General features: G+C 35.1%; 2 protein-coding genes across 3 annotated transcripts; both read right to left on the bottom strand.

The window, feature by feature from the left end:
* Positions 1–34,702: 34,702 nt before the first annotated feature.
* Positions 34,703–39,397, bottom strand: LOC122582935 (uncharacterized protein At2g34460, chloroplastic). 2 transcript variants are annotated; one of them, XM_043755365.1, is made up of 5 exons: positions 39,264–39,397; positions 38,939–39,109; positions 35,626–35,745; positions 35,260–35,532; positions 34,703–35,047 (listed from the first exon to the last, which is right to left on the bottom strand). In XM_043755365.1, exons 1-5 carry the CDS (start codon positions 39,354–39,356, stop codon positions 34,883–34,885), a joined length of 822 nt encoding a protein of 273 aa, XP_043611300.1. In that variant the 5' UTR covers positions 39,357–39,397; the 3' UTR covers positions 34,703–34,882. The 2 variants fall into 2 exon arrangements, with proteins under 2 accessions (XP_043611300.1, XP_043611301.1); XM_043755366.1 differs by lacking the exons at positions 38,939–39,109; positions 39,264–39,397 and adding an exon at positions 36,456–36,703.
* An 18,343-nt stretch (positions 39,398–57,740) lies between these two features.
* On the bottom strand, positions 57,741–64,473 carry LOC122582153 (leucine-rich repeat receptor protein kinase HPCA1). Its single transcript, XM_043754508.1, has 19 exons — positions 64,232–64,473; positions 63,885–64,002; positions 63,694–63,765; positions 63,543–63,617; positions 63,382–63,453; positions 62,905–63,066; positions 62,738–62,812; positions 62,377–62,448; positions 62,214–62,285; positions 62,058–62,126; positions 61,887–61,961; positions 61,732–61,803; positions 61,460–61,594; positions 60,698–61,170; positions 60,306–60,458; positions 60,066–60,205; positions 59,468–59,687; positions 59,149–59,381; positions 57,741–58,379 (listed from the first exon to the last, which is right to left on the bottom strand). The coding sequence occupies exons 1-19, from the start codon at positions 64,326–64,328 to the stop codon at positions 57,876–57,878; spliced, it is 2,889 nt and encodes a 962-aa protein (XP_043610443.1). The 5' UTR covers positions 64,329–64,473; the 3' UTR covers positions 57,741–57,875.
* Positions 64,474–72,089: the final 7,616 nt, after the last annotated feature.

The following is a 72,089-nucleotide window of genomic DNA, read 5'->3' as shown; positions in this document are numbered from 1 at the left end:
TTAACTACCGCAAAACGTATCCTAAGTTATTTAAAGGGTAACCAAGGGCTTGGTCTATGGTATCCTTTGGGAGGAACATTTAATTTTGTTGCATATATTGATTCGGACTTTGGCGGTTGTAACGACAGGAAGTCTACGACTGAAGGTTGTCAGTTCTTAGGTGGAAGATTAGAATCATGGCAGTGTAAGAAGCAGACATGTGTTGCCCAATCTTCGTGTGAGGCAGAATATATGGCTGCAGGTAGCTGTTGTTCTCAGGTATTGTGGATTCAGTAACAACTGCGTGACTACGGTATGGATTTTCTTGACACACCTATTAGAATAGACAATAAGTCAGCTATAGACATTACAATAACCTTGTCATGCATAAAGTCACCAAGCATATTGATATTAGACATCATTTCTTTCGTGATTGTGCCTAAAAGAATTTAATTCAGTTGGAAAAGGTTTTAACTAATCATAATCTAGCTGATTTGTATACTAAAGCATTTGATAAGGCTCGCTTTGAAAAGCTGATTCTTCTCAATGGTATGAAGAATGCTGATTCGTATTAGATCTCTCAAAGAACTATTTTTTGTATATTTTAGCTTAGTCTATAGTGTAAATAGCTAGAGTCATAAAAAGTACAAAAAAAAAAAGTTCTTAGTGTCATAAAAATCAGAAACAAAAAAAAAATAAGATAGAAATTTAAGTTAATACATAAAGATGATTAGAAGTGAGGATACTTAGCTTTTAAGTCTACTTAATCGTAATATAACTATTTAGTTCATTGATTACAATTTGGGATATATTGGTAGGCACAAATTATCAAGGTTTCCTTCAATCTGAACTTAATTTATACAATGTTCTTGTGGAAAACATATTCAGATATATGGCTGAGAATGCTTGCTTTTCAGTAATGAATTGATCTGGTCCTTAAATTCTATGAAAGATCTAGAATTATTATAGAATTTGTTCAATGTATAGGCAAAAACTCTACAAATCATAAGGAAGCTGTCCTTGGCTCAAGTAATGCGAAAGTGTCACATCATAAGGAAGCTGGAAGTACCGAGTGTTTAAGAGGACAAATATATTGGTAATCGTGGTTGAGTCACTGTTCATAACTAAGAATAAGGGAATTCTTTCTCACTTGCAGGCTTATGTAATTGCTAATCTGATCTAATTCGCAAAAACTTAGAATTTCTTGTAAATAAATAAAGTTAATAAATAAAGTAGTTAGTTTTACTTTTAATTTTATTTTATTTTTAATTTTATTTTATTTTTATTTTTATACAAATGTCAGCTTGTATGTCAAACTAGTTTTTATTGCGCGAGACATTTGATAAGCATCTGATGAATTCATAGGAAGTTATATGATCCTTAGTGGATTATATAAGTCTTGTTACTTATGGTATATGTGTTTAAAAGATGGATTTTCTAATATAAACATAAGTTGTTTAAAGTTAAAAAATGATTTTGTTTTTCAAATTGAAAAGTCAAAATATTTTTTGAATAAGTTTCAGTATATTTTTGATATTTCAATTATTTTTGGATGATAAGTATGCTTGACAAAGATGTGACCTAACTTAGATTTTGTTATGATTGCTAGGTTAAGATTTTGATTGTTTTTGCATGCTTATGTTATTCTTGTTGATTTTGATGCATTGATGAAGTTTGTTAAGTGTGCAGGCTACAGATAATAGATTTCATTTAAAATGAAAATGACATCAAAATTTCAGTTCGTGATTGAAGACTAAAATCGTCTTCTCTTGCCCTTAGAATTGCATTGCAACGGCCAATAGTCTATGCATGTAACATGCTATAAGAATTCATAACCTTGTAATAACCTAGAACTTGGTGTGATAGGTTTGATTTTTATTATCAAGATCACAACCTAAGACTTATTGTGATAGGTTGTTGATATGATAGATTACTTTGTAAAGCATTGAACATTGAATGTGTTTCTGTGTAAGTTTGCATGTTTCTAAGTTAAGCATTAATGGAGAAATGATCGATTTTATGTCAAGATTATATTGTAAGATTAATTTTATACATTATTTTGGTGACATGTTAGTACAGATGATTTATGGTAAGATTACATTTTCGAGTCGATAAGAGTATCTACAGGTTTATGTTTTCTGGAAATTTATAATTTTTCTATGTTCAGTTTTCTGGAAAAATTGACAAAATTTGAAGTGTGCAGCTAGATTGTGGTTAAAATGAAGTTTGTCCGTGCTTACGTCAGCATGCCTCGAGCTGACATTAGCATGAAGCCGACAAAGTATGTCTTCGGCCCAGCCCACGAATTAGAATATAAATATGGGTTTAACCTTAATTAATTACTTTTAATCGAATATTAACCCTAAAAATTAACCACACGAACTTCCTCCTCGCGCGTACTGTTCATCCGATTCTATCTTCAATCTTTTCATTTCGATTTCGTGTTAATCATCCAGATTTGTTGGTATATATTCAACCTAGGATAGATTAATGATGCTTCAAGCTCGAAAATCATTGATTTTAAGCTGTTATAATGCCCGATTTTCGAATTTCCCTTCGTGTGAACAGTAACAAGGACGAACTAAGAATTAGATCTTCGATTTCTGATGATGTGGACTAAAATTGGACTTATAATTGGATTAAGTGATGATTTTAAAACTTTAATCTAATAAAAGTTTGAATTAACAAGTCTAAAATCAAGATTAATTGATGCTTTTTGTGTCACAGTCACTATTCACACGAAGGAGATGATGAACACAAAGAACATGTCCACTTCGTAATTTTAAATTGATTTCTGGGCATTTTAATTCATGAAACACATCATAAAGAAGTCCAAGTTGATGTTAATAGTTGATTTCGATCGATTTTAACATCGAATGGAGATGTTTTTCTGGGTTTCATATGTTAGTTCGTGCTGACATCATCATGAAGAGGTTTTACCTTGTGCTGACGTCACCACGAAGCATATCAGAAAAGTGTTTTTAATTTTAATTTTATTTTTAACTTTTTATTTTCTTGTCATTTTTTTTTTGTTTTTGTGCAGGTATGGCAGGACAAGGTGCTAATGCTCGTGTTTTCGTCAAGGAGCATAATGCTGCTATTGATATCAGCATTACTCAGCCGGGATGCACACCAGAGTTTCACAGTGTCCTTCAGTATCTCGCACATTCTCGTATTCGCTTTGCATTGACCGAGATCCCTCCGTTAGTTATTAGTCTCATTACTCAGTTCTGGAACTCAGCCAGCTTAGTGCAGACGGGTGAACATACTGTCATTCGCACTATGGTTGAAGGTTGTACTTTTCAGTTTACTGCTGGAGACTTACGGACTATATTGCAATTAGGTGAAGTTGATATGGAGCAAGGTCTGACAGATTTTATAGAGTCTTTTTGTGACGGTGCTCTCAGGTGTATGGGTTATGTTGGTGATATTACGCATCCATATCGCAAGAGTCGTCTTAGAGGCAAATGGAGATTTCTTGCCTACTACCTATTGAGGTCTATGAGTCATCGGTGTTCAGGTCATGATCAGTTGAACATCCAGTTGGCTTCTCAGATGGTTGCTCTTGTGTTGAACACGCCTTACAGCTTTTCTCAGTACATTTATGATAGTTTTATTAAGCAGCTGAGATCATTCGGAAACGACAAGAAGTTTTTTTTATTTCCAAGATTTGTGATGATAATCATTCGGCATTTTGAAGCTGACTTACTGTTTGACGGTCCTACATTTGATTTAGGCCGTTTGAATCATAAAGTGTTTGTTGAGACTATGAAACACTTAACAGGTCATGGTGTTCCTGATAATGTTGACAATCCACCATTGTTCGAACACTTGCTTAATCCTGACTACATTGCTCCTAGAGAGGGTTGGGAAGATGATGTACTGGTTGCTGCTGCTGATGATGATGTTGGGGATCATGATGAGTCTCAGGAAGAGTGAGCTGATTAGTTTGAGGGACTTTATGATGTTTCTTTGTTTACTGGTAATCTAATGATCCAGAGTTTGATGCTCTTGTGGAGGATATTGATGATCCTGCAAATCTTGTGCCAACCACTGAAGTTGCTACTTCTACCACTGCTCCAGTTAGTGATGTTGTTGGTCCTTCTGAATCACATGTTGTTACTGTTAATGCTGCTGATGATTCAAAAATGGAAACTGAAGATGAAGTTAGACCACTGAAGAGAAGACGTGGACAAGGGAGAGGGATTGACGCTGTGGAGAGATTACAAGTTCTTCAGTGACCTCAGTCTGAAATTGATAGAGAGTTTGTTGAGTATAATGTTGCTATGGAGATGTCACATACACCCGTTTCAGCAGACACACCTTCAGTTGCTGCTCTAAGAGCTTCTATTACTGATGTTCCACTCTCAGTGTCTACTACTTCTATTGATACTTCAGTCGCTACTTCTGTTGGTGAGAAAAAGGCCGCGTAACAAGTTTACTATACGGTTGGATAGTTCTCATGCTAGGGTTGTTGAAGCTACTATCACGACCTTGAGAGCTCCAGAGTCATCAGTTGGTCAAGTGCAAGAGACCATTGTTCCTAGGCCTTCTTCTACTCTTGTTCAGGCACTAGTTCATGTTGCTACTGTTATGGATCGTCTGTTTGCACCACTTCAAAGGCCATAAATGTCTCCATCAGGAACTTTTAATGCTCGTATGCCTTCTTTTGAGACTATGATGCCACCGCATGCTTCTACATCTAACATTGCTTCTACTTCTGGTTCAGTTTTGCCTATGCAAGTCAAGTTATTTCTGAGAATAAAATGTTAGAAATGAGAGTTATAGCTTTGGAGAGACAGTTGAATCATCAAGCTATTAAGCATCAGAAAAAGATGGACTTAATGACAACACTTGTTCATTCTCTTGGTGAAAGACTTGACCAATTCTTGGCTCAAGGGGGAGATAATGTTAGCTTAAAGGTTAATCAAGCTGAAGATGACCTTAAGAGTGATTATTTGTCAGATTCAGATCGTCATAAGAAAGAGAGGAGACGACTAATGATTTTGAATAACATGTCGTCTGGCTCTGATTCTAGTTCTGATGATCCTGAAGATTCAGATTATATACCTTAATGTTAATGATTTGTGTACTTAAGTTAAAATAGATAAAGATTATAAGATAAATATTGATGTAATATTTACATTATATTTATGGTATAGTATTATCTATTTTAATTTAATTTGTTTTATGTATTTATACTTTTTTATATTTCTTATGTCTTGACTTATATAATTTGTGTTCTTTGTTTTGCATATTTGAATTTTTAAATTGCAGATGAGATCCAAATAGGTGCATTGGACGATCTTGATGCTATTGATGATGATTTAGATAGTATCAATGATGAAGATCTTGAAAAAGGAGAATTTGTGTTTGCAGCTGATAGGAGAAGGTTATTGGAAGAACCTTATGACTTTGATCGTGTCTTTAATGATGATCAAGACATTCAAGTTGAACCACTCGCTGTAGAAGAACATCTCAGACTTAATCCAATCAGACATAGTCCAGATGATCCAAGGAAAATTGCAAAGTTAATGTTTAGGGTTTATGCAAACTTGACATTTGAGGAACATGAATATGTTGTGAATATAGGTTGGAAGGTTGATGCTACTCGTAGGTTTGATATTAGAAGGTTTAATATACCACCAGCAGAGCAAGAGAATCAGTTTGTTATTAACAAATTGATTCCAGCTTATAGAGGACCTACTGGTATGCCGATAGGTGATACTTATGAACCGTCGATGTTTTGGGAGTTCATTTCAGACAAGGACGCACCTAGGTATTTCTCAGTGATACAGAGTTGGTTTTATGATTATAGAATCAAGTTATTTGTTATCAAGAGAAAGAAGGATGTCAGTATATGTCCATCAGTCAAAGAAATTTCCACAGTCTCAGTGAATCTGATTTGATAGATTTGGGAAGAAGATGGTTTGTTAATCTTCAGAGGAATGGAAACGCTGATTATTATTGGCAAAGATTCCGAAGAGAAAGAATTTGGCATTTTAGTAAAAGAGGTTTGAAACCTGAAGATAGGTTGATTAAACCTAGGCCAATGAAGAAAATTAAAAATGCAGATGGCACATTTCATTATGTTCAAAGGACGATTGAATGTGTTAAAGAGTTCCCGCTATCAAATGGGATCAAGATATGCTGACTACAATGACATATTGGCAGATAGATATCAAGTCAGGTGAAGCACAAATGTTTGTTGATAACTAAAAGAGCAAGATGTTGCTTCGCATGTATGATCCAATGCAGGTTGTCAATTTGTCAAGAGCTGATTAGAGAAGACCCTTAGATACACCTTGTACAGCAGTGAGATTTTAGAGAGTTGAAGAAAGATGCTATCGTAATATTCTCGCACATTGTTTACAAGAGAGAATTCATGTGAATAGTGTTAGACTCTTGTTTAATGGATAGGTTTGAAGTTCAAGTTAAAAAAAGATTTAAAGAAATCTAGTCGCTAATGTCAAGGGGGAGTCTGTAGATGCAGATTTGTGTGACAATAGTAACGTAGATTTGATTAACATTTTTGTTTTTAGGAATAAGTTGTAATCGTTTAAATAAGAATTTATGTTGGTATTTAGTGATTACGTTTGAACTTCAATATAATATTTGTTTATGTTTATTGTTATATTTGTGTATTATATTATTGTTTTGCAGGTACAAGGACATAGAACCAAGGTTATAAGCGTCTTAGAATACTTAAACGGTGGTTGAACGTTGTGTAAAATGAAAAATAAAGGATCCAAGAGGACACACCACGTGCTGACATCATCAGTAAGTTGTAACGTCTTCGTGCTGACGTCAGCACGAGGGCAGGAGCGTTTTGGTGTATCGGGCTCGATTCACTTCGTGTGAAGCCCAAGTCTACACGAACTCTAACCCTATTAGTATAAATACAAGCTTAAATCATGTAATTTGTGGTCGTCAATTAACAAGTTTAGGCGATTTGCACGAATTAAGTCGAATTGTTGTAAGTTAAACCCTTGACACGAAGTAACACTTCGTGTGATACCTTAGGTTGATTAATTGCTCATTAATTGACAAAGGGCAATAGCAATCTAGTTATCTCAAGAGGATTCCGCACTCTTAACATGACGAATCACGTCTTGTTTACGATCCATTCAACGGTAGGGACTTACAAAATGGAATAGCAGTATAACAATATATACCTGTGGGAGTCATGAAAGCTGTTACTTCTTGATCTTCATGTTCCATTTGGATTTGTTGAAATCCTGAAGATGCATCCATGAACGTCAGCAATTCGTGTCCTGCTGTAGCATATACCATTGCATCTATTTGTGGTAGTGGGAAAGGATCCTTTGGACAGGCGTTATTAAGATCTGTAAAATCTACACAGATCCTCCATTTCCCATTTTTCTTCTGCACGATTACAACATTTGCAAGCCATTCTGGGTATTTCACCTCTCTGATCATCTTGGCGTTCAAGAGTCTTACAACATCCTCTTGAATAATTGCGTTTCTCTCCGGGACAAATTTTCTTTTTTTTTTGTCGAATAGGCTTGAAACTCTTATCAATTCCTAATTTATGAGTAATAATATCTTTAGAGATACCTGTCATGTCTTCTTGTTTCCAAGCAAATGTAGATTTTCTTCTACTTAGAAATCCAACGAGATCTTGTTCAAAATCCTCCGGTATCTTTTTTCCAATGAATACCTTGATGTTAGGATCTTCATTTGACAGTGATCCTTCTTTTACATCTTGATCTTTAAATAACTCGATGTCAAAGAAGTTCTTCTTTGATTGCTATGCTTCAGTAGGCTTGGTTGCAGACTTCATTGATGCCATATAACATTCCTTAGTATCTCGCTGATCTCCTTTTATCTTCACAACCCCACATCGAGTTGGGATCTTTACACATTGATGGTATGTTGAAGGGACAACTTTCATCTCATGTATCCATGGCCTACCTAAAATGATATTGCAACCAGGTAAAGAATCAATTACACAAAGTTTTTGCATCTAATTTAGCCCTTCGAAGTAAACTGGGAATTTGATCTCGCCATAAGTGTTTTTTGTTTCACCATTGAAACCAACGAGGACAGTATATTTTCCACCAATTTCTTCTTCAGAGGTCCCCATCCTTTTTAGCATTTCTAATCTTATGATATTGACTGAGCTGCCATTATCAATTAAGATCCTGGGTACAAAATGGTTAGCAACATATAAAGTAACGACCAAACCATCATGATGAGGATCCTGAATGCTATCGATATCATCTTCTTCAAAGGTTACTTTATCCATGCGTAGCACATTGGATCTCTGGATTGGCTTATCTCCTCTTATAGATTTTGCTTCTTTTGCATTCATCTTTGCCGCTGAAAAAGATGTTCCACACACCTCTGATCCTCCTACAATATAATTAATGATTCGAACGTTAGCTAGAGGTGATATGGACCTTGATGGCTGTTGTTGGCTCTGCTTGCCCAAATCCTTGACATCAATACCCTGAGCTTTCTTCTTTCCAAAGATTTTTGTCAAATATCCTTTACTGAGGAGTATCCCATCTGGTTTTGAGTTCCTGGGAGGCCATTTGGCTTTGTCCCCAAGATTCTTCACGATTGCTCTATTAATTTCATTCAACTCAACACAATCTATGATACAATGAGAAATGAGCCCCTATTTATAGATAACTACCCGCCTAGGAATCATCGAAATTATAATAAAAATAATAAGGAAATAAAATAAATGAAAGGCTGGCACATGGTGAGGACAACCACTATCAAAATGGACCAATAGAAAGAGCACGCATAAAGCTTCTAGAAATATTCCTTTTGCAGCTGGGCCCACAAACCATTAGGAATAACGTTGTCACATGCCCTCTTTTTGTCTTTATCACAGCTGTCATCCACCTTCTCTTATTGGGTCCACCAAACACGTGACAATCTTTATTATTCAGAAACAAACTTTATTGAGGCAACTGGAGAGTGACATCTGGACTTCCTCTGGAGACTTAAATCTGGAGCATTCATCAGTAGACTTGACTGGAGAGTGGTCACTAGAAAGCTTCAGTGGAGAACATTACTAGTGGATCACTACTGGTAACATCTGGAGACTATTGCCACTGGAGTAATGTTATAACTGGTAACTTGGCTGGTTCAGTAAATAATTGTTTAAAATGGGCGACAACTGGCAGAATTAACATTGCTTGTTCTGGTGGCATTATCTGGCCAGTTTTCTCCATTTCACTTAACTTCTTCAGTTCAGTTGGATCCTCCAATTCACTCGATTTCTCCAGTTCAGTGAACTTGGTAATTTCTGTATCAACAAGTGTATGCTAATAGCTAATGATTACAAGAAGAAAGTTCCTGATAGGAAATTTGATTCAAATTTGAGTAATTTAGCTAAACCATGGTCTGTAATAAATTCTAAATCTTCTACTGTGATTTCTAAACCTTTTGATTATTGATCCTAATGGAATTGTGATAAATCTTAAGAATGAACCTCTTGTTCGAAAACCTCATCTGTATACCTTGATTGATTCCACTAACCCAAAAGGACCCATTCAAAGGTGGGTACCTAAGAAAACTTAATTGTGTTTTGCAGGTAATAAAGATCTGTGTTTAGTATTCCTACCTCGGATACTATTCAACACATGATCCTGGAATGAGTTTCTTTTCAAGAAACAATCTCAAATAAGTGCTCATTACCAATGCACTTACTTGCCTCTGCATGTTTTGTACAAATCCTTCATCCCTTTCTCTTTCATTCATTATCTGTCAAACATTGATGTTATGCTTATGTAATATGCTTAAATATCATGCAATGTTTGAGGGGGGGATAAAGGATAATTCACGAATCTAGGGGGACTTTGTGTATTTGCACTATTTGAAGAGAAACTTATTGCTAATTTAAAAAAAAAAAAAAACCAGGTCAAGACCCAATAGGACCCGATCAGTTTCTTCACATATAAGGTGCAGGGAATTTTTTTTATCCCATTCCATTTTCCCATAAACAAACACACACTCAAATATTCTCTCAAAATCACTTCAAAATCATATTTGTGCTGATCATTGAAACAAGATAAAGGTTTTGTTGCCATTTTCACGCTGAGCATTTTATTCCATAACATCATTGTCATCTAATCACTTCTTCAAGTAGGAATTCGAGTTTGAATGTAGATATTATTTGTCATTTTTTTTCTCAAAATTTGTGCAACTGTTGATGATTCTGTGTTTTTGGAATGATTTAGAAGCATGTTTAGGTTATGTGTGTATAGTTTATACATGTTTAAATGCCTAAATTTGTGATTTTGGAAATTCAAAAACCTGCAACCCCTGTTCTTGTGAAGAAGATGACCTAGGACGATCTTCAAATTAATCTAGGTTATTTTTGATGATTTATGTGATTTGAGTAATGAAATTTTGCTTACAGTGATTCAAATAAGTGTTTGTGCTATGCTTAGATGTTAATATGAATCATATTGTGCTAATATTTGTGATTTGTGATAATCGGTTGGAAATAGGACGATTCTGGCAAAGTCTTCTTAGAGTCAAGTTGTTTAGTTCTGAGACGATCTTGTCAAAAATCATCTTGGTTCCAGAACGACTTGGAGATAGGACGATCTTGCCAAGACCGTCTTAGTTCCACATATATGTGTTTCCCTTATAACCCTTGAGACTTGAGACTGAGACCAAGACGATATTGTCATGATCGTTATAGGGTCTGAACGCTGTGTGGTTGATGAATTTTTGAGAAAATCAATTGAATGGGTAAATGAACTCGTAAGAGATCGGTTTTGCTCAAAACTAATACTTACAAATATAAGGAGAGGCTATGCTCATTTTTTTCCAGATATTGACATAATTTCAATTTATATTTCTAAGTGTTAGAAATTTTTTAAAAGAGAAGTGAAGTTTTTTTTTTACCACTTAGTTTCCAAGACGATCTTGTCAAGTTCGTCTCAATATCTTTTCCTTCACTTCAAAATTTTTTTCAAGAGATCAAACATTAAGACGATCTTAACAAGATCGTCCCACTTATCTTTCCAGACTTAAACTTTTTCCAACATAACAAATGATAAGATGATCTCCTCCAAAGTCGTCTTGTTTCCCAAAACTGAGTTCAACCTCAGGACGATCTCAGCAAGATCCTATACTTAGAAAAAAAAAATTCTTCTTCAAAATTATTTTGTGTGTTGTGACAAAGTGCTTTGTATTATCATATAATTGCAATATATTTGAAATACGAGGAATTGAACGCCTTTGTGTACTTCCTTACTATTCTCGAATATCTTGTACTGATATGATTCTACCTTATTTTTCAAAGTTATTTACATCTAAAAATATATAAAAGTGCAGAGAATTGATCGCCTTTGTGAACTTCTGTGTAAGTTTATATATGGAAATATGTATTTGACTATTCTGTGTTCATTTTCTCATAACAAGTTATTTATATAGAATACACTGAGTGGATCGCCTTTGTGAACCTCTTTGTATCTTATATAAATCACTTGTGTGAATCTTGTTATTTGCTGTTTAAACTTTGTTTTTATGTGTGCGCTAAACTGTTTTGTCTTAAAATTAGAAAACTTACAAATAATGGAACATCAAGAAGAAATCGACCGTGACGAAGAAATTGCTCTTAATGAATCAATTGGAGAAATTCTTGTTCCCGGTAACACAAGAAACATGAGAAATAACAGAGCTTTATATGATCCTTTTGGTGCTCCTGGTTTTCCAATTGCTCCTCGAATTCTTCATAATCACCCACTCACATATATACTTGTTGTTGATCAAGACTTAGCTGAAGTCTATCTCTGATATGTAGAGAACCATTACCTTCATTCAACCTCAAGACCCAACAATTCCAAAAGCCAAAGCCAAACTTAAATCACCTCAACTTCGTCGCCAAGGCTACTTTCAATATCAGTTGAATTCCGAAGATAGAACGTATGAGGTTGAGTTCAATCTTGATGACTTCAGAGGGATTCTAAGGCTTCCTGAAGCAAATTCCAATGGACATGCTGATTATGACACATTTGAGTTTAATGAAGAAATGTTTGCTGCCTTGATTTCTCTTGGTTATGAAGGTCCTTTAATGAAGACAAAAGATTTCAAATTGAAGAATCTACCAAAGATATGGTATTATGTGTATTCCATCCTTAGTAACTGCTTAACTCCATATACAAGAGGAATGGACAATCTGACACAACCAATGCTTCACATATTCTATGGTGTTGTATTCAACAAACACTATGACATTGCTCAACTTCTGTGGGACCAATTGATTGTATTGGTCAATGGCAAAGTTTCTGCTCCCAAGAAGTATGTGTTGGGGGGGGGGGGGGGGAGTTTGAAGATCAGCTCGCAAATTCGTCCAATTTGGGTCAGCTTGGAAGAAGAGTCAGCTTGAGAAAACCAGTTTGGGTCAGCTTGGGCAGAGTCAGCTTGGAACTGAATCAGCCTTGGATTTTCAAACACTTATCTAATTTGATGCTTTTAATAACCAGGTCAAGTCATGTGATTAGCACGTGTGTGTTGCTGTTCTAGATAAATCTGAATAAGGATAAGAATTCAGTTTTGTATTTTTTTTGTCTTGTTTTCGTGACACCTGATCGTGGGAGAAGAAGAATACATGTGGGGAACAGAGAGAGAACCTTCCACTACCCTACAGCTGCAGATTATGTTCTATATTCCTATTAGTTGTTTTATAACAACCTTGTACTAGTTGTCTAGGGTAGAATATTCCTTGTCTCTTGTATTTCCTCTATAAATAGAGGCTGCCTTTTATTGTAAAAATCAGAGTGTGTCTATGAAAGTTTGATAGAGCTGAATTCTATTCATTTTAAAAATCTTCTTTACCTTTATGGATCTTTGATCTTGATGGTTTGAAGTGGTCCCCTTATCAGTAATCTTGGTGGCTTTGCCTTTATAGATTATTGTGGTGAGATCTTAAAAATCTTCATTACTTTTATCTGTATTTGTGGTGGCTTAGCCTTTATCAAATATAGTGGTGGATTTGGAGTGTTTCTTGTATTTGATTCTGGTGGTTCAGTCCTTTACGAGTCAAGTATTAGATTCTTATCTATCGTTGTTTATTTGTTCTTATTTCAGTTTATTTCCACTGTTTAATTGTTGTTGTACTATTTGTTCTTATAGTCAGCTTGGGTGTGTTTGTCATAAAATCCAGAAAAATCCTACAAAAATAGTTTATATTTCCGCTGTGCTTGTATCTTATGAGTTGACTCAGTCTGACTCTGAGTATTTTAGCTCAATTTCACATCAGTATTGTTCTTGATTTGGAAGGAAATGTGGTTCTTATTGCAAAGAGGGATGAGTCTTTGTATTCTTTTGGCATGAGAAATCCAACTGTAACTAGAGAAGTTTGTTTCATGTCAAAGACTCAAGATGAGCTGAACTGGTTGTAGCATAAAAGATTGTCTCATATGAATTTCAAGGACATTAACAAGCTATGTAAGAAAGAGTTGGTGTCTGGTCTTCCCGTAATTAACTATGAGAAAGACAAGCTGTGTGGTGCTTGTGAGAAAGGCAAACAACACAAATCTACTTTTAAGTGTAAAACATGCTCAACCATTGATAATTGTTTGGATCTGCTTAATATGGATCTCTTTGTTCCAATTAGTACTCCTTCATTCACTGGAATGAGATACTCTTTGGTCATTGTTGATGAATATTCAAGATACACCTGGGTTTTCTTTCTCAAGCACAAGAGTGAAGCTGCTGACAGCATAATCCATTTTATCAAGCAAGCTGAAATTCTTTACAAAAGGCCTGTTAGACAGTTAAGGAGTGATAATGGTACTGAATTCAAAAATGTCACTCTTAACTCATTTTGCAGTGAAAAGGGAATTTCACAAGTCTACTCAGCTGCCAGAACTCCTCAACAAAATGGTGTTGCAGAAAGAAGAAACAGAACTCTCATTGAAGCTGCCAGATCCATGATAGCTCAAAACAATATCAAGTCTCATTTATGGGCTGAAGCAGTACACACAGCTTGCTTTACCCAAAACAGATCCCTTATTGTGAAAAGGCACCAGAAGACTGCATATGAACTTCTTAGGGGGGGAGAAAACCAGAAATTGGTTTTCTAAGAATGTTTGGAAGTCCTTAAGCTACATTCTAAATCAGAAAGACCATCTTTGAAAGTTTGATGAAAAAGCAGATGAAGGTATCCTACTTGGATATGCAACAATGATGAAGGCCTACAGAGTTTACAACAAGAGAACAAGAATAATTCAGAACTCTGTAAATGTAAGCATAGAAGAAGGTTGTTTTAAGCCAGTTTCCTCTCCTCCTGAAGATAAAGACTTTGATTTTGAAGAACTGGTTGTACTTGAGAATGAGCCTCTAACAAATCCTCCAATTGGAGCTAATGGTGCTCAAACTCAGGGGGAACAACTTATTGAAGAAAAAGAAGAAGTTCCAATCTTTGAAGATGCTCAAGCTGGTCCTACTCCTACTGAAGACACTAATCTTGTTCCATCAAATGTTGCTCAAGCTGGCTCAGATTCTACAGTCCATGCAGATCATGTTGGACCTTCCAATCTGAATCAACCTACAATCCCAGTTGTGAATAATCCAACTCATGTGATAAGATGGACAAGAAGTCATCCAATTAACCGAATTATTGGTGATCCCCTTACTGGTGTAAAAATAAGAAGGAAAGCAACAAGCAACTTTTGCATGTTTGTTAATTTTGTGAGCAAGGTTGAACCAACTAAGGTTAGTGAAGCTCTGGCAGATCCATCTTGGGTAAATGCTATGCAAGATGAACTCACACAGTTTGAAAGAAATAAGGTTTGGGAACTGGTTCCAAGACCTCATCACACGACTGTGATAGGAACCAAGTGGGTCTACAGAAACAAAATGGATGAAAGGGGAGTTGTGACCAGAAACAAAGCAAGATTGATAGCTATTGGTTACAGATAAGACGATGGAATTGATTATGATGAGACTTTTGCACCAGTGGCAAGATTAGAAGCAATCAGAATGTTCTTGGCTTTCTCTACACACAAAGGCTTCAAGGTCTATCAAATGGATGTGAAGAGTGCATTTCTTAATGGGAAATTGGAAGAAGAAGTCTATGTTGAACAACCTCCAGGTTTTGAAAGTTCAAAGTTTCCTGACCATGTATTCAAGTTTGACAAGGCTCTCTATGGCTTGAAACAAGCTCAAAGAGCATGGTATGATACTTTGTCTAAATTTCTTTTGACTAACAAGTTTAAAAGAGGTAATTTTGACAAGACTTTATTTGTGAGAAAGTATAATGGTGATAACCTGCTTGTGCAAATTTATGTTGATGATATCATATTTGGGTCTTGTAGTGAAAGACTTTGTAAAAAGTTTTCAGAATTAATGTCTAAAAAGTATGAGATGAGGATGATGGGAGAATTAAACTATTTTCTGGGTCTACAAGTTAAACAGACTAAAAATGGTATTTTCATAAACCAGGGAAAATATGTTAAAGATCTCTTAAACGAATTTGATTTTAGTGATTGCTCACTTATGAAAACTCCTATGGGAATTGGTGAGAAGCTGGGTGAAGATAAAAATGGCAAATCTGTTGACATTACAGCTTATAGGGGTATGATAGGATCATTACTTTACTTGACTGCTAGTAGACCAGATATTATGTTTGCTACATGTCTTTGTGCAAGACATCAAGCTAGTCCCAAAGAATCACATCTTAAAGCTGTAAAAAGAATATTTAGATATCTTAAAGGTAGTCCCAATCTGGGTCTTTCGTATCCCAAAGACTCAGGATTCAGATACCTTAAAGGTAGATGATTATTATGCCTATAGAAGATTTCCATTGACTTGTGAGTATAAACCTCAAATGTGGTGTATAAAGAAGTTTTTTATGATACCTAAATTATGGAGGTTTATAATTCTTAGTACGATCTAAATTTATATTTCTTCCTTTTATAATTGGCATAAGCATCATTTATTCACTGTTTGCATTTTCTAATATTTTTTTTCCTGATTAGTATAATGGAATTTAAATGGTTATATATTTTGTATATGATGATTAGTATCAAAGACAACTGACCACTATGAAGATTATTAGCATTATATTGAGCAAAGCTAAGCAATTGATTCCAATGAAGAACTTTTGGAATGTATAGATTTTTTTCCCTTTAGAATAAACTTATTGTATAATTGTAGCTACCATTTACAAAATGATACATTATCTCGATTTGCTTTTGTTTTAGTAAGATTTTGGTCCTGTTCATTCACACTAAAACACGGTATCCCCACACTTAACCACCGTTTTTAAATACCGCCACAACACGCGAGTTCCTTTTATTTTATCTACAACATAAAACAGCTCAAACATATTATTGCCTAACTTTATGCTAATATATCATTTAAAGTTCATATTTTAAATAGATTTAATCAACCAAACCTACCCAAAAAAAAATCTAAATGTTTAATATATAGTTGCCATTTAGTGTATAGAAATATTTGCAATAGTCTTGAACACAATAAATCTATGGAAATAAAACGGATAAAACATATACATATTACAAAAAACCTTAGTGTTTCTATAACTGTTATAACAACCATGCTGGAAAATTGTTGGTTCAAATAAAATACACATCATAAGTTATAAGTATAATAACTTATAAGAAAATAAAAGATTAACAAAAAGGAAAAATATTGCTTAATAAAGCTAAAAAATAACAAATACATATATAGCACCTGGAAAAAAGAAAAAGTGTATAGCATGCTTGTTATTAGATGTGGAAATTGTTATCCGCAATATGGATTATAAAAACTCAAGTGCAAGGTACTAAAAATCCCTAATCTTCTTATCTTATATATAAATAAAGAGTCCTATACTAATTCAAATCAATGGTAACTTTAATCATACGGCCAGAGATCTATATGGCCAGACATCGTAACACATTATTTTATTATAAAATATATATTATTATAATAACTTGTTATTATCTAAATATGGATAGACGAGATTAATATTAAAAATCTTAATTAATATGACTAAAAGTACATTATCAATTTAATATAGTGTCACGTGTGCATTAAAAAATATTATAATCTTGTTTTAGTTTATTAGTAGATACGTACATCTATGTCCTATATATACAACTAGATTACACCTCGTGCATTGCACGTTTATATCTTATTTCATACTAAATTATCGTAAATTATATCGCTTAAGAATAGTCGTAGAAGTTAAGGTGAATGATTACAAATCCAAAAACCTAGTTAAGCTAATTAAAAGGGTAAATGTCCATGAACCCCTTATTCATGTAGAGGAACTTTTCCTATCAAGCTAGCGACCTTGGAACGCTGTCTGCCGGATTTAAACCTGGGTGGTCTTCCAAATAAAAGCTAAAGCTAGTTGCATCCAAACATAGCTTTTAACACAATAGGAGCTTTTTGTTCAAAATTAAAAACTAAAGCTCCCCAGAAGCTCTTGAAAAACTATTGTCAAACATAACCATAACATGCATAAGTGATTAGGTGTCTGCTTATATGTCAACCAAAGATAACATGACAAGCAAAGAGGTGTGCCACATATGCGCTTTGAGATACAGAATTATATATATCGAGATTCTAGTAACAACGTATTGCAATGTTTGCAAATCGCTTTAGAATTTTTTTTTATATAAAGACTACTATCTTTATAATAGTGATTTTAAAAATTAAAAATAAAAATAGTTATTTAAGATTAGGATCTATCACATTATGAATAATTAATTAATGTTACATAATGTTCAAAAAAACTTACAAAAATTCTATGTTACGTGATTTTACTAAAATTAAATAAAATACTAATCTTGTAATAACATGGAAACATTACTTAACTAATTTATAGAATTTCTTTTCGTAAAAAAAATAGAAATATTTATGGCATAATAAAAATAATTAATCTTGTAAAGTATTCTATATTTTATGGCAAAAACTTTACTTAGTAATTATATATATTTTATAGGTCGCAAAAAATAAACAAAGATTATGTTAGATTAAGTGGTTATGTGTTTAGCACTAAATCTAGAGGTCATGACTTCTAGTCTAATCAATAGCTTATTTGTCAAGCTCTAAGAGACGTTCAACATACAGATGCCACGTAGGAAAAAGATGTCACATCATCGTTGGGAGATAGAGAATTACATATATATATATATATATATATAGGAAGGGTTATTTAAGAACCCACAAATAAAAAAAGAACCCAAGAATCATTTTGTATCACACATTCTTTCTTTCTTTTTCTCTCTTCAATTAAATAATAAAATTCACCCAAATAAATCAAAATGTTTTATCTCACAAACCATAAATCGTTAGACGAAACAAAAAACATGGGTAATCTTAAAATTCCATCCTCTTTCATTAAAGATCCAATTCGATATACTTTTGACGTCTTTTTAATTTTCATTTTCTTTCCTCTTGTACTTGTGTACCTACACATGTGTAGGATCATTGTTTTCACATGTAAATTAGTAAATGAACATATATACACAACAATGAAAGTTAAGGGCGGAGCCCGTCAGTCCTTGGCGGAGCCATAGCGGCTAAGGGCGGAGCCCGTTAGGTAGATCACCCATCACCGGTCACCCCCTATGACCTATCACCCTCTATGACCTATCACACTATGACCTATCACCCTCAATGACCTATCACCCCCACCAGCTTTGGCTTATGAATATCTTTAAGGGCGAAGCTCGCTCCGAATCATAATTTTTGTTCAACTTACACATGTGTAAGTTATGTGTAAGTACCAAAAAGAAAACGAAAATTAAAAAGTCGTCAAAAAATATCGAATTGGATCTCAAATGAAAGAGGACGAAATTTTACGACTACCTATGCTTTTTGTTTCGTCTAACGATTTACGGTTTGTGAGATAAAGTATTTTGAATAATTTGGGTGAATTTTATTATTTAATTGAAGAGAGAGAAAGAGCAAAAAAATGTATGGTCCAGAATGATTCTTAAGTTTTTTTTTTTTTATGAGTTCTCAAAATAACTCACCCTATATATATATATATACATAGATTTAATTAAGGTGAGTTATTTTGAGAACCACTAAAAAATGAACGCGAGAACCATCTTAGGCCTTCATTCATCAAGATCAAGAAAGGCATGGTCATCATTATGAAAAACTTGTCCAGCTCTCTCTCTTTTTTTTTCTCTCCTCTTATTAAATCAAAAAATATCTAATTCATTAAAAAAAATTTATCTCACAAATCGTACATCGTTAGACGAAAAAAAAGCATGGGTAGTTTTGAAATTTCGTCTTCTTTCATTAGACATGCAATTCGATATACTTTTAAAGACTTTTTAAATTTCGTTTTTTAATCACGTTCATCATACACATATGTAGGACAAGTAGAAACCACTAAAACGTTCATCCTACACATGTGTAGGACAAGTGAAAACCACAAAAAGGTTCATCTTACAAATAAATAGGACAAGTGGAAACCACTAAAAGGTTCATTTAGTATTTTTATCCTCTTTCATTAGAGTGGTCATCATAAATAATTTTGACGACTTTTTAATTCAGAGGGCGTATGGATACGGTACGGGCGGTAGCCCTTAGTCGAATAGGTGTTGCCCGTTCAATGTAAATTACCCTCGGGCTTCAAACCCTAAACCATAAAGCGGGATGTAGTAGAGGGACAGATGTATACGGTACGCTTTAGGGTTTAGGGTTACTTCAAACCATCACCCTAAACCCTAAAGCTTAATTGCTAATCCGAGACGAAAGCTACATTCTAAAAACCCAGAAAAATCTAAACCCTAAATGCTAAACGGTAAAAACCTAAAAAAGGATGAGGGTTTCCACTCTAGGGTTTAGGGTTTGAAGCCCGAGGGTTAGCCTATCGGCCAACCCCCGACCTTCAAACCTTACACCCTAAAGTGGGATATAGTAGAGGGACGGATGTATACGGTATGCTTTAGAGTTTAGGGTTTGAAATTATAAGGTTAGCTGTTAGGAAACCACTAAAAGGTTTGAAATTGCAGGGTTTATGGTTTGAAGTTGTAGGAAACCACTAAAAGGTTCATCTTATACATGTGTAGGACAAGTGGAAACCACTAAAAGGTTCATCCTACACATTTGTAAGGCAAGTAGAAACCACTAAAAGGTTAATCCTACACATGTGTAGGACAAGTGGAAACCACTAAAAGGTTCATCATACACATGTGTAGTTCAACAAAGAATAATAACTTACACATGTGTAAGATGAACGTGATGAAAAAAAATGAAATTTAAAAAGTCGTCAAAAGTATGTCGAATTGCGTCTTTAATGAAAGAGGACGATATTTTAAGACTACTCATGCTTTTCTTCTCGTCTAACGATTTACGGTTTGTAAGATAAAAGGTTTTAGTGAATTAGATAGAATTGTATTAATTTAATAAAGTAAGAGAGATAAATAAAAAAAAGAAAAAGGAGGGAGCTGACAAAAGTACCCCTCCAGTGTTGAGAGTGTTTTTGTATTTTAATATGGTCCATTCATTTTATTTGATCCAAAGGTGTAGAGAAGTTCCTGGGTCTTTGTTTTTTAAGAGTTCTCAAATAACCCCTAATCGATTTAATTAAACCCATATATCTATTGATATATACACACCCATGTAGTCCATGACTAGATCAGATGAAGATTTAGGGGTGTTTACTGTTTAGTAGCGGTTTAAATGGTGCGAAATCATCAGAGGAGCCCCGTTGGGTAATTGAAGATTGCAGGTTATATCTAGAGAAAATTTCATTATATCACCCTGTGGTTTGCTGTTTTATCAATTTTTGTCTGTCGTTTTTTTTATTACTACTTCACCCTGTGGTGACTTTTTGCTTCATTAGGCACCCTTCTTTTAATGTCCGTTTATTGTCATCCGTTAACCCTCTCATGTGCAGCGCACATGAGGGTACTTTGGTCCTTTCAACCAAATCTTACACCACGAGATATCTTACATCTATTTCTTTCTTTCATCTATAACACTTAAACCTAATTTCAAATCATCAAAAACCCAATTTAAAAATTAAAATATTCCATCAAAACCCAAATTGAATCTGATTTATACATCATCATCATCATCAATAACACACATACATATACATAATGTATACACATACATATTATTATATATATATACATAAACATACATATATGAAAACATATTCAAGATCTCACAACACCACCACCACTCTACGACTGCCAAAACACCCAGATAATACACACCCAGAAGCATTTTGCATTTCCATAATTTAGCCACTGTTTCTCAAGCCAAAATGCTGCATCCATTATTGCCAATGATTTTTGTCTTAAAGCCTTCGAATATCGCTCCCAAGTTTGTTGCTTTTTCTCATCATTTTGCTTCAGATTTTGATATACGTATTGGGTTTGTTTTATTTAGTGTTTTTATTGCTTTTGGTACGTGGGTTATGGAGACTCAATCTCGCAGCGGAGGCGGCGATGGAGGATATGGTGGAGTTCGTCGTGAAGGTGGTGTTGGTGGATATGGTGGTGGCTGCCGTGATGGTGGATATGGTGGAGGTGATGGTGGATCTAGGTATTCACGATTTGGATTTTCTTTTCGACAGTAAAATCAAGATGACTAATTTTGTGACTGGGTTTTGTCAAAAGATGACAAATTGGGTTTTCTGAATGGTGTTTTCAAAACGTCCACGGAATTTTTTGTAACATTTACCTATATACTAAAAACTAACTTGAATTTTACAAGTTAATTTGCATAAAATACAACTACCTAATACATCATATCATACACATCTTTCCATTCATTTTCTAATTTACCCTTATAATTTTTATCTTTTAACACTTAAGCCCCCTCAACTTCTTTTTTTCCATTTATTAGTAACAAACTTTATGTTCTCATGTTTTTGCCACACAAATATCACATATTTACAGTTTACTCCTGAAAATTGTTTATTTGTTTGTTTGGTTTTCTTACTAACTTTCGAACTTTATAACATTACGATTCTCACACTTACTTTTCGTTAACATTTGGTTTTATTCTCCTTTACACCTTCTTTTAATATACGTAAATTAGTATTTTTTTGTTTGTTTGTTTTTTTTCTTTCTCATCCCAAAATTTATATATCATCATCATTGTCGTAAGAATGTCATGCATTATATGGATAAATATAGTTGTTATTATTCTTATATATTCTTATATGTTATTTTTATAATTTTTACATGTTTAGTTATCTTTTTTCTAATTTGAGTTTGAAGATACTTTTGTATAGTCACTTTTTACCATGAATTGTAAATTTTACGTATCATTATTTTTCCCGGGACAACGCCCGGACATAAAAACTAGTTAGTTCTGTTATGGAATGCTATGTGTTTTTTTTTTAGGACCAGCCATCATATAATGCATCTAATTTTGTTGCTGCTCACTAGTGCTACTTAAGATCATCATCCTAATCTGACTTGCGAGGAGGGAATTTGGGTTCCTTTAGGACTTCGAGTATTCGGTAGTTCTAAAACATCCACAATATTTTAGATTATTTGAAGATAAATAAAGTAAAAGCAAGTACATAGAGATCGTAGAGAGAGACCCAGATCTTGGTGTTTGTGCTATAGAGAAAGCTATGAAAAAAAGAATATAGAGAAAATTAGGTTTTGTTTATATGAAATTTTTTAGATTTTGTTGTTATTGTTATTGTGGGTTTAGATTTAGGAAAGAAGATGAGTTTTGATCTGAAAAAGAGAATAAGAAAGGATGAGTGAGTGTTTTAGAGGTGAAAACGACCAAAGTACCCTCATGTGCATTGCACATGAGAGGGTTAACGGATGACAATAAACGGACGTTAAAAGGAGGGGTGCCTAATGAAGCAAAAAGTCACCACAGGGTGAAGTAATAAAAAAAACGACAGAGGCGAAAATTTTTAAAAAAATTAACAGTGGTTTCAAGATCGGATTGGGAGGATTCATCATCAAGACCACCGAAAAAAATGGTTGTTGCCACTTCTTTTTTCCCCTCTTCCCACGGTCCTTAGATGGAGCTAAAGACATGGGTTTGTAGAGAACGAAAGGAGGAGCAAAATATTTAAAAAAAGGATGAAATCACCGACCGATTTACCCGGGATCTTGGGCGGAAGTTCACTGAGTTTACACGGTGCTTTTTTTTTAAGTGGGCATCTTTTCAATTAGTTTGCCGGGATAAGTATTCCGAAATGTAACAAACTTTGGACGAATGTCTATATTATGAAATAACTAAAGCTGTGTTCATGGTATGTAATCATATTTAAATTATGTGTATTGTATGTAAGAATGCATACGTGACAATCATATATAGCTGTCACTTGTTTGTTTTTGATTGGTTGGTTACATTTTTACATACAATACACATTATTTAGAGATGATTACATACAATGAACACAACTTTAGTTATTTCACATTATAGATATTCGTCCAAAGTTTGTTACATTTCAGGATATTAACCCCTGCCAAAAAGAGATCATAGGTGTACATCCACATGACACATGACGTGGCATGCCTACATGGTACTTAACGGATGACTAACGATGAAAATTAACGGCATTACCTTTATTGAGAACTTCTTCTAAATGAAATCTTTTAATAGATGTTAGAAATTCAAAATAGTGCTTAGTTGTATTTCTTTACATTGGTAATTTGTATGTTTAATATAAGGTTGAGGGAGAGCTTATGTATTTTACTTAGAGTATAAATACCCCTCAAGCCTTAACCTTTTGTAACCTTTTGTTACATTTTGCCAATAACATTTTCCAAGCTTTCCACACACACATATCTTCTCTCTCAATACACACACTAACACACACACATCTACCATTGTTATACACCTTACTTCCGCACCCGAACACGAATGATTTCTGGTATATTACAAGTGGTATCAGAGAAAAACAACAATCTGTTGACGATCCAAAACAAATTCAATACAGATTCGTTGAATTTTTGTTCAAATTCTTCTTCTTCGTGTTCAAAGCAAACTTTTGCCGCCATTCATGTTCTTCAACAATTTACCTTCAATTATCATTCAATTTTCCAGTTTTTGTTCACAAATACATTCCAAATCATATTTCAAAACATCCTGTTAAGTTTCAGAATCAAATTCAAAGTTTTGATTAAAAATCAAAATTTTAGAAAATTTGATCAAAATTTGATTTTCACAATTAAGTTGATTTGAGATATGGAATTGTTTTTAGGCTTGTGCGCGATCATTTTCTGAGCATTTTGATGTTTGGATCAAACCCTAATTCTCAAAATTGAGTGAGAATTGACCAATTTTGTATCAAAAACCGACTATTTTGTCTGTTCTGTTTGTATTTGCAGGTATACAAAACGATCTCTTTTGGAGGAACTAAAACGATCTCTTTTAGATCGTTTTAGTTTTTGGCCATTTTGAAGTTAAAATGATCTAATTTAGATCGTTCTAGCTTTTTTAATTCTGTGTGAATTGTGTGTTGTGTGGATCGTGATTCTGAAGTTGTTGTGATTGGGAATCACACACTTCCTTGGGTAACTGATCTCCTTGAGATTGGTTTTGCTCAAACTTCCAAATCATTGTGTTACGTTGCCCAAATTTTCAAAGTTTTCATACTTAGAAAATTTTTCACCCAAAATTGTTAAAACGATCTAAATTTAGATCGTTCTAACTTTTCTTTACAATTCTTCAAAACGATTTCTTTTAGAACGTTTCATTTTTTTTTCTTTCTTATTTCTTCTCCATCACTTAGAAATTTTTTTTTCAAGATTCTAAAACGATCTAATTCAGATCGTTCTAGTTTCATTTTTTTTCAATACTTAGAAATTTTTTTAGATCGTTCTAGTTTCATTTTTTTCCAATACTTAGAAATTTTTTTTAGATCGTTCTAGTTTCATTTTCTAATTCAAGTTTTTTATAAAATTCAAAATTTAAAAATAAAAAAAATATATTCTTTTTCAAGTTGAATTCAATCATTTCAAATGACAACAATCAACATCAATTCAGACATTTCATCTAGAGAGGTACAATTTTTTACTCAAATTGACTACTTGTCTCTTCAAACAACTGCTGATACTTTGACAAAGCAAAATCTTATTTTGAAAACAAATTTGAACATAGCTAAACAAGAGTTTGATAAACTTAACGAAGATTTTTCTCAACTCTCAATAGCTCATGATGCTCTTAAAGTTAACTATGACTCTTTGAAAGAAATGCATTTGTCAAGTAACAGTTCTCAAGTTGTTTCACCCAATGCCCATTTAACCAATAAATGTTAAGACCTTGAAAAGACTGTCCATTCACTCAAGCAAACCATTGAGACCTTACAGCTTGAGAAAACCAATGAATGGATAAGAGCAAATGCAAGACAAGCAGATGTTGAGTTTCTCACAAACAAAATGAAAGATATGAGACCAAATTGTGAAAAACATGAAAGACAGATTTCTGACTTAAACAGTTCTTGTTTTCTCAAAGGAGTTGAAATTGAAACTTTTCAAAAACAAGTTGAGGATTTGAAAGCAAACATTTTGTTCTACCAAGAGAAAATCTACAAAATAGAACAAAATCCTTTTCTGGATTTCACTGCTTACTACAATAAATCAAAAATTGATAGATCAGAACTTCTTTTTGGTTTAGGTTGTGAGAATCCAACACATTTAGAGAAAATTCAAAAAGAAGATCTTGGTGCTTTGTATGATGAAAAATTTCTTCGCTTTGGCATGATTCAAGAATTCATCAGACCATCTGGGGATGACTTTGAGTCAGATGATGTTGAAAGACCAAAACCAATTCAAATAAACATTGATTATGTTGCTCTTAATGATACTTACAAGAAAACTCATAATAGATCAATTTATGAGTTAGAAGAAATAGACAACATTTCTATGAAAGAAAATGAGTCTCAACAAGTGTCTTCACAATCAATTTCTCACAAAGCTTATATTCCAACTACCATATTGGAAAAAGAAATTGAAAACCTAAAACAAAAAATTGAGTCTCAACAAAAGGTCATTGAACATCTGAAAACTCAAGATTATTCCCCAAAGGTAAGTGAGACCACCCCTACCCATATGATGACTAATCATAATTCTGATGATTGCTCCACTCCATCCAATGGGAGTGAGAATTCTAAAAAAGTACTACAGGATGATAGCATCTCTTCTCAAGAGATTCAAGATATGTCCACAACAATGTTATCATCATTTTTCAAGATTGAAGAGAAAATTCAAGCTTTGTAGGCTAAACGTCTTGCTTCTGTCAAGAAGGTACTTTCTTTTGAAACCCCTGTGATCACACCTAATGACCAAAGTAAAGTGAATTTAGAGCATAAAATTGAGATTCCTGAAAATCTTAAGGCTAAAGCAAAAGCATTGATTGAAAAGATGACTACAAAAACTGGTTCTCAACCAAAAAGTCAATCAAAAATTGAAAAAGAAGTTAAACAACTTTCTTTCAAAAAGCCTAAAGTTGAACCAAAGAAGGAATCTAAATCTAAGATTGCTCCAACTTCATTTTACTCACCCAAAAGTCAGCTTGCACCAGCTGTCAAAGGTAAGAACACCATTAAGGTTCATGTTTCATCTATTTCTAGAACCTCTGCTCTTAAAACTATCTCTAAACATAGTTCAATATCCAAGATGTCAAAAACTAATCGAGTTTTCCTCACAAAAGAAACATCTAAGGGTATAACTAGTTATAGGGATCAGTATGGTTGGTTCACTGTTAAAACTCCAAAGAAATAGAATCCCACATCTTCAAACAATAAAACAAAAATTCACCATCAAGTGAAAAGTTCAATGAGTAAACCTCTTGTTCGTAAACCACATTTGTATACCATGACCAATTTTTCTAACCCAAAAGGACCCATTCAACAGTGGGTACCGAGAACAACTGAATTTTTTTTGTAGGTAATAAAGGTCTGTGTTACGTATTTCCACTTTGGAAGATATTCAACACATGATTCTGGAATGAGTTTCTGTTCAAAGAAACCATCTCAAATAAGTGCTCATTACCAATACGCTTACTTGCCTCTGCATGTTTTGTAAAAATCCTCCATCTCTCTAATTTCATTCATTATCTGTCAAACATTGATGCTATGCTTACGTGCAATATGTTTTATATCATGCAATGTTTGAGGGGGAGTAAAAGGATAATTCATGAATCAAGGGGGAGTTTGTGTATTTGCACTATTTGATTAGAAACTCATTGTTATTTTAGAAAAACTAAATATAAAATTTGAAAATTTAAAATTCATAAAAATATTTTTTGTTTGTTTTGTTTTGTTTTGTTTATTATTGTTTTAAATTCTGTTATATGAAAAAGCCCAAAAACAATTGAGCCCAATACCGATTTAATCCATACCCGACCCAGATAACCAAACCGATCCAGTCAGCCTGACCCGACCCACTTTCTTTATCTTCTTCTTTAAGGAGGGAAATCTTTTTTTATTGTCTTTTATCCGATCACATATACCCGTAAACTCACACACACTCACACACCCAATATCATCATCATAATCTTTGTTGTTGATCATCAAAACAAAATTAAGGGTTTTGTTGCAAATCTTTTTGTCATCATTTCTTTCCATAACACTATCATCATCTAATCACATCCACAGGTACTATTTTGAAACTGAATGTAGATCTCATTTTTCGATTTTTCTTGAATTTCTCATGCCTGTTAGTGTTTCTATGTTAATCATGTACATTAGAAGTATGTTTAGGATAAGTGTGAATGATTGTTACATGTTTAAATGCTTTATTTGATGATTTTGAAAATTCAAAACCCTTCCCCCCTGTTCTGTGAAAGTATGATTAGTGTTTGATCTTCAAAATTTTGTTAAGTTCATTTTAGATGATTTATGTCATTGTGATGTTGGTTATTATGTTTCTAAATGTTTTAGCTATGCTTAAATTTCATTTTGATACATTGTGTGTGCTGAAGTATTTGTCTGTTTGGCTAATATTTCGTGTTTGGCAAAGTTATTTTATGTCTAAGTTGTTTGATTCTAAAACGATCTAATTTAGATCGTTTTAGCTTCTAAATGACTTGGAAATAAAACGACTTTATAAAAGACGATTCTTGATTCTCATTTCATGTAATTTCATTGTTAATCCCTTGAGACTGAGACCAAAACGATCTAATTTGGATCGTTCTTGGGTCTGATCGCTGTGTGGTTTGAAAGTGTGTTTGGAATTCAATTGATGGGTAACTGAATTCTTATGAATTCGGTTCGCTCAAATCTGATACTTTTAAATGTAAAGAGAGATCATGTATTTGATGTCACTTTATGTTTTCAAAAATGAAGTGAAGTTTTTCTTAAAAGTTTTAAAACGATCTAATTGAGATCGTTTCATTTTTCTTCACTTCAAAAGTGTGTTTAAACTGACAAAACCTAAAACGATCTCTTTTAGATCGTTTTACTTTTTCTTTCCAATACTTAACATTTTTTCTCTCTCATAAGAAACTTAAAACGATCTCTTTTAGATCGTTTTACTTCCTTTTTCCCACTCTTAAACTTTTTCTCTCAAAAGGTTTAAAACGATTTTTTTTAGATCGTTTCACCTTCAGTTTTCTATTCTTCATTATTTTTCCTTAAAGCTTTCAAAACGATCTAAATTTAGATCGTTTCATTTCCTTTTAACTGAGTTTTACTCAGAACGATCTAATTTAGATCGTTCTGATTTCTATACTTGGAAAAAAAAAATTCTTTCAAAATTTTTTTTATTTTCCTTTTATTCTTGTGTGGTGTGACAAATTGCTTTGTATGATCATATAATTGTCATATATTTTGGAATACGAGGAATCGAACGCCTTTGTGTACTTCCTTATTATTCTCAAATATATCATACTTATATGATTATATCTAATTTTCAAAGTTCTATACATATCAAAGTATATAAGAGTACAAAGAATCGATCGCCTTTTGTGAACTTCTTTGTAAATTTATATATGGAAAATATGTGTTTAACTATTCTGTGTTTATTTTATCATTACAAATGATTTATAAAGGATACACTGAGTTGATAGCCTTTGTGAACCTCTTTGTATCTTATATAACTTGTTTGTGTGAACCTTGTTATTTGCTATTCAAATATTATTTTTCTGTGTGTTAAATGTTTTATGTCTTAAAATCATAAAAATATAAAAATAATGGATCATCAAGAAGAGGTTGGACATGATGAAGAGATTGCCATTAATGAATCGATTGAAGAAATTCTCACAGCCGGAAATTCCATCAATATGAGAAATAATAGATATCTGAATGATCCTTTCAATGCTCCCGGCTTTCCAATCATTTCAGCAATCTTCCACAATCATCCTCTTACTCATGCTCTCACAGTAGATGTTGATCTTGCTGAATCACATTTATTTGATATGTGGAGATCTATTATCTTTGTGCAACCACAAGATCCATCTTCTTCAAGGACTAAAGCCAAAGTTAAATCTCCAGAACTTCGTCGACAAGGCCATTTTCAATTTGAACTTCGTTCTGGAGAGAATACATATGACTTCGAATTCAATTTAGATGATTTCAGAAGATATTTAAGGCTACCAGAAGCAAACTCAAATGGGAGAAATGATTATGATACATTTGAGTCAAATGAAGTAATGTTTGCTGCCTTGATATCACTTGGCTATGACGGTCCTTTGACAAAAACAACTGATTTCAAGCTGAAGAAGTTACCAAGAATTTGGTACTATGTGTTTTCTGTTCTCAGCAACTGTTTTCATCCATATACAAGAGGAATGGATAACTTGACCCAGACAATGCTGTACATATTTTATAGGTTTGTGTTCAATCAGCACTATGATATTGCTCAACTTCTTTGGGATCAGCTGATAGTTGCAGTAAATGGAAAAATATCTGCTCCCAAGAAGTACATTCCATTCATCAGATTTCTCTCAGCAATTGTTCGCAGTATAATCAGGAACAAGAAGCATATTCCAAGACTTCTTGAAACAGGGAAAGTTGTTACTCATCCTTTCAAGTTTGTTAGAGACTCTGGTATTCCTAACTATTCTTATCTGATTCCATCATTTTTACTTGATATGGTTCCCGATTCTGATGATATCAAGAAGGCATATCTGGACTGGATTAGAACAACTCTGGGACCGGAAAGCCTCCCGGTTCCTACCCAAGTTGTGCATAGGTTGCCAAGTGAGGGGTCTAAGAGGAAAAGAAAAGAGAGTGAGGGTGAATCCAGTTCAGGTAGGCCAAAGAGTAAGAAACAGAAAGGTGAAATGTTTGTGTTAAAGTTAATTAAGAAAGTGCATCAACAGAAGAAGAAGAAGGGAAGTTCTTCAAAGAAAAAGCAGTTGAAAAGAAAAACACCAGCTGAACCTCCTTCTCCTACATCTTCTAAGAATACTATCTCTGAGTCTGGGACTCCAAGACCTATCCGATCACCACCTCCTAAAACTTCAAATATCAGAAGAACACCATCACCACAAAGACATTCATCACCATTTCAATCAACACCACTTCCAGAAATCATCACCCCTGAACCCCCAGTAATGCCTCAATCACTATCAGTTCCAACTCAATTCAATCATCAACCATATCTACACCATTATGCTATCTCCCCACCGACATACCATCAAGGCCGTAGGAAGTCCATTCCTGTCAATATTAAAAAGAAAACATTCAAGAAATCACGCTTTGAGTATGATCGTTTCAAACAAGCTGAACCAGAGGATGTAGTTAATTCTGATATTGATTCATCTGATAGTGATGCCAATCAGTTTGCTGATGATGTCATGGACATCCCGGAGGGACAAGGAGGAAATGAGGGAGGAGTCGAAAATGTTAGAGAGGATGAGAGGTCCGGGCTAGGTGAAAGGCAAAAAAAAAACGTTGGCCTCCAATTAGTCAAAACCACATATACTCGCCGGGTTCGACCTAGGGTAGAAGACAAGAGCTCCCAACTCTTGCAAGGTCAAACCTCCTCTAGCCATTCGGAAGTCTCTCTACAGACTGACATCTCATTATTGCATGGGCAAAATCCACGTAATCCATCCCAGTCTCCTTCAGAGACTGTGTATGTTGAAGCTAAAGAGACATCTGCCCCTCTCTTGCCTATCGTTTCTGCACGTTTGTCTAGAACCCCTAGGACACTTACACCGATTGTTGTACCATTTGCACATCTAAGTGATGCTGCCGGAACAAACATAGAGAGCTCGGCTTCAGTGCCCTCTCGAGGATTGTTTGGAAGTCCTTCCATTGCTAACATTATGCCAGCTTTGAACGAAGGCACCCGTGTAGCTGAATTGGCTCAGCGACAGTTTGAACTCTCTCGAGCTCGAGCAGTTGCTGCGGCTATTCGTGCTTTGGGTTTAACGGTTGATCTAAGTGACACCGGTGTTATGTTTGTCCACTTTCCAAAAGATTCTGGTTGTGAAGCCGAATCATCAACTGTTGTTCAAACTTTTGAACAACAGGAAATCCTGTGACAGTTATGATGTCGTCAGGTCACTCAGTAGAACCACTTGGAACTACTGATGTGCCAGTTTCTGTTACTCCTGATACTCCGATCTCTGAATCTCCAGTTGTTGTGACACTATCACCGATTGTTCGTAATTTAGTGACTCATTTGGTTGAAGGAATTGAACAAGGTCAAGACAGTGTATTACGTGCTTCAAGATATACTATTACTGGTAAACTTCCCATGGCTCAAACCAGTTTATCACCACGTAGATTGCTTACTGGTGGTACACTTAGAATTGGTTCATCTGTTTTTACTCCAATTTCAACACCTTCTACACCTCATATTTCAACTGTTACAACTGTTATTCCTTTGTCTTCTCAACCAATCATATCAACACCACCGATTATTCAATCATCCCCAATTACATCACCAACACTCCCAGAAATTCCAGCTTCACCAACATCAATATCTACCACAACTATTCCAATTCAACAAACATTCCCTGATCCTGATTCTCCTGATTATTCTTCAAGTTCTTCATCTTCGTCAGACTCTGATATTAGTGATGCTTATCTGAATGACTATACTGCTAGTCGGCTTCATGAAAGTGGTATATCCACTGATACTCTCATTATGGCAGTCCTTCGTAGATTAAGATCTGAAGAGCCTAATCTGAACCCACCAAAGAGAGCCATATGTCATTCAATTCTTTCATATCTCCATTTCTTGGATACTGACACTAAGCATAAGGCTGAAACTGAAGCTCTTCAAAAGAGAATCACTGAGCTTGACCAACAATGTCGATTGGCCACTATCTTAAGGAGTCCGGATGATCAAAATCCTGATGATCAACCCGAGGAGGAGAATATTCAAGATAGTGGAGAGGGTCATAACATAACACAAGAAGTAAGTGGTCAAGAAAATGTTGCTGATGTTGCTCAAAATTCTACAACAGAAGGAAATCAAGATCAAGAGATACCTGAGCAAGTAAGATTTGAAAATGTAGAAGAAGTTGAAGAAGAAGTTGAAAAGCATGATCAAAGTCAAAATGTAGATATTCCTTTATCATCTCAAGCTCATCAAGTTCATAATTCTGATTCAGATGATTTGCCTCCGCTTGTTAAATACCTCTCTCATCATTACTCAACAACGTCAAGTTCTGATCAATCAAGTGATCCTGATCCGTTTCAACCAGGGAATGGGACTAATAATGATAGTGATTCTGATTCGGATGATTCTAATGATGCTCCACCAAGACCAGCTATGTCTCAAGAACAATTTGAGAAAGATATCTTTGAAGAGATTATCTATGATCTGAAAGATACAAATAATCTTGATACTCCAAGAGAGCTTAGCATGGGAGTTAGACATCCAAGAATTACTCGAGATAGAATTTGGCAAATAAATGAAGGGTATTTCTATGAGAATTATGCACAAATGCTAGATTTGAATACCAGGCCTGAAGAGTTAGTATGCAGGGCAAGATACATTGAAGAAAGAGCCTTCCCGATTTATTGCTCATCTGAGGAAAGACTCAACATGACCTTGAATAGGTTGAGAGCATTCTTTCTATTCAGACATCAAAATCAAAGGGATGCATACTTAGAGATGATGAATGCTGAAAGTTCAGTAAGAAGTGAAGAGTGGTACAATCAGTTCCAGAGTCCAATTACAAGTGTGTTAACATTGTTTGCTCCTATCAAGTACCAGAACCAAAGACTTGTTTGATTTAGAGTTCGCAGAGCTGATGGTCACATTTATGTTGTTCAAGAAGAATCTTTCCAATACTTGCCAATTTCTGACATCCTCTTTCTCTACAATCAGTATGCTCATCTGATTACAAAGACTCCAGATCAACTCATTGCTTATGAAACTCTGAAGAGTCACATTCAGGCTTTAATCAGATATTATGAGTTTAATGATTTCCAAATTGGTCTAGAAAGGAGAACAAGAAGAATCAATCTCACGAGACCAAATCAGAGAGCAGGAGGATATGAATTGAATTCTTATCAGATTGGAGATCCAATAGAAGAATTGGATGGATTTGTTTTCATCAACAGCTTCAGAGGAAAAATCTTTGTCCGTGCATCTGATTTTCCCAAGTATTCAGATGGCACTTTGAAATATTGTTTATTCTTCCTCAGAGCCATACATGATAATCCTGATCCTTGTGAAAATGAAAACATCCAGACTCAGAGAGAAAGAAACATAAGACGGATCCAAAAGACCATTGATATGCGTCAAAGGGTTAGAGATCTTATTGCTGCCAGAACAATTAGACCAAGAGAAGGAATTATTCATACTGAGACAGGTTCATGGGTTCTTTGGAATCCAAGTCATGAACGAGGTCCTCATAATATTCCTCCAGTTAACTTTCAAGACAACATCAGATTGCCCGATGAACGTCCAGAAGGTGCTAACTGCATTTCATTCCTAAGAGGTATTGGAATGACTCTTGGAATAGTTACAAGAAAAGAGCTTTCTGGAGTTCTATGAATGATAAGCCATCAACATCAAAAGCAGCTCAAGATTACAAGAAAAGAAAGAACAAGAAAAGACGAGCAGAGAAAAGAAGGAGGAGAAACGAGAGGAACCAATGAAAGACAACCAAGAACTAAGGGGGAGAATGTTAGAAATTCAAAATAGTGCTTAGTTGTATTTCTTTACATTGGTAATTTGTATGTTTAATATAAGGTTGAGGGGGAGCTTATGTATTTTACTTAGAGTATAAATACCCCCTTAACCTTTTGTAACCTGTTGTCACATTTTGCCAATAACATTTTCCAAGCTTTCCACACACACATATCTTCTCTCTCAATACACACACTAACACACACACATTCACCATTGTTATACACCTTACTTTCGCACCCGAATGATTTCTAGTATATTACAATTGACAAAACCTAAATAGGTTCCCTTTTGAGTAAAAATGTTTTTGTTTTTATTTTTTTATTTTTTTTATGTATTTTTTCTTTTTCCAAGTAGTTTCTTACCAATCTGAATAGGGAATCAAGTATGCATTTAGGGGATGATCTAAGACACATCTATTATTTACATAAAGCAGAAAATATGGACAAGAATTTTATGCCATGCTAAGATAATGTTGAAGCGTAGAAGATGTACCAAAAAAAGAACCTCTGGAATCAAATCATCAACTCACACAAGTTCTTTTAGAGAAAGCAACTTGACCGGTAATATTTTCGTCAATATTTGATACCATACCGTTAGGTCTTCTGACCAGTAGACATGAATAGACACGAAGTGTCTTGTGTGAAATAGGTACCAGTTTGAGCAAATTGTAATGTATAGAAGTAAGTGTTTGCTGAAATGTAACTATTGGATGCTCTATGTGAATCTGTCAAAGTTTGAATGTTCAGTTGAAACCAATGTTTTGTTTTTGGTTTGAACTAATGAAGATGTATTCTTGTATACTTGACCAAGGTTTTTATTAACCTGATCAGAATCATTGGTATACAACAATAACCAAAAAATAAAGACAGAAAATACAATGAACAGTTTGTTTAAAGCAATACGAGTTACCGTTCTTGAATGGAACTAAACAAATCTTCAAACGACTTTTTAGGAGCATCTGTTCGTGCAACTATTTCCACAACTTTGTAAGAAGATTGCTGATGAAGCAGTGCCTCAACAGCCACTTCTGCTACCTGGTCTCTTGAAATTGACCCTTCGAAGAGTGTATCCTATAGACGACACGAACAATGAGGTACTTCTGTTTAAGTTTGACCCTTTTGGTCAAATGGATCAAAATTGGGATGCAAGGTTGATAACTTGATATGTAACATTGTACCATTTGAATTGAGTTATAGTTTCATGTCATTGACTCATTTCCAATATGTAAACAAATCGGCTTGACCAAAAAGTTAAAGTGTTCCAATGAATATAAATTTAATACCTCTGACTCCATGACAATGCTCCCATTCGGTGGGTCATTTTTCAACCCTCCGGGCCTCACAATCGTGTAATTGATACCAGATTTCCGTATGTATTGCTCGGCTTGAAGTTTTGCCATCAAAACTAGTCCAAAAGCGTTCAAAACTATATAAGCTGGATTAAGCAACTGGCCCATTGCAGCACCGTTAACCAATATGGAACTAACGAAGATAAATCTACTCACACCAACCTTCCGACATGCATCAACTAGGTTGATTGTACCATAATAATCAACCTTAAACACAAAATAGTTGATATATTGACATCTTTATATTCCAATGGGGACATATTCAATGCTGAAAAGATGAACACATGAAAAAAAAGTTACCTTCCAAGGAGCCAATACGTCCAGTGAATACTGAAAACCGGTAGCGCATATGACAGCAACTGAATCATCTCCAATGGCATCGGCCAACTTCTCGAAACCTTCAGTTACATCTGCTTTCACCTAAAAGTAGATATGTAACATTTAAAAAGTGCTTATGCTATAAGAGGTAATATGAATCAGAGTGTTAACCACAACAAAGAGTTTTGCAGGATATACTGACACATACTGCTTATCTAAAATCTTCAGTCTTCACAAGTATATATGATCATTCCTGGTTAATGTACTCTAAATAGTGAGATAATGAGAATAACATTGCCTCGATTAAAATGCGCAAACGGGCGTAACCGCGACTTTGAAACCGAATAACTACAAAACCAAAAATAGCTGACGAACATTTTAAAATGTTCAATTATTACAGCTTACCTTTTAGTTGAATGACAGTTTTGCCTTTAACTGCTTCATTAATGTTTCTTTAAGTATTCTAATAATATTTTCAATTAGGAATTGTACAGTGCACTTAATCGATTAGCGCATACATAGGGGGCCCTTCCATATTCTCATTCTCTCTTATGTTTCCTTCAACGTGCTATGAATAATCAGCAGATTTGAACAATACGAGCAAAAGAACACAATTTAATGACACAAAACTGAAATTGAATGATTAAAGAGTGCTGGAATTCGAGCTCCAGAGACTCCATAGAGTTCACGACTCAATTACAATACCAATGACTAAGCACGTAGGCTGCAAGCCTGTATTAATAAACACACCCTAACTTGGCTGTCAATAAATGCTAAAAATAACAAAGTAAAATTAAAAGACCGACACTTACCCTCATAGTTCCGGATGGGCCTTTTCTTCTTCTTCCGACTATAAACCTGGCCCAAATGGCTACCAGTAGCATGATCCATATCATTACCCCGCCAAGAAGAATTACCTTGTCCGCAACGTGGAAAGCTGGAAATTGCTCTATAACCTGGTCATATTTTCCCAAGTAGCTTCCTCCACGGGCAATCCTTCCCATGACAGCCGCACTTCCTTGTTACTAGCCTTCCCTCGCATCCCAAGTACTTCAGCTGGCTGAACAACACCCACTGTCTCAATTTCTGTTGGGAAACATGTTCCAACGTCACTTCCCCAACCAACTTTTTTAATTGGGATACATGAAATACATTACGAATAGTCGACCCTCTAGGCAACTTCAAACGATATGCTACCCACTTAATTTTTCTAATACTTCAAATTTCAGGCCAATGTCTGATTCACGCGGTGAGCTACCGATGTCTGCGATATGGCCCTAACTTTCAATAAACCAGGTCACATACCTCAAAAATAACATCCCAACATTTGGCGTCAGCATGAGCTTTCGTAATCGGTTGGGCTTGCGAAAAATGAACTTCTAATTGCTCTAAGACCCAATCCCTCTAAAGTAAATACTTATCAACATCAAAGGTATAAACATTACCGAAATCATAATGTAGTAAACTACGAGGATCACAACCGGACATAACCTTAAAAAAAGTTACACCAATAGTTGAATGGTAAGAGGTATTGTACCAGTGGTTGTTAAAAATCATTTCTAATAAACCATGCAAACTTAATCACACTGCAAAATAAACACCAGAGCTGCTGTAGAAAATCAGGTTGCACTGCGGAAGCAATAAAGAAGAAAATAAAGCTCACGAGAATATGACGTGGTATCTCACACGAACCAATCCACGGCTGCAACTAGGGAATTTTATCAAGCTCAGTACAACCGAAAATTACAAATACAATGACCAGTATATATAGCTAAAAGATTAGGGTTTAAAACTTGGTGAACAAGAGAACCTAATAAGGCCCCGTAAATAGATAACATTAAGCCTATACAAGTCTAGGGATAAAATAATAGTGCTAAAGTTACACGACTGATCAGATCGTCCATCTTGTTCTCAAGAAACTAAGCATACAAGGGAGTTTTCAAAAGGGTAAATGTCCAAACGCATGGTTTTAAAAGGCGATAGGTGCACAAAAGCGACTTGTTCCATTTCCGAAAAAGCTTTTTGTATGCGAGGCGCAGACTTAGGAAAAGATTTATAAATAAATATATCATATAGTATTTATAACACAAAATACCAAAACACCATCATTAAGAGCCTCATTTAAGTCCGGCTTTGATCAAATTTGGACTTTTGGAGTTTGAAAAGAAACACCCAAAAGATTGTTAGTCTCATTGAGAAAGAGAAAAGAAAAGATCAATCTTGTTAAGAAAGAAACGGTAAGGAAAAAAAAGTTACTCATTAAGGAAAAAATTATTTGTTGTTTACAAAAATCTCGCGCTTTTTAGCGCCCGGGCTTAATCCAAAAGCTCAAAAAGAACTCTGCGCCTTGAGTATCAAAAAGCTCTAAGGCTTGTGCCTAGCGCTTAGGTGCCGCTTTTTAAAACCAAGTCCAAACCAGTAGATAAATTCAATGGATTAAATATTAATAGTCTCAACTGTTTCATGCTCAAGAAGGCACTTTCAATTGGTAAAGGTCACTAAGTTTAGTATCCACGTATTGTTGTGAAAAAGGTGGATTTAGTGTGCTAATAGTGTGATGATGATGATGATGATGATGATGATGATGATGATGATGATGATGTGGTAGTGTTATTAGCTCATCCATGCACTTATATCAAACAATTTTTTAAAGTGTATAATTATGCCAATGAGCTTTAGCGCAATTGGCATGGGGAAATGAAAAGATGTATTTAAGACCATAGGTCTAGAGTTCAAATCTGATCCAAGACAGGTTTTACCGCATTGGGCTTTCAGGCGGCAGGTTTTTCCAGAAATGGCGCTATGGCTACCAAGTACTCTCTGTCAGTAGTATGCTATGGGGTGCCTTACGCCATTGGGTAACCTAGGTAGCCGGACAAATAATCTTTGTTAAAGTAACTCCCAATGCCGTCTTCCACGGGTTTTGGGTCCCAATACCGTCTTCGATGGTGTATGAGGGAGATTGATATGTAGATAGCCTTACCCCTACCAAGAATAGAGAAGATGCTTCCAGGTTATACCAAAGGTAGAAAAGGACCTCCAGCCTTGTTGGGCATGAGGATCGAACCCATGACCTCTGTATCTAGAGGCAAAGGCTCCAACCATTGATTGGACAATAATCTTTGTTGGAGATTGGAAAAAATGTTTATCATAGTCTTTGGACATAATAAATGACTAAAGCGGAAAGTTATATTAGGACGCACTGCAATAATAAATTTGTAACCTCAATCCTAAGCACCCATAAGATAAGAATAATAATGTATATATTTGATAAATAATGTTTATAAAAACTTACAAACTGAAGATCTTCAGTCTGATTAGCAAAGATTGTTTTAGCCTTGTCGGCATCACGCATACCGGCTTTAACCGCAAAGCCCTTAGCCAGTAGCTGCTCAACAATTCTCTTACCAGTTTTACCAGTGGCTCCAGCTACAAATATCTTCTTCTTTTCAGCTGTAATTTCCATCTGACCAACAAACAAAACACATTATGACCCATCAGCATAATTCTTATTATTAGCGATTCTATCTTTCTGGGTAATCAACTAAACACATAAGTGTGTAAATTTCTTTTTTAAAACATGTATAATTCTTATGGAGGTAGCATAAATTACTAATTACCGTGGTTGATTTGATGGTTTGGAGGAATGATTTAGAAGCGGTAGTGGTGAAAGTTTGAAAGAAAGAATTCGTTAGAGGGGATAAAGTGGCCATTGCCAGTCAGCCACATATATTTTTACCGCTTGTTGAGAATTGGGGTATTTCTTGGCGTGAGACGGTTGCCAATCTGCCATCATTTACTGATTTCGGTACGAAATGTTCCAAAAATCATTAAAATAAAACATTAGAATCTTTAAAGTTAATTTGAATTTTAAGGAGTATTTTAGTTTATAGTTTATTGGTTCACTAGATTATTATCCCGCATATTACGCGGGATAAATATATTAAGCGTTTACAATAATAAAATTAATAGTTATAAAAAAATATGTTGAAATTTATTGATATTATTACTCGAAAAAAGTGTTTTGTATCGATCTTTTTACGACGCTTAGTATGATATGTATGTTATATCTTTGTATGATATGATGATAATGTAAACTTAAGTATAGATAATCATGTTGAAAATATATTAGGAAAATGGTTTTTGTTATAGATTTTTAATAAGATAATTTTGCTATATTTATGATAATGTAAAATTACAAATAGTTTTTTTTTAATAGAAAGTTACTTTTATTCACAACAGCCCTTAACTACCACCAAATCAGTGGAGGGGCTAACTATACAACAACAAAATTACAATATATTGAATTTACACCAATTTTTATACTACAATAAGCCTATTGCTTTAATTTTTTGAAAAATCTTCTCGATATTAAGCTTTTCATTAGCAAGCCTGGTGCCCTGTTTGATTGAAAAATCTTCTCCATATTAATCTTTTTATTAGCGAACCTCTTCTCGTTTATTATTTTAATAATGGTGAAAAATATGTAGTTGAGTATTTTAAGATTTTAAATTGTTTACAATTAGGGAAACTTTTATAATTTGACAAAACTTTGATGTAATTTTCAGTCAACATTGATAAAAATGATACATAATAAAAAATTTTGTAACACCTCAAAGATTTTTAAGGTAAAAGAAATTAACCCCTTTTTATAGTTTTGGTATTAAATTAATTTCCTAGTATTTTATTTTTGATTTTGGGGTTAATTTGGTTGGAACTTTAGCGGATAGCGGGTATTTTAATACCAAGAAACTAGATGGGACGTGGCATCTCCAAAGAGTGCCAACCCTCCTTTTCTTTTGAGTCACCTCCCATTACATTATTTTCTTCTTCTCCTTCATTTTCATGCATTCTCTCTAACTTTTCTAAAATCAAGCCTCATTCCCTCTAATTCAAGAATAAAAATCATAATAATCATCACCATCAGTTTTTATCAAGCAAGATTGAAAAGCTAGGGTTTGTGGGTTGTGTGGTGGTGGCCGAAAATTTCAAAGAAGAAAGGGGAAAAGAGGATTTTCAATTTAAGTTTTGAATTAGCTCATTTAATCTTGAGGTATTGAATTCCCTTAATTTAGTTTTTATCTTTCTGTTGAAATTAGGGTTCATGGATGAACCAAATTGGGGCTTTTTGCTAGAAAATGAATTATGGTTAATTTTCTCCAATTCCTTAGTTAACCTAGTTGTCATTGAGTTATATGATGTGTTTGATTATGAAATTGATAAGTTCATGTGATGAATTGAGTTTGTAAGAAAAGATGAATATTACTAGTTATTGAGATGTGAATGAAAATGGTAGGTTGAACTACCTAATGTTATAGTTAAAGATGAAAGTAACTTAATGACAAATGGGTTGGGTTTTGGGTTTAGGAAAGGCTAGTGATTGAGAAGGGCTAGGTTGAACTAGTCAAGTTGTGAATGTAAGCTTATGCATTTATGATATGATTATAGGTTGAAGCTTGCTTGTGCTTATTCGTTTTAGCATTGTTGTCCTTTTGCGGAGGAGGTGAGTATATTTGCATACCCTTATGTTTACGTTGGGTCAATTACCATGAGATGTGAATGTTCCAACCATGGTAATTGATTTGGCATAAAGCCCATGTGGGGCATTGTTTATGAGGCCTAAGAACCTCCGGGGCCTAAGAATCCCGATAGTTGATGTGATATGAGGCCTAAGAACCTCCGGGGCCTAAGAATCCTGATAGATGTGATTGTTTAGCTTATATGGATCCATATATGTGTTGTTAGCGTGCAAGGTGAATATGTAAATGTGACATGACGATGCCATAGGTTACATGTAAAAGTCCTTGTACCTTGCCCTCCTTCGTATTCGTAAATGTATGCAAGTATATTCACTAAGCCTTTGCTTATATTTTAGTTGTTTACTCTTTTATAGGTAGTTCCGGAAGAAGGAACTAGTGTGGTTGATTTGAAAGATTTGATAGAGCTTGAAGTGGTATTTTGCAAGATTTGAAGGTATTAGGTCATTCATGGATGAATGGCTAGTTTTGGCTTTTAGAGGCTTAGAAGTCCCTCTCCCTTTGGCTCTTGATACATTTCGTTTTGATGGTCTTGTTTTGGTTAAATTGTGTAAATGGGCAAGTGTAAGTTTAAGCAAAATGTGAAGTTGTATTTGGACAAAAATAACGTCAAATGGGTAAATGAGCCATTCTTGGTGTTCAAGGGTTTTGAAACTAGACTAAATTGTAATTATGTATACAACGTGTTTGTAATGTTGTTGGTAATCTCTGGAAAGTGCTTTGTAAAGTTCGTTTTGAAATTTGAAGGTCACTAGTTCGATTTAGTGTCAAAAATGTTTTAGGGTTGCTGATGTGCTGCCCACTGCGGCGCAGTGGTTTTCCTCGACCAGAATTGATGTTCTTCCTATTGCGGCGCAGTGAGAGGGTGTCAAGCCCACTGCGGCTCAGTGGGGCTTTGTCCCTTTCTTTGCTGAGGCTTTCCACTGCGGCGTAGTGGGGTGTAAAAAAAAAAAACTTTTTTTTTTTTTTTGTACTTCGGTTTATCGAGTCTAGTCCTTTTAAGTTGGTATCAGAGCCAAGGTTTAAGGGATTTAGGTATTCCCTCGTGAAGAGAGTGCCTAGACTTAAACCTTCGTTGAGACTCGACCTTAGGTGACCGAAATTTTATATGGGACCGAAAGATGCGTTTGATGATGCTAGTTTATCCACTTGCTAGTATTTAAAGCACAATAAGAAGCCGGCCTTATTGTGGTTGAAGTACTAACAATTGATAAACTAACGACATCAAACCGTGAGACGGTTTAGTATGAAATTATAGGTGTGGTTTTAGTTTGAGCGTGTAGAGATAGGTTATGAAATTAAATCCGTTTATTCAATCTTATTATAGTATGGCTGATTAACACAACGACAAAGATGAACACCATAGACAACACGAAGAAGAAGAGCCTATATTTGATGAGGATAGCATGGACATATCGGACCAAATAGGGAGAGCTTTAGAAAAGTACACTCCCGTTTTACTTAAGAGGTTGAATGCGACAATGGAAGGGGCTATGAATAATCATATAGCTCAAATGATCAGGGAAGAGGTTGCAATTAACGTGCAACGGGAATTTGAGAAACGTGATGCCAAGGATAAAGGCAAAAAGAGTGAAGGGGAGAAGGAGGTGGAAGTAACGGGGGAAAGAAGTTACAAGAAGAAGTTCACCTTTCGAGACTTTGAAGTGTGCCACCCTCCGGAGTATCACGGTGATCGTGATCCCATTGTTTGTACGAGGTGGATATCGGAGATAGAAGGGGCTTTCCGTACTAGTCAATGTCCCTCACATCTTAAAGTTATATTTGCGGTGGGCATGCTTAGAAACAGTGGGAAGAGATGGTGGGATGGTTTGTTGGCTATCAAGAAAGAGGCGCTAGATAATGTGGAATGGCCCGAATTTAAGGAAATGTTTTTCAAGGAGTTCCGGTCGGAGGCCGAGGTAACTAAGTTGAGGAGTGAATTCCTCAATGATTGTCAAGGCAACATGAGCTTGAACGAATTTCGAGCCTAATTCTTGGACAAGGCTCAATTTTGTCCGGAATTTCTTGAAAATGACTAATTGCTCAAGTAGCAATTTTATTTGAAGTTGAGGAAGAACCTTCGGGAGAAGATTAGTTTGCGTCAAATGGAGTCTTTCTCCATGTTGGCAGATGTGGCCCGAGATCATGAAATTGAGATGTCAAGGGTTGATGAAGGTGTGTTGAAAAGAAGGTATGAAGATGTGAATTCTCCAAACAAGCGGCCTAGACAAGATAGTGGTTCTGGGAACCACTCAAATAGAAGAAATGTTCCTTTTTGTCGCCAATGCAAGAAAAATCATTCGGGAGTATGTAGGGCGGCGGACAAGGGTTGTTATACTTGTGGGAAGCCGGGGCACACTAGTCGGGAATGTAGGTCTAAACCTCAAAAACCCCTTATTTGCTTCAAGTGCTTTGAAGAGGGTTATATGAGAAGCTCATGCCCTAAGTTGACCGAGGAAGAGAGGCTAGAAGAGAGAAAGTGGGAGGCGGAGAGGAAGAACGCTCAAGTTCATGGAAACCTACGTGGAAGATCTTTTCAACTCACGGTGGAGCAAGCAAGAGACACCGATGATGTGGTCACAGGTACATTTCTTGTATATAATGTGCCTATGTGAATTCTCTTTGATTCGGGGGCGAATAGATCATTTGTTGCAACTAGAGTAACTCATGTTATTCCCGTGTCTAAGTCATGTCTAGAAAATACTTTGCAAGTTGAGGTTGGTAATGATAGGACGGAAGTAGTGAAGGATGTGTATAAAGGGTGTGAAATCAAAATCTCTTCGGAACTCTTCCAAGCTAATCTAATTCCTTTTCCAATGGGAGAGTTTGACATAATCTTAGGTATGGATTGGTTGAGCTCTTGTAACGCCAAGATCGCGTGTGATGAAAAAGCGGTATATTTGAAGACTTCTAAGGGCGAAGATTTGGTGGTTTACGGTGATAGGAAAGGACGTTCTATATCCGTGTGTACTTTTACTCGTGCCAACCGCTACATATCTCATGGATGTCATGCTTATCTTGCTCACATCGTAGATGTTGAGAAGCAACCCCTATTTATCGAAGACATCCCTATTGTTAATGAATTCGTCGATGTTTTTCCCGAAGACTTGCCGGGCATTCCTCCTGAACGGCAAGTTGAATTCTCAATTGATCTTATTCCAGGAGCCAACCCCATTGCTAAAGCTCCTTATCGTTTGGCTCCAACGGAAATGCAAGAGATGATGAAGCAACTACAAGAATTACTTGACAAGGGTTTTATTCGACCTAGTAATTCTCCATGGGGTGCACCGATACTTTTTGTAAGGAAGAAGGATGGAAGCATGCGAATGTGCATCGACTATCGCGAGCTCAACAAAGTCACTGTAAAGAACAAGTATCCTTTGCCTAGAATCGACGATTTATTCGATCAACTCCAAGGAGCTTCGTACTTTTCCAAAATTGATCTTCGTTCGGGTTACCACCAACTCAAAGTACGTGAAGAAGATATTCCTAAAACCGCCTTTCGGACTCGTTATGGTCATTTTGAATTCGTTGTCAGGCCATTTGGCCTTACTAATGCTCCTGCGGCTTTCATGGACCTCATGAACCGTGTTTGTCGCCCTATGCTCGATAAGTCCGTGATCGTCTTCATTGATGACATTCTCATTTACTCAAAAAGTTCATCCGATCATGAAGTTCACTTAAGGGAGGTTTTGGAAACCTTACGAAAAGAGAAGCTCTATGCAAAGTTTCCAAATGTGAGTTTTGGATATGGGAAGTGCAATTCCTTGGTCATGTGGTTAATAGTGAAGGAATTATGATGGATCCGGCTAAGATTAGTGCGGTGATGAAGTGGGAGCAACCTAAGAATCCGTCAGAAATTAGAAGTTTTCTTGGGCTAGCGGGCTATTACCGTCGTTTCATCCAAGACTTTTCTAAAATAGCTTCCCCATTGACCAAGTTAACTCGTAAGAACATCAAGTTTGAATGGACGAGTGAACAAGAGATGGCCTTCCAACAACTTCAAGAAAGGTTAAGTCAAGCACCGGTTCTTGTTTTACCCGATGGCTTTGAAGATATGGTGGTGTATTGTGATGCATCATCTAATGGCCTTGGTTGTGTTCTTATGCAACGGGGTAAAGTCATTGCCTATGCTTCAAGGCAATTGAAAGAGCATGAGAAACGGTACCCTACTCATGATTTGGAGTTAGCGGCGGTGGTCTTCGCTTTAAAAATTTGGCGCCACTAACTCTATGGAGTCAAGTTTACCATCTATTCCGATCATAAAAGCCTCAAATATTTCTTTGAACAACGAGATCTGATGTGTTTAAATCTAGTTAAATTAAAATCCTTAAAAATACTTCAAATCGAATACTACATACAATCGGGCAGTGGACCCGTTCGTATGCTATATAGATGAAAGTAAGTAAAGGTTCATTCCATGGAGACTACAAAGAGCTAGCGAGTTTTAAGTAGTTAAGAAGAGTTTGGTTTTTAAAGACACCACGTCATCTTGTTTTTTATATTAAAAGTTAGTTGATTGAAAGAGTTAGAAATTCCTAAGAATTTATCGAAAAGAGAATTGTTTTAAATCAAATAAGATGAGAAGATCATCCACTTCGACCCCATGATACACATTATTTAGGTTGCATATAATTTAAGAACCAATTCAAATATGTTGATTTTATAACCGAGAACCAAACAAAGACTCACTCCGTACCCGTCAAGTTCGTTACTTTATTCAATTTCCTTAATTAACTAGTTCCATTACTAAGACCGGTACCCCAAGACGACTTTCATAACTTTCCTAGCCAACTAATTGTTTTGGTTATTTAGATAACAATTGTGTCTATTGATTGTACCCAACCATTAACCCGTTAACCCTTATTAACTATTAATTACTTTCTACCGTACCCGTCATAGAAACAATTGCTTCTAACCAAGCAATCAAAATAACTTCTACACAACCTAAGTTACCACTGAGATCATGCAAAAACTATCCGCAATTAAGAGTTAAATAACAAAGAATTAATTAGCTAAGATTACGACACAACGTTAAATCAAATCAACTTGAATTCAAAAGATTTATGCAACCATTATTCAATGTATCACTTCATCTCAGTGGATGACGAATTATTTAGCTACTCATAATCAAAAACAAAGCACAAAGAGTAAGAATATAGAAGAACATATTGTACCAATGTGTAGAAAACAAGTAGACGCTAAGAAAATCGACAACCGAATGCCTTGAAGCTCACGAACAACCCTTAGACCTTGATGGACGAAAAAGCTGCTGACAATAGCCCCAAAGAACCCTAAAATCGACTAGAGGTGATTGTATATCGAATGGGAGGGTTATGGTCTTGTATTTATAGAGTTTGCAAAAAGTCTTCACAAACCGACCTACAGGTGCGACGCACCAAGCTTCAGGTGCGGCGCACCTAGCCTTGTTTCCAAAAATAATACTGCCCGATATGCGACGCACCACAGGGTTGGTGCGTCGCACCTCCCTGCTTTCCAACAACTTCCAAGTTTCTAATGAGAAAATGCTCCGCACCACTCTACCAGGTGCGACGCACCTGCCCCGTTTTCAGCTAAAACTTGTAGTTTTCATTCCGTCTTCACTCGTATGCGTCCACGAACCATCCTAGGGCATCTTCTAGTCCTCCGAAAGCTATTTCTAACCATTTTACCTTTTCTAAGCCTGAAATCACTAATAACACCATTAAAGCATCGAATATACATATAATTTACACATAATTAAGCTTAAAACGACTTATAAATGATATGGGAATATGCATATAAATGGACATATCAAATCCCCCATACTTAAGCCTTGCTTGTCCTCAAGCAAATTCAGGTTTCAAAACATTCATTCCCTTAGTTCTCAATTGCAAAACATGACATTAATCCAAAAAGAAGCAAAACCATAAGAATAGTTAAGCATTTTTAATCTTAAATGAAAAATTGAAATGTTTGACAATACTTGAATGATCCACAAGCCTTGAAAACACGACTAAGCACTTTAATCAAATCAAAGAAGAACATCTCAACTAACTTTCTCCAACTAACAAACTATTGGGTTGAAATATCATATCAATCACTCGAAACCTAGTCGTGATGCATATATTTTAACCATAGGCTTGTAATAGAATCGTCCCTATGTCGCCATGGTGCAAACACCATATAACATCTATCAAAAGAGGTAAATAACATGGTTGAAATGTACAAAGGCTCACAAGGGTATTTAACAATGTGTTTGGGAATTTAGGGATATAATTGGTGTTAAAAAAAATAACACAAACAATTAACAAGGTTTTACATATAGTCTAGTCCAACACAACCCATATCACTAGTTGCCATCTATCCACAACCCAAAAGACGTTCTCCCGACATTATTCCCCAATAGAACGATTAATACCAACACCATTGTGGTGTATGACCTTCTAAACGACTTCTAACCACCATAACATACCAATGTTAGCTTTAACGAACTTTGTCAAGTCCAAATGAAGATTATAATCAATCAAAAAAAAAAAAAAAACTTTGTTGGTTTAAACTTATGTACCAACTCTACATTTATTTGCCAAAAATTAGGGAAATACCAATTGATAGTCCAAGTTCTTCTTTTTCTTTCATTTTTTCTGTTTTTCATTCTTTTCATTCTCTTTTTCTTTTCAATGAACTACTTTTACCCTATCTAATTGGTACCCCCTTTTTACAATTTTGAAAATTTGTTGACAAATCATAACTAATACTAATTAGAACAATCTAGACTTCTCCATAATTATGACGAATCGATCCTCCCCATTAAAAGGAAATCTACCAACCCAACACAACCAAGACAATCCCCACATCATCCAACTCGTATAGGCAACTAATAAACAACCAAGGATTTCGACTATCGGTATGGTGAGGATAGGTTATATATTTAAGTGGATTTAAACACAAACGAAAAGGCTAGGCTCAACAAGTTTTCTAAGTGTATCTTGCACTAAAAATGAGTGCAACAAAGGTTAAACAAGGGAAATTCACTAACCAATGTGATTAGCTACTAAAACACATGCATACGAACATGGTCAAACAATGATAGACATAACGGGTTTAAACCTAAATTTACCTCTTTATCATCTAGCAAACTACGGGACGATCAACTAAGACAAGTTCTTGAATCAATGCAATCACCGGCACACTCATATCAAAGAAAGAAAAACGGAAATGGAATAAATTAACCTCAAACTTGCACATCATAGTTCAAAGCTCTAAAAGAGACTCTTACTTCCAGATAAATCCAAAAGCCTTTGTGGTAGAGTGTACTAGTCATGTAATCAATCCCAAATGGATTTGCCTTAACGATCATTCAAAACAAATTTCACAATTTAAAAATTTTACCAAAGGGAATATAGCTCAATTAGTTACTAATATGATTAAACCTATGTGACAAAAGTAATTAAACTATAGGACAAACAATCAAAAGTTAAAAATCTATTCAATCTCATCAAAAGAGTCTCAATTTCACCCGGCTTTTTCCTATTTACCTACCCCCCCCCCCCATACTTGAGCTGTACCATGTCCTCATTGTACAATGAACTAAAGACAATCTATGGGAAATAGGTAAAAGCAAAAATAAAAACAAAAGAAAAGAATTACGAAAACTTGCCGGATGTTGGTAAATGTTGGTATGCTAGGTAGAATCGTCACAATGAATGGACGTTGAACTTACTGCCAGCATATGCATATGAATTACTCCTCTCCAAAAGCATAAAACACAATCAAAACAAACTCAAACATAATAAGCATTAGAAAATTAGTTAAATGAAATAACCAACCAACCCCCCCCCCTACTTAGCGTTTACCTTACATACCAAATAAACTAACCTAAATACGGAAAAGTAAAATGTATGAGTGCCAACAAAGGGCATTACAACCAAATCGGAAAAAAAAATAAATGTGCAATGTTTCAAGAACCATCAACCAAAGTGAACCAAATATAATCATGATGACTAAATGCCCACGGAATCCGGCACCACCATCTCATCACCATAGCATCATCAAAATCAAGGATCAGGGAATACAGAGGGAACATTGTCAGCACCATCAGGATTACGCTCAGCAGCAAACCAATCATCTCCCGGAGCAACATGAGGAGTACCCATACCTGTATGTCCTCTAGTCTCACCTCCACCCGGTGTAGAATAACTAAAGAAATGTCCTCCATATCGAGGAGCACCGGTATACATCCCATAGCCCGAAGTATGAGTAGCTGAATCAAACTCGGGAGGTCTATACGAGTATGTCTCCTGCTGATAACCCTGCGAAGGAAAGAGAGAATCAAAAGTACCTTGGCTAGGAGGCACTATCTCATGAGGAGTATAAGTAGGGATCTCAGGGCGCTCATCCTCATCAATTTGTTCATCTTCTTCGTCCTCACTATCAACCTGCGTAGGAACATTAGTAGCACTAGAAATAGGAGGAGAAATAGGAGAATTAACTACCTTACCCGACCGAGTAGTAATGGCATTTACATGCTCATTCCTAACATTAGGGTGTTGATACTTATTACCTCCATCATTCGAACCGGAAGGCTTAGGATTTTGTTGGGTATTACTTGGCAAAGATCCTTGTTGACGATTAGAATTATCCATTCTATCAAGCCTTACTCCTAAATCCTTGATCGCCGCTTGTTGACTTTTGATATTTTGATTCATCTTATCATTCAAAGCGGTGATATCGGTTCGGTAGTTCTCATTCTTCTTGTCTTGATCAACCATAAATCCAATGTTAATAAATCCAAGGCTATGCCTTGTGGGGCTGTAAACAATGATAATGGTCGTGCTTGTTTGAATGTTGTTAAACATGTTACTTTTAATTCAAATGTGAATGTGCGTACTTTTTATACGAATGTGCTTATTGATGGTGTGCTTGTTAATGCTCATATTGATTCTAAAGCATGTTTGTATGCATATCCTAAGTTATACTCCCTGCCTGTGTTAACTAACCACAAAGGACCCGTCTTTAAGTGGGTACCTAAAGTCGGTTAAAATTTTTGATTGCAGGAAATAACCATCTGTGTATGGATACTCGATTCCGGGTGTTCAAAACACATGACTAGCAATAAATACTTGCTCAAGAATTTTGTTGAAAGGTTCATGGGAACTGTTCGTTTCGGAAACAACAATTTCGCTCCAATTCTAGGTTATGGGGATATTGAAAGAAACGGAATTGTCATTAAGAAAGTCCATTATGTTGAAGGTCTGAGTCATAACTTGTTCAGTGTTGGACAGTTCTGTGACAACAACCTTCAAGTTCTTTTTCGACAATCTCTGTGCAAAGTCCAAACTCTAGATGGAATTGATATCCTATGCGGAGATCGTGATGAGAATCTTTTCACAGTTAATCTTGATGATAACCAACCAACTGATAATATCTGTCTTGTTTCAAAAGCTACCTCAAAAAATTCTTGGTTGTGGCATAGAAGGCTTTCTCACTTGAATTATCAAACCATCAATGCTTTAGTCAAAAAGCAACTTGTTGAAGGCTTGCCTGACTACAAGTATGAGAGTGAGCATGTCTGTCCTTCTTGTGCAGTTGGGAAGATCAAGAGAACTTCTCATAAACCAAAGAAGATTCCACATACTTTGGCACCTCTTCATTTGCTTCACATGGATCTTTGTGGGCCTATGAAAGTACAAAGCAGAAACGGGAAGAGATATATTCTGGTTATCGTTGATGATTATTCAAGATACACTTGGGTCAAGTTTCTTGCTTCAAAAGATGAAACAACTCAAATTTTGATCGATTTCATCACTTCTATTCAAGTGAATCTTCAACTTCCAGTCCGCTGTATCCGTTCGGATAACGGTACTGAGTTCAAAAATGCCATCTTCGATGAATTTTGCAAATCAAAAGGCATCACTCACCAATTCTCTGTTTTCCGTACCCCGCAACAAAATGGTGTCATTGAAAGGAGAAACCGTTTGCTGGTGGAAGCAGCAAGGACAATGCTTGCTTATTCCAAATTACCATCAAATATGTGGGCTGAAGCTGTTGACACTGCCTGTCACACTCAAAATCGGTCCATCATCAATCAGCGTCATGAGAAGACTCCTTATGAGGTTATTAACAAACGCAAACCCAACATCAATTACTTCCATATTTTTGGGTGTGTCTGTTATACCTTGAATGATCGGGAAAATGTTGGAAAGTTTGAAAAGAAAGGTGACGAAGGTTACTTTGTTGGTTACTCAAAGACATCGATTGCATATCGCATCTTTAATCGTCGAACAAACACGATTGAAGAAACCATGAATGTTTGGTTTGACGAGATGTCTGGCATGATATTTGAACAAGAAAGTTTGCTACCAACAATTTGTGATCCAAGTACTTCAAGTGCTTCCTCAAGGGCGTCTACCTTAGCTTCAAAGTTCAAGAAATATCCAACTCCAACAAGTGAAGAGCTAGATATTCTTTTCGAAGAATTCTACAATTCAAAACCGATTCAAGAAAAGGAACCTCAAGTCATCAATGAACCAATTCCGAACAATGATCCTATTCAAACAAATGAACCAATTCCTGACAACAATCGTGAATCATCTATAAATTCTTCAGAGCAAGAAGAATCATCTTCAAGTGATATTTATTCTCAACAGAATGTTCAAGAACAACCTTCTCAAATCACCCAAACAACAAATCCATCAAATACTCCAAATGTGTATGTACCACTGGATTTTGATCATCCAAATTTTGAGGAAAGAGTTCTTCCAAGCCATGATTCCATTTCTCAACAGAACTCTGGATTTAATGATGATAATGTTGACATTCATCAACAAGATCCTCTTCCTCATGACAACAAGTGGTCACGTATGCGCAAAGATCATCCTACAGAGCAGATCATCGGAGATCCACAAGCTGGTGTTTCTACCCGTACTACAGTCAATGAGTGCCTTGTTGCACTTTCACTGAGTAACATCGAACCCAAACACAGTCTCTGAAGCTCTTTGTGATCCAGAGTGGGTTAAAGCAATGCAAGATGAATTAGCTCAGTTTGAGAGACTGAAGGTATGGAGATTGGTTCCAAATCCAAGGAAAGAAGAACCAATTCGCACCAAGTGGATTTTCAAGAACAAGAAAGATGAAAATGGAGTTGTAGTAAGGAACAAAGCTAGATGGGTTGCAAAGGGTTACTGCCAACAACCTGGTGTGGATTTCGACGAAACTTTCGCTCCTGTTGCAAGAATGGAGGCCATTCGTATATTCTTAGCTTATGTCGCATTCAGAAACTTCACAGTGTTTCAAATGGATGTGAAGACAGCGTTCTTGAATGGAGAACTCAAAGAAGAAGTTTACGTGGAGCAACCTGAAGGTTTTGTTGATCCTAAGAAGCCAAACCATGTCTACAGGTTAGACAAGGCTCTCTATGGTTTAAAGCAGGCACCCCGAGCATGGTATGATTCCTTAACTACTTTCTTACTCAAAGGAGGCTTTACCAAAGGCACCATTGACCCTACCCTGTTTATTCGTAAGCAAGGTAAGCATGTTTTACTTGTCCAAATATATGTTGATGACATTATTTTTGGGTCAACCAGTCAAACTTTTTGCCAAAACTTTTCATCTCTAATGGTCAATCATTTTGAAATGAGCATGATTGGGGAAATGAATTATTTTTTGGGATTACAAATCAAACAATTACCAACTGGTATTTTTATATCACAAGGTAAGTACATAAAGGATATGTTGAAAAAGTTTGATATGACTACATGTTCTTCAATTTCAACCCCAATGGCTGCTCGTACAAACATTAATGCTGATAAAAATGGGAAACCATTTGACCAAAAGAGGTATAGAAGCATGATTGGTTCGTTGTTGTATCTTACAGCATCTCGCCCAGATATAATGTTTGCAACATGTATGTGTGCTAGGTATCAAGCCGCTCCAACTGATTTACATTACCAAGCTGTGAAACGAATTTTTCGTTATCTGAAGGGTACACCCAATCTTGGTCTCTGGTATCCAAGGGATACTGGATTCAATTTAACTGCCTATTCAGATGCAGATCATGCAGGTTGTAAGCTTGATCGCAAGAGCACATCTGGTACTTTACAATTCTTAGGGGATAAGATTGTAAGTTGGTCATCCAAGAAGCAAAATTGTGTATCACTGTCAACAGCGGAAGCTGAATATGTGGCTGCTGCTAGTTGTTGTGCTCAAGTGTTATGGATGAAGACACAACTTACCGATTATGGTCTGAAATATGATCGTGTCCCTATAGATTGTGATTCACAAAGTGCCATTGCAATTGCTGTCAACTCAGTCAACCACTCACGCTCAAAGCACATTGATGTGAGATATCATTTTCTCAAAGATTATGTTGAGAAAGGTGACATCGAACTCTACTTCGTGGGAACTGACTACCAACTCGCTGATTTGTTCACAAAACCACTGGACGAAAAGAGGTTTAATTTCTTAATCTCTAAACTTGGTATGCTAAATCTTGATTCTTGATTCACTTTATCATGGAAGGAATTCTTGATTCATTTTTCAAAAATTATAAAAAGTTGAAAAACAAAAATCAAATACAAAAATATAAAAATTTGAAAAATAACAAAAAGATTTTCTTTATTTTAAAAAAAAAGTGGCTTACATATGCTATGTATGTAACCCGTGCTTAAATGATGTATTTATTACTTCGTGGCTTATGCACACTCGGTGTATAACCCGTGCTTATTTGTGTTATTTATTTCATAATGGCTTGCATATACTCTGTATGCAACCCAGTTTTTAAAAAGAAAAATTATTTATGTTTCAAAATTGGAATTAATTCATGTTGTTATACATATAAATTGATATAAGATAGCGCGGAATTGAACGCCTTTGTGTACTTCCAAGTGGTCTTATATGAATGTATATGTGTAATATATTGGATTTTCATCATGATAACCTAAGTATCACAAGATGTTGATTGCAATTTTGTTGCATCTGTTTCAAAAACTCTCAATTGTTGATATGAGAAGCAAAGGATTGAACGTGTTTGTGTACTCCTGAGTTGTCTCATCTTGAACAATTGATTGAGTTCACTTTTCATAAACCCTGTTTTGATTTCACACAAATCATTTTTGCTCCACCTTTTCTATGAAAATCTTTTTGATCTATCTTTGCATAGATTAAGGGGGAGTTTGTGATTTCAAAACTCTTTCAAACTTCAAATGTGTTTTTAAACATTTTTTTTTCACATTTGATGATTTTTTTTCAAAATATTTTCTTCAAAGGAAGTTCGGTGTTTAGTTTGCACATAAGCGACTAGGTTTTTCTCAAAATTCTACTCCATGAATTTTATCATCGCCGATGAGTTCTAACCCCGGAGTTTTCACTTCTTTCAGTAGATAGTGAGGGTATTTTTGAGTGATGATGAATTCGTGCAACTAAGTTGGAGGGAGTACAGTCGAAAAGTGAGAGGTTATGGTGATAATGTTGTGAGAAAAGGGTTAAAAGACTTGATACCCTTCTCTAAAATTCTCAAATCGCCGGGTAAAACACATTTCTATCGGATGTCATTTGTTGATATCTCGGTATTGAAGAAGCCTTCATGGACCCAGTGAAGCGATGCACATCTTTACCTAACCACTCAAGTGTTTCTTAACAAATGCTTGTTTTATTTCTCACGGAGATTTTCTCATTTCTATTGACTCTTCATTTGGAAGACGTTAATATTGAAAAACGGTGACACTCTGCTCCAGTCCCCGACTTCATTTGATCACTTTGTGTCTAGAGCTCTCGTGATTGATCATTAATTTGATCGTTATTCATTCTTTAGGACACATTTACGTCATATCTTTGTGATATACATGCTTATCTTTGTGATATAGCCGGAACATTTGTAGTGATATCTTAATTGATATTTCACGATGATCAAATGGAAATCCTACCATTGCTAACATCATTTCCCGCTTTGAACGTAGGTCTCAAAATTGCATTTGTGTAATTATTGAGTTAACAAGAAGTCTATTGTGACCTTGGATTTTTTTTCCTAAAAGTCTTTAAGGATAGTAGAACATGGTTATCGAACGCTTAGGTGACACTGACCATGGTTTACATTCTTTGAAGCAATCTTGAGGTTGGAGAGCCAAAAGACCAAACTATGTTAGGGGTTTGCTTTGTGCATTTCTCCATGATACATAGGAAATCCGATAAATGGTATACATTTCTTTCGGTCATTTCATTAATCCTTTCGATTTTTGAATGCAAACGGATCATTCTTATCCGGTTTCTTTTCTCATCACCCCAACACAGAAAACACCAACACCATAATAAACTGCTTATACCAACAACTTCAACCTTACATTTTAGTCACCCATAGGGTTATTTGGGTTGAATTAATGGTTTGGGTTGATGAGTTGTTCTTCATATATCTTTGTGTAAACACCATTGAGCTATGGTTCTTTTGATTTCTTTTGACATTCTATTCAATCAATGTTTGCATAATGACATTGGTTCCCAACATTGTCATTATGAGGGGGAGAAAATAGTATGATTGATTTTTGATTGAGGAAGAAATTAGAATGATTTTAAGGATAAGAAGATCAAGAGCAATAATGAAAGGATGCTCACTCAAGATGTTACAAAAAGTTCAAAAATGCTCCAATCAAAGACTGTGATTACTCATGAATTGAGGAGGAGCATGATTACTTTCATAAAAGAATTTCCAAAACCTTTTTGAAATGTTTACTCTCAAAAGTGTTCAAGACGATGTGACAAAGATCAAAGATTCAAAGGACAAAAGGCTGAAGATTCAAGACAAAAGAAGAAAAGCTTCAAAAAGAGTCTTCATCAGATTAAAGATCTTCAAGTTATACAACAACACTTTACCAAAAGCTACATTGCACACATCAAGGGGGAGAGTACATATTTCTGAAAATTCATTCCAAGACTTCAAAGAAAAGACTTCAAGATTCAAAGATTGAAGAATTCAAGACAAGTTCATACCTTCCGCATTTCAAAAGACAACTCTGATCTTTTTAATACACACACACACTCATCATTCTCTGTTCAAAAAGAACATTGAGAATCAACAAATGATTTAACTTCAAGAAGTCCAAGACCAAGACTGAATCAAGTTCTCCAAAGACAATGAGAAAGCTTTGAAGACTTGTTTCAACACACCAATTGTCTTCACCACCGGGCTCATCAAATTCATTCCTACAAGACAAAACAACACGTACTTCAGACCTTACAATATATCACTAAGGGGGAGAATGTTAGAAATCCAAAAATAGTGATACATTGTAATTTAAGTTATGGACTTACTAGTTGTTAAGTCATGTGTTGATGATTTCTAAGGTTGAGGGGCTAATTGTGATAATTAGCATAGTTGGTTAGTTTAGACTATAAATAGCCCTCAATACCTTAGAAATCATAACTTTGGTATAACCTTGACATACAATTACACCTGAATAACACACACTTGATCCCAATTCTCTCTCAACACACACACAAACACCAAGAACACACAAACACACTAAACCGCCATTGTTGATGTGAATTCGAGTGATAAAATCGTGTTGTTACACTTTCGCCCTAGTCTTGCCAAGAACCGTTTAGTCCGAAGAGTCAACATGGCCAATTGCCTTTGTAAATCGATCTCTTCTAAGTCCAAAGGATCAATTTGCTCGAAGTCTTCATCGATAAGACTAGGATCTTGAACCTTTCCCTGGATAAACTGTTCATATGATGTCACGAATGACGCAAGAACTGATAAGTGAGTTTCTGCACATTTGACACTTATAGGCATGTTGGAACTGCACTGGAGGTAGGATAGCCACGGTTGCCTAAATTATCGCTCTGACTTGAGACAAGACTTTCAAAGTTAAACAAGATCTTTTGTAAGTCAACATCTTTACTCAGGAAAGCCCTTGTGCTTCCTTCAGGGGAACCTGGACTTACATTGATCGTAGGCCTACCGTAATAAAGCTCGGGAATCTGAGCATTATTATATCCTGCTTCCCTTCTCTTTAGTTTCATTTCTTGTCCCCGAAACTTAGCAACTATCTGCGTCAAGGACATATCAGAGAAATATGCTTTAGCCTGCAAAGGAGTAATGTAATTACTCCACTTTTCCTGCAAGGAGCTCAAAATTTTCTCGACTTTTTCCTCCTCGGAGTAGGTAACCTCAAATGCTTGCAATTCTGCCAACATATGATAATACCTTGTAAATAGTTGATTTAAGTTTTCACTTCTTAACCCGTTAAATACATTATATTGATGCTTTAAAAGGTTTCCTCGATTCTTTTTAAGTGTTTCATCCCCTTCACAGTGATTCTTTAATGCTAACCAAAGTTCTTTTGATGTATTGAATCCATTAAATAAGTGTAGTATTTCTTGTGGCAATGACATTTTTAAACATGATACGGCCTTTTTCTCTGCCTCATACAATTTTTTATTAGATTCAGTCATATCTTGGTAAGCTTATACTTTGTTACCAGCTTTTTTTTTATTGTTCTTGCAGCAATCTGGTTTAATACCTATCATTTTTATGCTTTGTTTTGTTTACTTTAAAGATCTGTCATGTAAACGTGTTATAAGTTGCAGTACATAGAATGTTACATTGTAATTGCTACATATTATACCAATGTTACATTGTGTCGTATGATGTATATATAATGACCATGTATCCACTAAGATCCAATCCTAAACAAAATTAGCCTAAAGATTTTTGGAAATTCATTACTTAGGTTCCACTTTGGCCGAAATATTGTATCCACCGCTATACTCAAAAGCATCATTGTTATTCCTTTTCAGTGTAGCTTCACTGTAAGGATGTCTAGATGCACTTTTCACAGACCCGAACTCAGTAGCAGATGAGGATGCAGATGTAGAGTCTGTGTGGAGTCCATCACTAATCAAAATGGTCTCAAGTGCTTTCACAACGTCACTCATAGTTGGACGGTCTGCAGCAGAATCTTCAACACATTGCATTGCTAGTTGTATAAATCTCCTAAAACCCGTCAAATGTGTCATATTTCTGATGCTTGAATCCAGTAGCTTTCTCAATTCATATTCATCTTCATTGGTTTTATCCAGTGCTAGTCTTACCTCTCGGACAATGTACTTCCCTTTTGAGATAGGTGGTCTAGCAGTTATTAGTTCAAGCATTACCACACCAAAACTGTATACATCACTCTTATCAGTTAGTTGTTGTGTCATGTAGTACTCCGGATCTAGGTAGCCCTGTGAAGCATAAATAAATTTAGAGCATCGACTAAGAAGTCTTTGAAGTCAGAAGACCAGAACTGTTGTTTATGTAATTGTACAAAGCTGGAGTGTAGTGATACTGCATAGAGCTGGCAGATCAGGCGTCTGACCATGTTGACCCAAACTCCTTTTGTCCGGAAATTTTGAACTTAGCTTAGAGATTAATGTATGTATATGATTACAAAAATCTTTTTTTATTTATTTATTATATTAATTTGTGATTTGATTTGTTCGAAGTGCAAGGCTGCCCAAGATTTTAATACAGTGATTTTAAGAAGTTTATGCTTAGAAGATTTATTTTGGGATAAGTATCTTCTAATGTAACAAACTTTGAACGAAAGTCTATAGTAGGAAATAACTAAAGTTATATGTATTGTATGTAAACAACTCGAAAATAATGTTTATTGTATGTAAGAAAATGTATTCAACCAATTAAAATCAGACAAGTGGCACCTCTATATGGTTGTCACGTATGTTTTCTTATATACAATAAACATTTTTTTAAAATTGTTTGCATACAATACACAAAACTTTAGTTATTTCCTACTATAGACATTCGTCCAAAGTTTGTTACACTCCAGGTCCTTTATTTTGCCAGCTTTTGACCCATTCTAACTCATTAACTTATTTTTAGTTTTTTACGTTGCTGCTTGAAACTTTATAGGCTAAATATAATACACATCATCCCATTCATAAGTCAATGGGTGTTAGATAGTTTTATACTATTTTGCAATAGGAGACTCACCATTGTACCCTTAACTTGAGTCGATACATTTCCTTCGGTATCAGAAATGAGCTTAGATAGGCCGAAGTCTGCAACTTTTGCCGTTAGATTTTCATCTAAAAGGATATTGGTGGACTTTATATCTCGATGAATGATAGGAGGATTTGCCAGCTCATGTAGATAAGTGAGTCCTCTTGCTGAACCTAAAGCAATGCGAAGTCTCCGTTTCCAATCAAGATGAATTCCCGATTTTCCTACAAATTAAGAGGACTTAAGCTTATTTTATGACAGGATCACATATGACAGTTTTTAGAAAGGGAAAATGCAAGTTAATATTCACCTGACAGGCTCTCTCTGAGGGTTCCATTTGACATAAACTCATAAACGAGCATCTGTTCACCTTCTTCAAAACAAAATCCGATTAGACCCACAAGGTTCTTGTGATGAACCCTTGAAAGCAACTCAATCTCCGTCTTGAATTCAAGTCCACCTTGCATGGATGCTTTTTGAGCTCTTTTGATGGCAACTACTTGCCCCCCAGCTACCGTTCCTCTATAGACCTGTGTCAATTAGCTGAAATCCATTGATGATGTTCTCAAGTAAAATCAGTCCAGGATAGAAATGAAAAAATACATCCTTTTACATAATGTGGAAATGTTTCCAAAGAAAATAACGGGATGACAGGTTTATATTATATAAACTACCCCAAATAAACGATACATTATTAATGAAGTAATAAAAATTCTGTAGTCATATACGACGCTGTATTTATTTGTTGGAAAATTAAATAAATTTTGGATACAATAGTATTGGGTCAACCTAATCTGACTGATTTCCAGCAGTACCAAAATATTAGCCTAACCCCTGTTTTGACCCGTTACCCAACTTGTCCATTTTGACACCTCAGTCAACAACCTCAATATCATGTGTGGATATACCTTTCCATAACCACCATATCCTATCTGATTGGCATCAGAGAAGTTACTTGTGCTCTTCTTGAGTTCATCGTAAGAAAAAAATCTAGCTCCCTTTAGCTGTGGTGCACCTCCACCATCTTTACCACTTGAAGCCCAAGATGCTGTGGAACATCCAAAACAAATTAAATGTATCATATCAATGAAATGCAGAGAAAACCTGATGCACATAGCTCACGAAAGAGACCCCGGGCGAAAAATTACCGAAAGGTCTACTCAAACCAATTGCTTTTTCAGCACGCTTCTTTTGACGAACAGCATATAGAAAGAGCCCAATAAGTATGATGACCATTATGGTACAGCTGGTAGTGATGCCAACAATGCCACCAACACCAACGGGAGCATCTCGATGGCCTCCTAAAAATATCATAAGTTTTTGAATTATTGTATAAAAAAAGTGTTTTCTTGAAATAATAGAGCTTTTGTAATTATACTTCATGCACAACTGTTTGAAAGTAGTAGCAATTTTTGGATAAAAATGTGTTTCAGGCCAATCTGCCATGGTAAAACCCGTTTTGACAACACAAAAAGTTACCCAAGATGATATGTAACGGAATCTGTCCATTTATCCACATGTAATCGTTATATAAACATACCTGAGAAAATATAAGGAGTCGCAATAAAAAAATACGGTCCAAATCCAGCTGGAGGCTTGTAGGTTTGATTACTCAAGTAAAACCCCATCTTTTGAATCTCTAATCGGTCAAAATGCTTGGCCTTTGATGGAAACAGTTGCAAGTAAACCTGAAGGTATTCATCAGTGTTGAAGAATGGATTTTGCAGTGAAACTGAGCCGGGGGTCAGGCCTAGTTTAACCCAAAGGCTCATTTCTAGAGAATGCCATACATTAGCATTTGATAACTCTCTAAACGAGGGTCCTCTAAAGTACAATGTGCCTTCATACGGGTAAGCACAGTCACAAGTCTGAGGGCTAAGTTTCTGATCCGAAGGACAGGATTTGCTCCCACAGTTAGCTAAGCTTGTAGAATATGCCTTTGAGGTTTGTTGTTGAACTCGGCAATAGTTAGTGTGTGCAAGAGCTGTATTGCAGACTGGGTTTCCAGATAGCCTGAAAATACATGCTATCTTCTTAGAGGTGATAAAATGTGCATGTTGCATAATGAGTCAGAAAGGGTTATAGTCTAAAATATAAGCAGGTTGGGTTGACTGAGTTGTCAACAATATTTTTTTCAAATTTAGCTATCGCTAATAAAGCGACCTTAGACGTTTTAACCTGTTTAAAGAACGTTGAACTGGCCAACTCGTTTGACCTTTTCAAAATATGGGTTCTTAAAGAACCCTTTCTATACACACATAAGGGTGTATTTTAGATTATAAAAGAAATTTAAAATGCTCACTCCAATGTGTTTTTGTATTCAGCACTTAGTGTCACTGCTTCAATGTCATTGCGTTGCAAATCTACCAGTTGTAGCTGCTCACTGACACTGCTCCCCATACTCAATGTATCATTAAGCTCATTGTTCCTCAGTTTTCTGTTCAATTATTTCCATGAACCAACCATAAAAATAGGTACTCTTTGACGTCTGTGGTCAAAACCCTACTTTGAACATTGAAGTTGGATCATGAAATTAATAAGTTCAACGTTTAAAAGTCAATGTTAGAATCTTACACTTGTTGGATTCCTGATAAGCTGAAAAGTTCTTGTGGCAGCTTCCCTTTAAGTGAACCAAACTCCATAACCCTTAGCAGAATAGCCATAGTGAAACATAAGATCAGAATTTATGAAGAAAGTTTCCAACTCAGTAGTAGGTATTAGGGGCTCACAGAGTGGTTAATGATGGTAAGGTTGAAAACCAAACCGGAGGCTCAGACACATGAAAGGAGTTGTTGCTCAAGTCCCTGAACAAGAACCGTGATACCTTAGAACGATATCAATAAAACATAAGAGTTAAAGGGAAATGAATATCATGTGCTACTTCAAGTATTACAACTTACACGTAACTGAGGGCATTCATCCCATTTAAATCTGGTAAGGCTCCATATAGATTGTTGTGAGCTAAATTCCTATATACATATGCATAATGCCCAAGTCAAAAGTCAAAGTTTTCTATTTTGTACATACGTTTGTATTGCTAGAGAAGATGTACTCACAGTTCACTTAGGCTAGTAAGGTTGTTAAAGTTCATTGGCACCTCACCTGACAATGCATTTCTATCAAGCCGACTGTTGCAAATGAACAATCCGTTCCATGATAGTTATCGTCTATAAATGTTTTGTAGAACGGTAATGAAAGAAAGGTACTTGAAATACTTACAGGACCTCTAGTGTCTGAACATATCCTATTGTGGATGGGATTGTTCCACTTAATTGGTTCCCATCGAACAATCTATTATTAAAGGACATAAAAAATTAGAACGTGAATAAATAAAGGGGTAAACAGTTGGGTTTTTTCGCCCAATTCAGGTTACCCAGGAGGGCGAGTCTTTTGACACAGATACATGTGAACTTCCGCAATCATTTCCAATCCTCTTCCCAGCCACCCCAAAGATGTAGCTAGTGATTCGAACCTTAGACATCTTATGAGGACAACATGTCTTCTGACCACTAGGCCACCTTGGTTGATGGTTTAGGACATCAATAATCAGAATATTTTGCAGGGGTCAATTTTAACTTACACGTGTATCAGCACCATGTCTTCGCTGAAAAGTTGCTCAGGGATCCACCCTGAAAGCTTGTTCTTATTGAAATGGCTGCCAGTCAAAAGGTGTTGGATATGAAATGGGTTCATTTTATTGGAGAGGGCTTGGATTGGCAAAATTTAAAAAAAATGAAGTGTACTCACAAATGCTTAGCATGTTTTAGCAGATCCAGGCCTGGTTCGGTGTTAGTTGATACAGGAATGGGTCCTGTGAGATGATTCTCTGCGAGGTCCAGCCAGTAAAGTTTAGAAAGAGATCCCAATGAAGAAGGGATTCCACCGGTTAAGTTGTTCGTGTTCAGAGCCCTGTTTTCATTTAAGATCATTGAAATCACTCGTAGCATACTAATTTTCTTACTAACAGGGATAATGTTGGGTTGTGTAATTGGTAACTTTGGGTTCAGGTTGAAACATGTCCCTCTTCAAATACTAGTCAAATAAAGGAGGGTATGGTCCATTTACATTTTTCTGGACATTTGTGGGCTGTTTTTTTTTTAAAAAAAACTTTGGACCCGATTGACATCTTTTCTGATAAAACACAATCCAAAGTGAGCCAGTTAATAATATATCGCATGCCATTGTCACCACTACGTATAAGATTAGAGTTGAAGAGATTCATACAAAAATGCTAGCTCTTGAAGATTTCCAAGCTCGTGTGGAATGCTACCGGTGAAGCTACAACCTGCTAAAATTCTTGGGTACAACAAGATTTCTAAGCATCACTAATACGGAGTAATATGCATGAACAATAACAAGAAGAGACAGCTTTTTGGGGAACTCACAATATGTTGAGGCTTTTTAGGTCGCCTATTCGTGGAGAGATTGAACCAGTAAGACCTCCATTAAACGACAAGTCCCTGAAAAACAATTCAAAGTATGTTTATCGATGTTTTGTCACTTACAAGAGTGACTCTAGTAATGAAAGTTCCTTACAAGGATGTTAATGCAGTTAGGCCGCCAATGTCACCTACGAGCTGACCTACCAGACCCATGCTAGACAATCCCCTATATAAGAGTTACACAAGCAGTTAACTCAAAGATAGAACGATATATAACCCATACTTGGGTGCTGTTTAGCACAGTTGCCAAATGTTAATTTTTTTTTAATAACAAAGTCGACCGACAATGAGATGATTCTTGAGTTGCTGCAAGTGACACCTTCCCACGAACATGGATCGTTTGACCTTCTCCAGCTTGGTGGTGTATTTTGCCATTGATCTTTCAATGCTCGCAGTGCCTCCTCTGTAAACACAGTTTTACATGTTAATTAAAAGTAATAGGTCATCGAACATTAAAAATGATATAAAGTACTATACAATTTTAAACCAAACAATTTACGAGGTATGCATTAGAAATACATTAAGTGCAACTTCCAATATGCATATCTGTTCATTTTCACCAAATAATCTTAGTTGACGTATTTTTGTTCCAAACCAATTCGGTATATGAATAACGAATGAAAGGCGCTTACCATCGCCAGGGTCAGTATCTGAGAACACAACCCTAAATCTAGCATAAAACAACAGCAGCAAACACCACCAAAGGACCTGTGATATGGACATCGCCATAGATACAAAGCGAAAATATGTGCTATCCAATGCGCACCAAAATGACTATGTTGTAGCTAAACTATACATTTGTGTTTTTCGTAAGTAATATCTGTGAGCAAAAGTGTACCCACATCTAGTGTTGCTGGTTGTTCAATTTTAACGACTTGGGATTTGGTTAGACTGGAAAAAGCAAAAGGTTGCAATGATGATATTAAGATCATGGAGTTTAGCTTAGATTAGAAGTCAATCCAACAAACCTCATTACCATACCCACCAACCAACATACTAATTCATCATATTGTCACCATTGCCCCAATTTCAAGTAATTATTTATACATTCCGTATGTTTCTATCTAACAATAACTAAAACATGATTATGGTATTATTTAAACGACAAATGGCGTATTAGTTGATTAACATGTGTCCCTTTTAATATTTTTAAATAAATCAAATTAAAATCTTAATTAATTTATAATTATATTTTTTTAGACCATTTTTTTATGCAAGAACCATGAGAACTCTCAAACTATATATTAAATCACATGTGTTTTTGTTCATTCAAATGATATATAAAAGTATGTTATAAAAGAAACTTTTTAAAAAAAACCTTTAAAATAGCCTTTTGTGAACTTTTGAATGAATATGTTCACGTTTTCATTTTCATGTAAACAAACGACTATATATAACGTTTTGAAAAAAAATTCTTCTGCAACATATTTTTTTTTTAACGTTTCACATGTGAATAAAAAACCTTTTAATCAATACATAATTTAAGAGTTCTCAAGGTTCTTACAAAAAATATGAGTTATCAAAATAAAAGTCTTATATATATATATATATATATATAGGAGAGAGATCAAATAAGAAGGTGTCTTAAGGAGAGAAGAGAGAGAAGGTCTTATGAACCAATCAAAACGTGACATGTGGATTTAAAAAAAAACGCGGTGGCATTTTTGTAAATAAATCAAACTTTTGTCAGCCTGGTTCTAGATCAGCCTGGGTTTGGGTCAGCTTGGGTTATAATCAGCTTGGTTTGTCAGCTTCGTTGGGTAAGCTTGGTCAGCTTGGTTGGTCAGTTTGGGTTCTGGGTCCACTTGGGTTCTGATCAGCTTAGTTGTGTCTAATTGGTCAGCCTGGGTTATGGGTCAGCTTGGTCAGCCTGGAATCTGGGTCAGCTTGGGATCTACATTTGTGTAGATTATGTGTAGTTTTGTGTCAAGCTGACCCAACCCAAGTTAACTAAGCTGACCCAACCTGACCCAGACCCCAAGCTGACCCAACCCAACCCTAAGCTGATCCAAAACCCATTATCTACATTTGTGTAGATTGTGTCAAGCTGACCCAACCCAAGCTAACCAAGCTGACCCAACCCAACCTGACCCCAAGCTGACCCAAAACCCATAATCTACATTTGTGTAGATTAATTTACATTTGTGTAGATTGTGTCAACCTGACCCAACCCAAGCTAACTAAGCTGACCCAACCTGACCCAGACCCCAAGCTGACCCAACCCAACCCCAAACTGACCCAACCTAACCCAATCAGACCCTGACCCCAATCTGATCATGTTGACCAACCAAGCTAATCAGAACCCAAGCTGACCCAACCCAGAACCCAAGCTGACCCAAAACCCATAATCTACATTTGTGTAGATTATGTGTAAATTGTGTCAAGCTGACCCAACCTGAACAGACCCCAACCTGACACAACCTGACCCAGACCCAAGCTGACCAAACTGATTATGCTGACCAACCAAGCTGACCCAGACCCAAGCTGATCAGAACCCAGACTGACCAAGCTGACCAACCAAGCTGACCCAGACCCAAGCTGATCGGAACCCAGGCTCATCACTTCAGAAAAGTTTGATTTATTTACCAAAATGCCACCGCGCATTTTTTTCATTTTGACACATGTCGCGTTCTGATTGGTTCATGGGACTTTCTCTCCCTTCTCTCCTTAAGACATCTTTTTCCAGGATCTATACCCTACATATATATATATATCTATATAAATTTCGAGAACCATGAAACTAGTATTTCATTAATATGTGTAGGGATATTACTGTAATTTTATAGATACAAATTCTTTTATTATTAATAATACGAGTGAACTATCCATGATTCTCTCTTTATTTGTTAAATTATCGGTTACAACTTAAAACAAGTATTTTTACATTCTAACTCTTTTTTTCATCCCTGATTCATGTTTATCGGTTGGTACTAGACGTGGGCAAAAGATTGAAACCAGTGGAACCGGTTAGGGTCATGAACTGGAACTGGTTCGGGTCAACCAAAGAGAAATCAGTTTTGACCAGAACCGGAATCGGTTTGGAACCGATTTTAAGCCTTGAAAACCCGAACCGATGGAACCGAAAATATAGATTTTGCATCGGTTCAGCTTCGAACCGGTTCCAGAATCGGTTCCTAAGTATTTTTTTTTATTATTTTTTTTTTCAGAACTTAAAGGGCGTTAAAGGCTAGTAACGCCCGTTAGCGAGTGCATGCAAAAGTAGTTCAATTCTTAACTGCCGTTAGGATCACTTTAATAGCCGTTAAAAGTTTTTTTTCATCGTAAATCGATTTTGGCCACTTGATTAGTAATACACCGACCTTAAGACCTAAAATACCTTTATAATGATAATATCTAGTGAATTAACACAAAAAACTCCAAGTTATTTCATAAAAAACACTTGAAAAAAATTGCAAACTCACTAATAATCCATTTAACGGCCGTTTAAGCCAATTTTTTCATCGTTAATTAATTTTGCGCCACTTGATTGCTATTACACCAAGCCTTAAGACTTAAATACCTTCATAACGATAATATCTAGTGAATTAACACAAAAAACTCCAAGTTATTTCACAAACATTACTTGAAAAAGTTGAAAACTCACTAACAATTCATTTAACGGCCGTTTAGGCCAGTTTTTATATCGTAAATCGATTTTGGGCCACTTGATTACTAATACACCGAGCCTTAAGGCCTAAAATACCTTCATAATGATAATATCTAGTGAATTAACACAAAAAACTTCAAGTTATTTCACAAAAAACACTTTAAAAAAAATTAGAAACTCACTAATAATTCATTTAACGGCCGTTAAGGCCACTTTTTACTACGTAAATCGATTTTGGGCCACTAGATTGCTAATAGCTCGAGGCTAAGACCCAAGATACCTTCCAAAATGATAATATCTAGTTAATTGACACAAAACGACAAATGGCGTATTACTTGTTTGACAAGTGTCCCTTTTAATATTTTTAAATAAATCAAATTAAAATCTTAATTAATTTATAATTATATCTTTTTAGACCATTTTTTTATGCAAAACTATGAAAACTCTCAAACTATATATTGGATCACATTTTTTTTTTTATTCAAATGATATAAAAAACTAGTTTCTTGGAAGTTGGAACCATTTTTCTGCCCAAGTCTAGTTGGAACAAATCAAAGTTTTAAATGCACATTCAAAACAAATGAACTCTCTTTACTTTTAAGGTTCAATGATTTATTTGTTTTCCCATAACTTCTTAATCACATTTCTATTTTTTAATTTAAGTAGCTAATCAACCCGGGTTCAACCCGGGTCTTTTAATAGAATTTTAAAACAAAAATTATGAGTATTAAAGTATATGTAATTTGTATTGTTGATACATTGTTATTATCTATGCTACATAATAAAAAAATAACCCATATATTGAAAGTTACATGGGATATGTCTAAACTACCCTCCACAAAAAAACTCTTCATTTCTTATTTGTAGTCATTCACATACACGCATCTCTCTCAAGATCTCTCTCTTTGTCTTTCTCTTTCATTTGTACCCTGTTAATGGTATCCGCTACAATGTGTGGGTATCATGCTATATAGGGATAGTGAATCACCTAATAGAAAAATTTTAAAAATGAGAATAACTCTTTCATTATAGCATAAGATAAAAAGGCATCTCATGGTATCAACTTTATTGAAAAGCTCTTTACGCCCCCCTCTAAAAATGGGTGAGACACATTGAACATACAATTGTTGATTGTATTTAATTCTCCATCATACCCAACTGGGATTGTATCATTGAAGAAATTAGTTCTTTTCACGAGTTCAATATATTGTGAAACTTTGATTTTGGCCAGTATTGAGTCTCTCTTTTCCTGCAAAAAATGATTGGAATATATCATGAATCCAAATCCATATTGAAAAGAAAGCAACTGGTCTGTTTCCCATTATTTCTCTTCAGGAGTTGAATATATTGTGAAACTGTTAGAAATTATTGGTCTTGGATCAATGACAAGATATACCAATCAACAATATGAAAATAAGAAGTATGTAGGCGGCAAAGAGAAAGCAGCGTGAGAATTTTTTTTTACCAAGTGTCTCCAACACATAAATAAACTAACATGAACATCTCCTATTCAATAGCAACTCCCAAGTGCATATATGAAAGCCACATCGACGTCTCTTCATTGATTATGTTCAACAACCCTTATTTGTAGTACGTAAAAAATTTGACATTATTCCAACAATTAGTCATGTATACTCCCTTATCAATGAAGTTTTTGCAAATCGATGTCATGTCGACTAAAAACACCAACCCAAAGGGCAAAGTATAAGCAATGTCACTATATAAGATTTGTCCGAAAAAGTAAGATACAATCATGTAAATAGAAAAATGTTGGAGTGCATTTTGAAGTTTGGGTTTAATTACAAATCTTGTACTTTTGACTAAACATACCCGCATGAAATAAAATATTTTCATAGGTTATATTTAAGAAGAACAGTTTAGAGAACTTTTAGTTATTTTACCCATTTGACCCATTGTATTAATAAACCAAATCTAGCTCCTTTAGCTGGACCTTAAAGCTTAATATAGCCATAAAAACAGCAGAAGCATTAGCCAACCTTCATGAATCTGACATCAATCCCCGTAACATGAAAGCATGCAACATTCTTCTAGACAACAACTTCCATGTTAAGGTTGCTTATTTTGGTTTGTCAAGATAGTTTCCAATCAATGCCTCTCTAATTCTTTTGTTGGAGCGCAAGGTTTTTTGTGAGGGAAAAGAATTTCATAGTGAAACAATAATTTGGGAACATGACGTAAATGTTTGTAGAAACCTATGGCGGGAAAGGGGGACAACTTGCCACATCAGATTTTTTTTATAAAAAAATCTTCTAGAAACAATTTTTTTTATTAATATAAAAGATTATAATGGTTTTGTTAGTTTAAGTTATTTTTTAGAGTTAATTACTGAAATGGTACCTAACGTTTGTGTCATATTACTGGTTTCATATCTTTTCTTTCAAAATTATGTTGATCATACCAAATGTATGCAAATCTCCACTCGGACCACAGTGGAGGCTAACGTCGTTACGTGGCCGTTAAACCCCCCCCCCCCCCACGTGACTCGCACGTGAGGGGTAAAGATGTAATATCGCGTTTCTTAATTACTTAAATGGTACCCAACGTTTGCACAATATTGCTAGTTTCATACCTAATGTTTCTTAATCACTTAAATGGTACCTTTTACATTTTTTACCTTCACTAAATACTTAATTTATAATTATCACAATTTGTAGTTGCCAACTCGAGAATTTTTATTTTAGATTTTCATCACTTAATTAGTAAAAACAAATTCAACATTTTCTTTCTAATTTTCAATTTTATATAATCAAGAACTATGATTAGTTAATAAACTATTATGTCAATTTTCTTTTAATATATGTAAAGATGAATATAAAGATAATTACTAAAAAATAAATAAAACTTAATGGAAATATATTAAGATTTTAAAAGTAATTGTACTATTATTCTTTTTTTAAAGTTTTTTTTAGTAATCGTTATGATACATACACAAAAAATAAAACATGTAAAAATGTAATCTTTATAGCAAACACATATAACATTGTAATATTCTAATTGAAATATTTAGAATATGTTACATCTAAAAATAAGATATCTTTATCTTTATATATACTAAAAGACAACTGACATAATAGCTTATTAATCAATCACAAAGCTCAATTTGACGGTACGACTATTATCGGTATTACCAGAAATACCGACCAGTACGACTATTTTTAATTTATTTTATTATTCTTTCATAAAAATTTTCCAAAACTTAGAAGTTAACGAAAATAGTCAAAAACATTTATAATCCACTCAAAAATAAGACCAAATAGTTTTTTCATAACAAATATTTGTTTAAAGTTCACAAATAACCAAAAATAGCAATAAAGTATCATAAAAATAATTTCAAAAAAATATTCAAATTTTCTTTTCTGAAAATACCGGAAATACCGCAATGGTAATACCGGAATACCAGAAGTACCGGACAGTATTTACTGCGACACGAAGCTTCAAGCAATGTTTTAAGTATGGGTATCAAGCGGTAGATGTTTCTGGTATTCCTAGATATTTCTAGTATTACCGTTGCGGTATGCCCAATATTTTCAAAAAAGTAAATTTGAATTTTTTATAAAATTATTTTTATGATATTTTGGTTTTTTGTGAACTTTAAACTTATTTTTTGCTATCAAAAACCTATTTAATATTATTTTTTAGTGGATTATAAGTGCATTTTGACTTTTTCATTAAATTGTAACAAAATTTGGAAATTTTTCATAAAAGTAAAATAAAACATATTAAAAATAGTTGTACCGGCCGGTATTTTTGGTAATACCGATAATACCAGAAAGTTTTCCACATTAGTATGACTAATATACCAATTTTTAAGACATTGACTTAAAGTGGAATTCACCTTTCAAAATAAAAAAAATAAAAAAATTAATAATTAAACTTTAGATACAATTTAAGTAATTAAGAAACATTAGGTATGAAACCAGCAATATCGTGCAAACGTTAGGTACCATTTAAATAATTAAGAAACGCGATATTACATCTTTACCCCTCACGTGCAAGTCATGTGGGGGGGGGGGGGTTTTAACGGCCACGTTCCGAGTGGAGATTTGCATACGTTGAGTATGATCGACGTATTTTCGAAAGGAAAGCTAAAATAACTGGAGCTTTTTCCTGTTTGATTCTTGATTTATATTGTTTATATATATGCATAATTTTAAAAATATCAATAAAAGAAGAGAAAGAAATTATCAATTCATATGTGCGAATTAGATATTCACATATATACACCTCAAATTATATGCGCACATATGTACACTTCGAAAATTTTGTAAAGTCATCAAATGCATGACGAGATTACACTAGTATATATATGCACACAATTAATAATTGCACAAAAACTAGATGAAAAAAATTATTAATTCACATATGTAATATTAAAGAAAAACCTATATGTTTACATGTGAAAATTAAATGTGCACACATGTACATCTAAAAATATAAAGTCATCACATGTGTAAATGTTGGAATCATACATGTTTATAGAAAACATCATTTTTTTTTACATGTACACTCACTTAATATTCACTTAAAATAAAATTGTTGACATGTAGACACTAAAAAGTTAATAAATTGCTTACAAATGAATAAATAATAGATCTCGTATTTTGACAATAACCAACTCCGTAAGAAACTTATTGAAAAACCAATAATTATAAAATAAATTATGCATATAAAAAGAGACTGCTTTAAAAATTATGAAAAGGTAAATAAACCTTTGAAAGTGCCGTTTTTATTGCAACTAATTTTCAATTCCATGTTTACCCTTGTCCATTTTGGTTTTTGATTTTAATGACATCAATGTCATTATTGTTAGAGAAATACTACATTGAATCACATATTACTAATAGGGCTGTCAATTTTAACCT

The sequence above is a fragment of the Erigeron canadensis genome, chromosome 9, assembly GCF_010389155.1.
Source record: "Erigeron canadensis isolate Cc75 chromosome 9, C_canadensis_v1, whole genome shotgun sequence".
NCBI lineage: Eukaryota > Viridiplantae > Streptophyta > Magnoliopsida > Asterales > Asteraceae > Erigeron > Erigeron canadensis.
The sequence above is the reverse complement of the archived record's forward strand: the minus strand, read 5'-3'. Positions and strand labels throughout refer to the sequence as shown.

Bases quoted from the DNA above. Each gene is read 5' to 3' on its own strand.
- LOC122582935 (XM_043755365.1), bottom strand. From the start codon at position 39,356: ATGGCCACTTTATCCCCTCTAACGAATTCTTTCTTTCAAACTTTCACC. The intron at 39,110-39,263 runs GTAATTAGTAAT...TTTGTTGGTCAG, and splicing joins AAACCATCAAATCAACCACG to ATGGAAATTACAGCTGAAAA. The intron at 35,048-35,259 runs GTATTAAATTTA...TGTCGTCTATAG, and splicing joins GCATTGTCATGGAGTCAGAG to GATACACTCTTCGAAGGGTC.
- LOC122582153 (XM_043754508.1), bottom strand. From the start codon at position 64,328: ATGGCGATGTCCATATCACAGGTCCTTTGGTGGTGTTTGCTGCTGTTG. The intron at 62,127-62,213 runs GTGAGTACATCT...ATATGTATATAG, and splicing joins CTTACTAGCCTAAGTGAACT to GAATTTAGCTCACAACAATC. The intron at 58,380-59,148 runs GTGAGTCTCCTA...TATGCTTCACAG, and splicing joins CTCAAGTTAAGGGTACAATG to GGCTACCTAGATCCGGAGTA.